Source organism: Nycticebus coucang, chromosome X (assembly GCF_027406575.1).
Source record: "Nycticebus coucang isolate mNycCou1 chromosome X, mNycCou1.pri, whole genome shotgun sequence".
Taxonomy (NCBI): domain Eukaryota; kingdom Metazoa; phylum Chordata; class Mammalia; order Primates; family Lorisidae; genus Nycticebus; species Nycticebus coucang.
The window spans coordinates 48,623,235-48,695,323 of NC_069804.1; the positions used below are offsets into that span (position 1 = coordinate 48,623,235).

The 72,089-nt window shown below is 41.3% G+C and overlaps 1 protein-coding gene and 1 pseudogene across 1 annotated transcript; both read right to left on the bottom strand.

Annotated features, from left to right (window-relative positions):
- Positions 1-22,039: 22,039 nt before the first annotated feature.
- On the bottom strand, positions 22,040-25,491 carry LOC128576793 (etoposide-induced protein 2.4 homolog; annotated as a pseudogene).
- Positions 25,492-27,376: 1,885 nt separating this feature from the next.
- On the bottom strand, positions 27,377-27,817 carry LOC128577860 (39S ribosomal protein L42, mitochondrial-like). Its single transcript, XM_053580220.1, has one exon. It carries the CDS (start codon positions 27,803-27,805, stop codon positions 27,377-27,379), a length of 429 nt encoding a protein of 142 aa, XP_053436195.1. The 5' UTR covers positions 27,806-27,817.
- Between the last annotated feature and the right edge of the window lie 44,272 nt (positions 27,818-72,089).

Here is a 72,089-nt window from a genome sequence, read left to right on the forward strand (position 1 = left end):
ATATATAGTGACCATCTTTGTATTTGGTACTAATTGCATTAAATGCACATGTATCTGAAAATAAGATTGCAATTCCTCTTTTCTTCTCAATTCCATTTGTCTGAAAAATGTCTTCCAACCCTTGACTCGGAGATGTAATTTGTCTTTTGAAGCCAAGTGTGTTTCTTGCAGACAGCAAATGGATGGCTTGTGTTTTCTAATCCAGTCAACCAATCTATGTCTCTTCAGTGGGGAATTCAAGCCATTAACATTTATTGAGATAATTGATAAGTTTGGTAGTATTCTATTTGTCTTATTTGGTGAAAGTCCATTGCTTAGTTTTATCTTTTGCATCAGTGTGGAGGTTAGGTTCTGTCCTTTAATTTCTGAGTTCTTCCTCTGCTGCTGATCCATTGTGGTGGTCAGTGTGCAGAACAGGTTGAAGTATTTCCCTTAGAGCTGGTCTTGTTGTGGCAAATTTCCTCAATGTTTGTATATCCATAAATGATTTGATTTCTCCGTCAATTTTGAAGCTTAGCTTAGCAGGTTACAGAATTCTGGGCTGGAAATTGTTCTGTTTAAGTAAATTAAAGGTAGATGACCATTGTCTTCTTGCTTGGAAAGTTTCATTACAGAAGTCTGTGGTCACTCTGATTGATTTGCCCCTGTTGGTCAACTGGCGCTTACTCCTGGCATCTTGCAGAATCTTTTCTTTTGTCTTGACTTTGGACAGGTTCATCACAATGTGTCTTGGAGAAGCTCGGTTAGAGTTGAGGCGACCTGGGGTCCGATAGCCCTCTGAAAGCAGTGTGTCAGAATCTTTGGTGATATTTGGGAAATTTTCTTTTATCATATTCTCTAGTATGATTTCCATTCCTCTGGGGCATTTTTCATCCCCTTCTGGAATTCCTATAACTCGTATGTTGGAACGCTTCATAAAGTCGCATAATTCTGACAGTGAACGTTCTGCTTTCTCTCTCTTCTTTTCTGTCTCTTTTACTATCTGAGTTATCTCAAAAACTTTGTCTTCTACCTCTGAAATTCTTTCTTCTGCATGTTCTAACCTGTTGCTGATACTTTCCATTGCATCTTTAAGTTCCCTAATTGACTGTTTCAGTTCCTTCAGCTCTGCTATATCCTTTCTATATTCTTCATATCGATCATCTCTTATTTGATTCTGTTTTTGGATTTCCTTTTGGTTATTTTCCACTTTATTAGCAGTTTCCTTCATTGTTTCCATCATTTGTTTCATTGTTTTCAACATGTGTATTCTAAATTCCCTTTCTGTCATTCCTAACATTTCTTTATAGGTGGAATCCTCTGCAGTAGCTACCTCATGGTCCCTTGGTGGGGTTGTTCTGGACTGATTCTTCATGTTGCCTGGAGTTTTCTGCTTATTCTTCCTCATGAGTGATTTCTTTTATCTGTTTCCTTGCCCTAATTTTCCTTTCACTTCCTCTTGCTCTTTAAGTTCTCATGCCTTTGGACTAAGGGTTACAGGAGCAGAAGGGTGAGAAGGTTGAAGAGCAAAAAAGGGATGAAAGAGAGGAGGAACGAGTGATAAGAAAAATAGAGAAAGTAGAGGATGTGGGTAAAAGGAATATTGACAAAAAGAAGAGAGGCACAGAAAGAGGGAGACAGAGCAATATAGGTGTACAGTAGGGTACTTTGAAACAACCTTAAAAAAAGACCACCTTCTTGGGGGTCCCCAGTTGGGTCGTTCCCTTGAGGTCAGCAACTCTTTGCTAACCTGATCAGACACAGTACCCCACCTCCACCAAGTAGAGCGGAAAGACAAAAATGCTATAAATCATACCGAAATAAGCAAACAGAAAACTTTACGGGATAAAATTGGGTGAAAAACCTAATAATAGCAGTAGAAACACTAGCAAAAATGAAGTTCTAATTATTGAAAAAGGCAGCAATGGGAAATTATAATTAAACTAGGAAAATTGATAAAGAAAAAGGATCTGTATGGAAAAGGTTGAACTTAAAAAACAAAACAACATCAAAATAAACAAAAAATAACAACCAAACCAAAAAAAAAAAAAAAAAACCACAACCAAAAACAAAGCAGTATGTATATGTTATTGAATATTGTCTGGGCAACACATGGTGTTCTGGGGTACGAGATGTTAATCACAGTTCTGATACGACTGGAGGCTGCTGATTGCTCAAACCCCAGCAGGTAGACACCCTAAATCTCTCTTCAGCCCACTTAAAAGTCACTTTGAACTTGTTCACTTGCTGAGCAGAAGCTTTCCCAGGAAAGTGCTTGTCACTGGAATCACTGCTGAAGTGGCTATCCACTTACCCAGTGTGCCAAAACCAGTCTCACTCTGCCCCTGAGGGTTAGGGCTGCAAGGCGGCTCAGACCCTGCCCTTAGGCTACTTGGTCGCTGGGTTACCAGCTCCCACCCGATTCTAGCTCTGTGACCCTGAGGGCAGAGCTTGCCGGGGCAGATCGCTCACAATGGCTCCCCGTGACCCACAGCCAAACACTATTAGCTCCGTCTGGCTCAGCGGCTCAGACTGGGGCCCTAGACAACGGCCAAAGTTCTCCGCACTCCCGCTCAGGCTTTCCCCAAGGCAGTTCAACTCAGTGCCAAGTCCAAAGACACCAAAACAGTTCACAGGTAAGGCCTTTCTGGTTTGCAGTCTCGCTGCTACTGAACTTACAGTTGCGGGCGGGTTTAGATAGATTGAACACACGCGACCACTTGCCGGTTTTCCACTGTTTTAGTCCTCCTCTTGGGGTCCAGAAGTCTCTCGCTGACTCCCTGTGTCCTCACAGGGGTGATGATAGGCAGAGCCCACCAGCCAGAGATACCTGGAGTCCTATGTCCCCAGACTCATGGTGCCCAGATGCAAGGAAGCTGTTACTCGGCCGCCATCTTGCTCCGCCTCCCTATATATCTGGACTTTTTGATCTGTTCAGTTTGTTACCTTCAAATATTAGATTCATGGTTTTAAATTATTATTTAAACTAGATTTATTATATTGTTGTTGATTTTTTTTTGTATCCTGATGTTTAATTTTTGTTCTTATTGCCCATCTAATCTTTGTAAAGACAAGTCTTCTAATAGGATAATGTAAGCTCAATACCTTGAGATGATTGCTAATGCTAATTGACCAATAAAATAGAACTTGATGCTGAACTCCAGAGAAACCTGGCCTCAGAATATATTTTCTTCTGGCCCCTTTATTACTGAAAAGTGGCCAGGGTCCCTGATGTAAACCCCTCCATACCTTCCCTTTGACAGAGACAACTGGTACAGGTCCATTTTGTACTGAGGGAGTATTAAGCCTAACTGCAAAAAGATTGAACAGTGATGCTTTCAGAGACAGATATTAATCAAAAGGGGGAAAACATGAAAGTTGAATTGGATCATTCTTGTCATACCCAAAACAGAATCAAGAAGCCAGAAGGAAAAAGCACTCAGGATACATAATGTTGCTCTAGGAATGTAATTCTCTGCAAGTCCAGAGGCTGAAACTGCCTGTTGTAACCTGATCTTCCCATATCCCCAAAGCTTTACTAATACCAATGAACTTTCTCTCAGAATCACAAGTAGCATTCCTCTTTTTTATATAGCCCCCAGTCTTCTCTTTGTTCTTCAAACATACTGAATGAAATCCACCCAGTCTGCATGTATGGTCTGAATTGCAATTCTTTCTTCTCCCAAAAATATTAAATTTAGAGTTTCATGTCTACATTTTTATTTTGACTTCAACACAGTCCTGAGACAGAAATAGACTCAACTAGAGCACTTATCTTATTTGCTGTGTAGTTTTGGGCAAGTCATATTCTCTGTCTCAGACCTAGTTTTCTTATCTGTAAAATAAGAGTAATATCAAACCTTCAAGATAGTTCCAGGCCTTAAGAATTCAGTAATGGTGTTTATTACCATAACTGGATGCTGTTTCCAGCCCAGACCCTTGGCCAGATCCTCTTCTGTGGAGCAGCCTGGCACTATGTCTGAAAAAAGAGCAAAAAACTAGACCTAGAAACATGTAAATGGAATTACATAGTATGTTCTCTTGTGTGTAAGGCCTCTTTCACTCAGCATAATATTTTGAAATTCATCTATGTCTTAGTTATATCAGTAGTGAGCATATTCCTTTGTATGAATATACCACAGTTTATTCAGCATTCTGTTAGATGGACATCTAGCTGTTTCCAGTTTCTGCCTGTTATGAATGTAACTGCTAAGAATATCTAGACAAGTCTTTGTATGAATGTATGCTTTCATTTCTTTTGATAAATACCTAAGATTGGAATGCTAGGTCATATGAAAGTATATGTTAAAGTTTTCAAGGAACTGTCAAATCTTTCTCTAAGTTCTTGCTTCAGTGTGTCTACACAGCCCTACTATGAAACTAATTTGGGACTCTCACATGAAAGCTATAACCCAGCTACAACTTAACAATAGGGGGAAGTGGGAAAGGGGGGTGGGTAGAGGGAGGGGGATCGGTGGGATCACACCTCTGGTGCATCTTACAGGGGTATTTGCAAAACTTGGTAAATGTAGAATGTAAATGTTTTGGCACAGTAACTGAGATAACGCCGGAAAGGCTATGTTAACCACTGTGATAAAAATGTGTCAAATGGTTTATGAAGCGAGTGTATGATGCCCCATGATCATATCAATGTATACAGTTATGATTTAATAAAAAAAAAAATCTGGAACCCAAAGTGAAGAAAATAAAAATGTATTTATCTTAGATGAACTGTTTGTAAAGTAAGCCTGATCACACTTCCAAATTAATTAAAAATGATAAGTTAAGAAAAAAAAAAATCTTTCTCTAAAGTGGATGCACCATTTTACCAATGATATACAGGAGTTCCAGTTGCTCCACAGCCTCACCAATCAGAAGCAGGGGTTGGTCTAATCTGACCTTTACATGGAAGGAAGGGTTTGCTAAAGCAAAAACCCCTCTTTTCCTTCTTTATATCAACTTCTTTATAATATTTTTATGACCTCATATGGCTCTCTGTGAACGGTTCTTTAATCTCATGTAGGCTTTGAAGAAAAGCAACCTCCACCCTGGGAAGAATTAACCTAAATTGATTTGGATTTATTGAAAATAAACAATAGATGTGTGGAACATGCGTCAAATCAGCCTCCCAGTTGTCGTGAGAATCATTGAGCCTCAAGTTACTAAATTTAAAATAGACCAATTGATTTTAAATCTAATGCCCTGAATAAATAGGTAAGTGCTATTTGTTCACATAGCCCAAGATTGACTAGAGCTCTAGATAGTATATCTTATCCGTTAACTAAATCTTATTTCACGAAACCCTTTTTAGGTTTATTAAACCTATTGCCAGGGAAGAGTAGAAATTCCAATTACCAACAAGCTTAACTTTACAAAGACCCTCCATGCCTCACAGAATTCTGTAATATGACAAGGCCCTCAGATTTACCTCACACAGTGGATCTCAAACTCTAAGAAGCAGCTAAGTGCCCTCTGAAGATCAGTCAGACTCAGAAACTTAGTAGATCTGGGCCCAGGAACTTTTATTTTTAATAACCTTCCACCTTCTCATGTCAGTTGCCTGAAAGTCTTTAGACCACAATTTGGAAAAATTGATTTCATCTAACCACTCTTCCCCAGTGAAAAACCTATTTACGACAAGACAGTTAAGAATGACTACAACAGAAAAAGAAAGCAAATTTCTTCCATTTCACTCTCCACTTCACTATTCTTGACATTTTCTAGCCCCAGTCTCCTTTGGGGACAAAAAAAAATTGTGGTACATTTAAAAATCTACTTGCAAGTCCCAGATACTTGGGAGTCTGGAGCAAGAGGATCTCTTGAGCCCAGGAGTTTGAGGTTGCTGTGAGCTATGATGCCAGAGCACACTAGCCTGGCACAATGGAGTAAGACTACTTTTCCAGAAAAAAAAAAGAGTGCATGTTTCAGAATTGAAGGAAGCATCAAGTTCAGCATTCCCACCTGTTAGTCTCATTTCTCCTTCTGTCTGACTTGAGAACCAGCCTTCAGGTCTTAACTGGCACCAACCACCCTGGCCCTGGTGAGTCTCTGTTCCCTCCCCCCTGCCCTACCACACTCCTGTGTCCCTGGTGTTTAATCCACATCTTCCCAGCCCTCTGCCAAGATGTGTTTAGGGATCTGTACCTTTGAGAACTCCACAGCATGGTCCAGTGTGTCTGGCACAGTTTCAAGGTGCTGTACCGTAACCCTGGGGGCTCTTCTGCAGGCCCCACATGGAGCATGAGCTTTAGCTGGGCCTGACTGAAGAGTACCAACAGACACGTGCTTGGCATCTGGACAGTGTTCAGGCCCTAGATCCTCCCCTAGTGCTGGGGATCCTGAATTTGTAGTTCACAATTCTCATGAGAGTCAGATGTCATCCAGACATTATTTTGAACTTCCATCCTTTCATTGGTTGTGAGATGGAGCATCTAATGTTTTTTATTTGTTCTCGGCTTGCAGTTTTGCCCTGTGGATTGCCTGTTCTATTTTATTCTTTCCTACTGGGGTGTCTTTTTTTCCAGATTTGCAAGAATTTTAACTATTCTAAATACTAATTCCTTATAGACTTTGGATGTTGTAAACACTTCTTCAAAATTATTATCTTCTGTTATTGAAATTTTTAATCTTGCTGTGGCAAAAGCCACCAGTTTCCTACTTAAGTTTATTTTTGAGCCCTGATTAAGAAATCCCAAAGTGATAAAGAACTCCATTTTCTAATATGATAAAAATAGATAATAAACTGGTATGTGTTTATATGTAAAATGTTTATGTGATACATATTTACTATAGGTACATACTTCAATGTGTATGTGTACATAGATGTATAATATAAAACATGCATACAAGTAAAAAAAAATCTACTTCAAAGCTTCTCCCATTTTACATGTTCTCATTCTCAAATTGTTAAAATCCACTATTTTCGGAGAGAGATTAAAGATGGCAGCTGAGTAACAGCTTCCCTGCAACTGGGAACAGCGAATCTGGGGAGACATGACTCCAGGCATCTCTGGCTGGTGGGATCTGCCTATAATCATCCCTTTGAGGATACAGGGAGCCAGCAAGGGACTTCTGGACCCCAAAAGGAGGACAAACACAGTGGAAAACTGGCAAGTGTTTGCGTGTGTTCGATCGACCTAATCACGCCGGTAACCATAAGTACAAGCAGCAGTCAGACTGCAAACCAGAAAGGCCTTACCTGTGAACTGTTTTGGTGTTCTTGGACTTGTCACTCAGTTGAACCGCCTTGGGGAGAGCTTGAGCAGGAGTGTGGAGAACTTTGGTCATTGTCTGGGGCCCCAGACTGAGCCACTGAGCAGGGTGCAGGAAGCCATTGTGAAAGAACTGCCCCAGCAAGCTCTGCCCTCAGGGTCTCAGAGCAAGGATTGGGCGGGTCAAAGTAACGTACTGACTGAGCAGCCTAAAGGCAGGGACTGAGCTGCCCTACAGCCTTAATCCTTAGGGGCACAGAGAAATGGTTTTGGCACACTGGAGCTTGGGCTCTTGCCCTGGGTAGAGTGCCGTGACCTCACAGCTCATAGCAACCTCAAACTCCTGGGCTTGGTGCCACCAGACCTCCATAAGAGCTGTGCAGTGACCCCCGACCGGTGACCCGCACCCACCGGGCCTCCACATTCCCTGACCAGGAACTGCGAGAGCCATGCAACCCTGAGTCCTCCCTTTTCTGTCCTCCCACCTTCCACACTAGCCCATACATCTGGACAGGGACTCTGGTAGCTGCGTGCCCTTTGGAGCCCTCCCTGCCTCTGCACAGAGCTCTTCTCCTGGCCGGAGACTGCTGGAGCCTTGGGCTCTCTGTGCCAAAGTCACTGGGCGCCTGGCACTCCCAGAACCGTGTGCACAACCCCCAGCCCTGTTGCTGGATCCGAGTGTGTCACAAACCGGAGCTGCTTCCACAACCAGAACTCCCTAGCTAGAGCAGCCCCAGAGGAACTACACAGGGTCACTCCCTACAAAGATCCAGCAACAATAAACTGATCACGCTGAGGTCTAATCTTGGAGAGACACCTCCCCAACTCTGAGGACAGCCAGAGGTAATGGTGATAAACAATCATGAGGTGAAATAAACAGAAAAACTCTGGCAATATGTATAATCAGACTAGATCAACTCCCCCAAGGATCAATGGGACAGAAACAGCACAAGACCCCATGAACAAACAGATAGCTGAGATGTCAGAAATTGAATTCAGGATTTGGATAGCAAATAAGATCGAATTACAATTCCAAAAGATATCTCAAGAATTCAATGGATTCAAAGACCAAATGACCAAAGATTTCCACACATTGAGACAAGAAGTTGCATCCCTCAAAGATCTAAGAAACACAGTACAATCCCTCACTAACAGAATGGAGCGAGCAGAAGAAAGGATTTCTGACATTGAAGACAAAGCTTTTGAACGCTCCCAAACCCTCAAAGAAGAAGAGAAATGGAGAGCAAAAACAGACCACTCTCTCAGAGAGCTCTCGGATAATTTGAAGAAAACCAATATTCATCTTATAAGGATCCCCGAAAGTGACAAAGTGGCTTCACAAGGCACAGAGTCTCTTCTCCATGAGATTATAAAGGAGAACTTTCCAGACACGCCAAGAGATTCCGAAATTCAGATAGCAGACAGTTTCAGAACTCCAGCACGACTCAACCCAAATAAGACATCCCCCAGACACATAATAATCAATTTCACTAAAGTTAATATGAAGGAGAAAATTCTGAAAGCTGCCAGATGAAAGAAAACCATTAACTACAAGGGGAAGAATATCAGAATCACAGCAGATCTCTCTGCTGAAACCTTTCAAGCTAGAAGAGGATGGTCATCAACTTTTAACCTCCTAAAAAAAAATAAATTTCAACCCAGGATCCTGTACCCAGCTAAACTGAGCTTCATTTATAATGGAGAAATTAAATACTTCAACGACATTCACATGTTGAAGAAATTTGCCACAACTAAACCACCTCTCCAGGACATTTAATATGAATGGTTTAAATTGTCCTCTAAAGAGGCATAGGTTGGTGGACTGGATACAAAAACTCAAGCCAGATATCTGCTACATCCAAGAATCGCATCTTACATTAAAAGACAGATATAGACTCAAGGTGAAGGGATGGTCATCTATATTCCAGGCAAATGGAAAGCAGAAAAAAACAGGCGTTGCAATCCTGTTCGCAGACGCAATAGGCTTTAAACCAACCCAAATAATTAAGGATAAGGATGCACACTTCATATTTGTTAAAGGTAATATTCAATATGATGAGATCTCAATTATTAATATTTATGCACCCAACCACAACACACCTCAATTTATAAGAGAAACTCTAACAGACATGAGCAACTCAATTTCTTCCACTTGCATAGTAGTTGGAGATTTTAACACCCCTTTAGCAGTCCTGGATAGATCCTCCAAAAAGAAGCTAAGCAAAGAAATTTTAGATTTAAATTCAACCATTCAACATCTGGACTTAACAGACATCTACAGAACATTTCATCCCAAAAAAACTAAATACACATTCTTCTCATCAGCCCACGGAACATACTCCAAAATTGACCACATCCTAGGCCACAAATCTAACCTCACCAAATCAAAAAAAATAGAAATTATTCCTTGCATCTTATCAGACCATCATGGAATAAAAGTTGAACTAAATAACAACAGGAGCCTGCATACCCATACAAAAACATGGAAGCTAAACAGCCTTATGCTGAAAGATACATAGGTTATACACGAGATTAAGAAGGAAATCACCATATTTTTGGAACAAAACAACAATCAAGACATGAATTACAAGAACCTCTGGGATACTGAAAAGGCAGTCCTAAGAGGGAAATTTATAGCACTGCAAGCCTTACTCAAGAAAACGGAAAGAAAGGAAGTCAATAACTTAATGGAACATCTCAAGCAACAGGAGAAAGAAGAAAACTTCAACCCCAAACGCAGCAGAAGAAAAGAAATAACCAAAATCAGAGCAGAATTAAATGAAATTGAAAACGAATTATACAACAGATCAATATATCCAAAAGCTGGTTTTTTGAAAAGATCAATAAAATAGATAAACCTTTGGCCAACCTAACCAGGAAAAAAAGAGTAAAATCTCTAATTTCATGAATCAGAAATGGTAATGATGAAATAACAACAGACCCCTCAGAAATTCAAAAAATCCTTAACGAATACTACAAGAAACTCTACTCTCACAAATATGAAAATCTGAAAGAAACTGACCAATACCTGGAAGCACACCACCTACTAAGACTTAGCCAGAACAAAGTGGAAATGATGAACAGGCATATATCAAGTTCTGAAACAGCATCAACTATACAAAATCTCCCTAAAAAGAAAAGCCCAGGACCAGATGGCTTTACATCTGAAATCTACCAAACATTTAAAGAAGAACTAGTACCTATACTAATAAACCGCTTCCAAAATATAGAAAAAAAAGCAATATTACCCACCACATTCTATGAAGCAAACATCACCTTGATCCCCAAACCAGGCAAAGACCCAACAAGAAAAGAAAATTATAGACCAACATCACTAATGAATATAGATGCTAAAATACTCAATAAGATCCTAACAAACAGAATCCAACAACACATCAAAAAAATTATACACCATGACCAAGTCGGATTTATACCAGGGTCTCAAGGCTGGTTCAATATACGTAAATCTATAAATGTAATTCAACACATAAACAAACTTAAAAATAAAGACCATAAGATTCTTTCAATTGATGCAGAAAAAGCTTTTGATAATATACAGAATTGCTTCATGATCAGAGCACTAAAGAAAATTGGTATAGAAGGGACATTTCTTAAACTAATAGAGGCCATCTACAGCAAACCCACAGCCAATATCGTATTGAATGGAGTTAAATTGAAATCATCTTCACTTAGATCAGGAACCAGGCAAGGTTGCCCATTGTCTCCATTGCTTTTTAACATTGTAATGGAAATTTTAGCCAGTGCAATTAGGGAAGAAAAGGGGATCAAGGGTATCCACATAGGGTCAGAAGAGATCAAACTTTCGCTCTACACAGATGATATGATCGTATATCTGGGAAAACAGTAGGGATTCTACTACAAAACTTTTAGAAGTGATCAAGGAATATAGCAATGTCTCAGGCTACAAAATCAGCACCCATAAATTTGTAGCCTATATATATACCAAGAATAACCAAGCTGAACAAACAGTCAAGGACTCTATTCCCTTCACAGTAGTGCCAAAGAACATGAAATATTTGGGAGTATACCTAACAAAGGATGTGAAAGATCTCTACAAAGAGAACTATGAAACTCTAAGAAAAGAAAACGCCGAAGATGTTAACAGATGGAAAAACATACCATGCTCAGGCTGGGAAGAATCAACATTGTGCAAAAGTCCATACTTCCCAAAGCAATATATAACTTAATGCAATTCCTATTAAAGCTCCATTGTCATACTTTAAAGATCTTGAAAAAATAATACTTCCTTTTATATGGAATCAGAAAAAACCTCAAATAGCCAAAACATTACTGAACAATAAAAACAAAGCAGGAGGAATCGTGCTACCGGACCTGAGACTGTACTATAAATCCATAGTGATCAAAACAGCATGGTACTGGCACAAAAGCAGAGAAGTAGATGTCTGGAACAGAATAGAGAACCAAGAGATGGATCCAGCTACTTACCGTTATTTGATCTTTGACAAGCCAATTAAACACATTCAGTGGGGGAAAGATTCCCTATTTAACAAATGGTGCTGGGTAAACTGGCTGGCAACCTGTAGAAGATTGAAACTGGACCCACATCTTTCACCATTAACTAAGATAGACTCTTACTGGATAAAAGATTTAAACTTAAGATAGGAAACTATAAAAATACTTGAAGAAAGTGCAGGGAAAAATCTTGAAGGAATCGGCCTGGGTGAATATTTTATGAGGAGGACTCCCCAGGCAATTGAAGCAATATCAAAAATACACTACTGGGACCTGATCAAACTAAAAAGCTTCTGCACAGCCAAGAACATAGTGAGTAAAGCAAGCAGACAGCCCTCAGAATGGGAGAAAATATTTGCAGGTTATACCTCCGATAAAGGTCTAATAACCAGAATCCACAGAAAACTCAAACGTATTAACAAGAAAAGAACACATGACCCCATCTCAGGGTGGACAAGGGACTTGAAGAGAAACTTCTCTAAAGAAGACCGTCGCAACATCTACAAACACATGAAAAAAAGCTCATCATCCTTAATCATCAGAGAAATGCAAATCAAAACTACTCTGAGATATCACCTAACCCCAGTAAGAGTAGCCCACATAACAAAATCCCAAAACCAGAAATGTTGGCGTGGATGTGGAGGAAAGGACACACTTCTACACTGCTGGTGGGAATGCCCACTAATACGTTCCTTCTGGAAGGATGTTTGGAGAACACTTAGACACCAAAAAATAGACCTGATATTCAATCCTATAATTTCTTTACTAGGTTTATACCCAGAAGACCAAAAGTCACAATATAACAAAGACATCTGTACCAGAATGTTTATTGCAGCCCAATTCATAATTGCTAAGTCATGGAAGAAGCCGAAGTGCCCATCGCCCACGAATGGACTAGCAAATTGTGGTACATGTATACCATGGAATACTATGCAGCCTTAAAGAAAGATGGAGACTTTACCTCTTTCTTTCTTTCTTTTTTTTTTTTTATTAAATCATAGCTGTGTACATCAATATGATCATGGGGCACCATACACTTGTTTCATAGAATATTTGACACATTTTCATCTCAATAGTTGACATAGCCATCCTGGCATTTTCCTAGTTACTTTGCCAAGACATTTACATTCCACATTTGCCAAGGCTCACATGTACCCTTGTAAAATGCACCACAGGTGTGATCCCTTTAATCCACCTACCTCTACCGACCTCCCCCCTCCCTCCCCACGCTTTCCCCCAAGTTCCTAGGTTGTAACTTGGTTATAGCTTTCATGTGAAAGTCCTAAGTTAGTTTCATAGTAGGGGTGAATACATTGGATATTTTTTCTTCCATTCTTGAGACACTTTACTGAGAAGAATATGTTCTAGCTCCATCCATGTAAACATGAAAGAGGTAAAGTCTCCATCTTTCTTCAAGGCTGCATAGTATTCCATGGTGTGCATATACCACAATTTGTTAATCCATTCGTGGATTGATGGGCACTTGGGTTTTTTCCATGACTTAGCAATTACGAATAGGGCTGCAATAAAGATTCTGGTACAAATATCTTTGTTATGATGTGGTTTTTGGTCTTCTGGGTATATGCCCAGCAGAGGAATTACAAGATTGAATGGCAGATCTATTTTTAGATCTCTAAGTGTTCTCCATATATCTGTCCAAAAGGAATGTATTAGTTTGCATTCCCACCAGCAGTGCAAAAGTGTTCCCTTTTCTCCTCATCCACGCCAACATCTCTGGTCTTGAGATTTTGTGATATAGGCTAGTCTCAGTGGAGTTAGATGATATCTCAAAGTAGTTTTGATTTGCATTTCTCTGATGATTAAAGATGATGAGCATTTTTTCATATGTCTGAAGGCCACTCGCCTGTCTTCTTTGGAGAAGTTTCTTATCAATTCTCTTGCCCAGCCTGTGATGGTATCCCTTGTTCTATTCTTGCTAATGCGTTTGAGTTCTCTGTGGATTCTGGTTATTAAACCTTTGTCAGAGACACAACAAGCAAATATCGTCTCCCATTCTGTGGGCTGTTTGCTTGCTTTACTCAGTGTGTTCTTGGCTGTGCAGAAGCTTTTTAGTTTGATCAAGTCCCAAAAGTCTATTTTTGAAGCTGCTTCAATCGCCCGGGGGTTCCTTCTCATAAAAAAACTCACCCAACCCAATTTCTTCAAGGGTTTTCCCTGCACTCCCTTCTAGTATTTTTGTAGCTTCATGTCTTAAGTTTAGGTCTTTAATCCAGAAAAAGTCTATCTTGGTTAGTGGTGAAAGGTGTGGATCCAGTTTCAGTCTTCTACAGGTTGCCAGCCAGTTCACCCAGCACCATTTGTTAAATAGGGAATCGTTTCCCCCCTGGATGTTTTTAATTGGCTTGTCAAAGATTAAATACTGGTAAGTAGGTGGGTTCATCTCTTGGTTCTCTATTCTGTTCCAGACATCTACTTCTCTGTTTTTGTGCCAGTACCATGCTGTTTTGATCATTATTGATTTGTAGTATAGTCTGAGGTCTGGTAGCATAATTCCTCCTGCTTTGTTTTTATTTTTGAGTAATGTCTTGGCTATTCGAGGTTTTTTCTGATTCCATGTATAACGAAGTATTGTTTTTTCAAGATCTTTAAAGTATGACAGTGGAACTTTAATCGGGATTGCGTTGAAGGTATGTATTGCTTTGGGTAGTATGGGCTTTTTAACAATGTTGATTCTTCCCAGCCATGAGCATAGTATGTTTTTCCATTTGTTAACATTCTCAGCTATCTCTTTTCTTAGAGTTTCATAGTTCTCTTTTACACATCCTTTGTTAGATAAACTCCCAAATATTTAATCATCTTTGGCATTACTGTGAATGGGATAGAGTCCTGAATTGTTTTTTCAACTTGACTATTGTTGGTATATATACAGGCTACTGATTTATGAATGTTGATTTTGTAACCTGAGACGTTACTGTATTCCTTGATCACTTGTAAGAGTTTTGTAGTAGAGTCCGTAGTGTTTTCCAGATATACAATCATATCATCTGCGAAGAGCGAAGTTTGATCTCTTCTGACTCTATGTGGATGCCCTTGATCGCCTTTTCTTCCCTAATTGCAGTGGCTAAAACTTCCATTACAATGTTAAAAAGCAATGGAGACAATGGGCACCCTTGTCTGGTTCCTGATCTAAGTGGAAATGATTCCAGTTTAACTCCATTCAATATGATATTGGCTGTTGGTTTGCTGTAGATGGCCTCTATCAGTTTAAGAAATGTCCCTTCTATACCAATTTTCTTAAGTGTTCTATCATGAAGGGATGTTGGATGTTATCAAAAGCTTTTTCTGCATCGATCAAGAGGATCATATGATCTTTGTTTTTTACTTTGTTTATGTGCTGAATTACATTTATAGATTTACGGGTATTGAACCAGCCTTGAGACCCTGGGATAAAGCCAACTTGATCATGATGTATGATTTGTTTTATATGTTGATGAATTCTGTTTGTTAGGATCTTGTTGAATATTTTTGCGTCTATATTCATTAGTGATATGGGTCTATAATTTTCTTTTTTTATTGGGTCTTTTCCTGGTTTGGGGATAAGGGTGATGTTTGCTTCATAGAACGTGTTTTATAGTCTTCCTTCTTTTTCTACATTTTGGAACAGTTTGAGTAATATAGGTACTAATTCCTCTTTAAAGTTTTGGTAGAATTCTGATGTGAAACCATCTGGTCCCGGACTTTTCTTTTTGGGGAGGTTGTGTATGATTGATTTTATTTCCGAACTTGAAATGGGCCTGTTCAACATTTTCACTTGATTCTGGTTAAGTCTTGGAAGGTGATGAGCTTCCAATTATCGGTCCATTTCCTTCCGATTTTCATATTTCTGAGAGTAAAGTTTCTTGTAATATTCATTAGGGATTTTTTGTATTTCTGAGGAGTCTGTTGTTATTTCGTCTTTGTCATTTCTGATTGATGATATTAGAGATTTTACTCTTTTTTTCCTGATTAGGTTGGCCAACGGTTTATCTATTTTGTTGACCTTTTCAAAAAACCAGCTTTTTGATTTATTGATATGTTGTATTGTTCTTTTGTTTTCAATTTCATTTAGTTCTGCTCTGATTTTGCTTATTTCTTTTCTTCTACTGGGTTTGGGGTTGCAGTGTTCTTCCTTTTCCAGTTCCTTGAGATGTCCCATTAATTTGCTATCTTCCTCTCTTTCCATTCTCCTGAGGAAGGCTTGCAGCGCTATAAATTTCCATCTTAGAACTGCCTTTGCGGTGTCCCAGAGGTTCTGATAGTTCATGTCTTCATTGTCATTTTGTTCCAAAAATTTGGCAATTTCCGTCTTGATCTCATCTCTTACCCAGCTATCATTCAGCATGAGGTTATTTAACTTCCATGTTTTTGTATGACTATGTAGATTCGTGTTATTACTCAGCTCAAGTTTTATTCCATGATGGTCCGAGAAGATGCATGGAATAACTTCTATTCCTTTAAATTTACTGAGGTTAGATTTGTGACCTAAGATGTGATCAATTTAGGAGTAAGTTCCGTGGGCTGATGAGAAGTATGTGTATTCAGTTTTGTTAGGATGAAATGTTCTACAGATGTCTGCTAGATCTAAATGCCGGATGGTTAGATTTAAATCTAAAATTTCTTTACTCAGCTTTTTGTTGGAGGTTCGATCCCTCACTGCCAAAGGAGTGTTAAAATGTCCGACTATTATGGAGCTGGAGGAAATCAAGTTACTCATGTCTGTTAGAGTTTCTCTTATAAATTGAGGTGCATTCTGATTGGGTACATAGATATTAATAATTGAAATCTCATCATATTGTTTATTACCCTTAACAAATATGAAGTGACCATTCTTGTCCTTCCTTACTTTTGTTGGTTTAAAGCCTATTGTGTCTGCAAATAAAATTGCAACACCTGCTTTATTCTGGTTACCATTTGCCTGAAATATGGATGACCATCCTTTCACCCTGAGTCTGTATTTGTCTTTTAAGTTAAGATGTGACTCTTGTAATCAACAGATATCTGGTCTGAGTTTTTGTATCCAGTCAGCTAACCTATGTCTCTTTAGAGGACAGTTTAAGCCTTTCACATTAATGGAGATTATTGATAACTTTGGTGAAATTTGGGTATCGAGTTTTTCAAAATTCCAGTGGACAATTTTAATCTTTTCGCCATTGTAGAAGTTGGAGTTTGATCAGGAGTTTCTGAGTGAGTTTACGTTTGTAGTAGAGGATTGGGTTGGTCATTACGGAAGATAGGTCTGAGAATTTCCTGAAGAACTGGTTTGGTTGTGGCAAATTTCTTCAACATATGAATGTCGTTAAAGTATTTAATTTCTCTATCATAGATGAAACTCAGTTTAGCTGGTTACAAGATCCGGGGTTGAAAGTTATTTTGCTTTAGGAGATTAGAAGTTGATGACCACCCTCTTCTAGCTTGAAAAGTTTCAGTAGAGAGATCTGCAGTCATTCTAATGTTCTTACCTTTGTAGGTAATGGCTTTCTTTCGCCTGATAACCTTGAGAATTTTCTCCTTCATGTTGACTTTATTGAAGCTGATTATGATATGTCTGGGGGATGACTTATTGGGGTTGAATCGTGCTGGAGTTCTGAAACTGTCTGCTATCTGAATTTCAGAATCTCTAGGCATGTCTGGAAAATTCTCTTTCATAATTTCATGCAGAAGGGCCTCTGTGCCCATAGATGCCACTTCATCGTTTTCCGGAACTGCTACTATTCGTATATTTGCCTTCTTCGAATTATCCCAGAGCTCTCTAAGAGAATGATCCATTTTTGCTCTCCATTTCTCTTCCTCTTTGAGAGTTTGGAAGCGTTCAAAGGCTTTATCTTCGATGTCAGAAATCCTTTCTTCTGCTTGGTCCATTCTGTTGCTGAGGGATTCTAGTGTATTTTTCATATCTTTAAGGGCTGCAAATTCTTGCTTCAGTGTGTCTAAGTCTTTGGTGGTTTTGTCTTTAAATTCGTTAAATTCTTGAGACAAATTTTGAATTTCTCCTCGGATTCCTAATTCCATTTTATCAATCTTGTATGCAATCCAAATTCTGAATTCGATTTCTGACATGTCTGCCAGTTGTTTATGATTGGGATCTTCGATTACATCCGCCATTTCTTTCCTTGGGGGGGTTGATTGATTCTGGTTATTCATGTTACCAGAGATTTTCCGCTGATTCCGCCCCATGGTTGTTTTACTCCCTTTGATTTTTCTCCTACGGTTTTGTTGAGGGCCCATTCAGAGTTGTAGCCTGAGAGATTGGGGCCCTGTCTGGTGTGGTGGGGCTGAGTGGTTCTGACTTATTGTCAGCTGGCTTCTGTTTGATCCCAGTGAGGCACTTACTCTGGGTTGAAGTCTCAGTTCTCTGAGTTGGCCCTACCCTGGAGGTTTCTGGGGTCTATGAGTCACCTCAGGCAAATCCTATACTCAGGGTTGGCCTCCTCTCATTGCCCAGGGAGGCAGGGGGTATGGCTTCAGCCACCTCAGGGAACTGCCTATCTGATGTGGGTCTTCCCCAGCCTCACTCCTGTGTCCCAGAGTCAGGACCGACCAGCTGCTGTTCGGGCACTGTCCACACCCCGACAAATCCCTCAAGAATCTGGACTCTTGGGGGACAGGCCTCCAGATCCCAGAGTGAGGGTGGGGTGGGGTTCAGGGAGCTCAGAGCCACCAGCAGCAAGCTCACTCAATTCCTCCCAATCTTTGGCTCCACCGCACTGCTGCAGCCCAAGCCTCCAGGCTTCAGAGTGAGGGATGGGTGGCAGGAGCAGCTGGAGCCCAGAACCACCAGGCAGTGAACAGACTCAGCTCCACCCAGTTCCTTGTCCAGCCACACGGCTTGCACTCAGGTCTCTGGACCACAGAGCAAGGGCCAGGGGGAGCACCAGGAGCTCACGCCAGCAGGGGCTCTGAGCTTCAGGGAGCCCAGTCAACAGCTAGCAAATTCAGTTCCTCCCAGTCTCTCGCCTGGTTGTACCGCAGCAGCTCAAGCCTTCAGGCTTCAGAGTGGGGGCGGGGTGGGGGGAGCAGCTATAGCCCAGAACTGCTGGGCAGCGAACAGACTCAGCTCCCCCCTGTTCCCTGCCTGCCTACACAGCAGGCGCTCAGGTCTCTGGACCACAGAGTGAGGGCGGAGCACCTGGAGCCCAGAGCCAGCAGGGTCTCCGAGCCATAGGGAGCCCAATCGACAGTGAGCAAATTCAGTTCCTCCCAGTCTCTCACCTGGTTGTACCATCACAGCACAAACCTACAGGCTTCAGAGTGGGGTTGGGGTGGAGGGAGCGGCTGGAGCCCAGAACCGCCGGGCAGCGAAAAACAGACTCAGCTCCACCTGGCTCCCTGCCCGGTCACACAGCAGGTGCTCAGGTCTCCGGACCACAGAAGGAGGGTGGGGGGAGCGCCAGGAGCTCAGAGCAGCAGGGAGCTCAGAGCAGCTGGTAGCGAGTTCAACTCAGTTATATGCCTGGTTGTATTGTTGCCCAAGGAGGGCTGCTACACCTTGCCTCGGGAAGCACCGCCCTGGTGAGAGTCTCCCTCTGCTGACTGTCCTCACCTCTCTCCCGTGCCCCAGAATCAGCGCTGACCAGCTGCAGCTCGGGGACTGTCCTCTCCCCTTTAGGAGTCGCCCAAGAATCCGAACTCCTGGGGGGCAGGCTTTCAGACCTCAGAGAGAGTGGAGGGAAGTGCTGGGTGCTCAGAGTTGCCGGCAAAGGATATTTACAGATTTATACAGTTTTATGCCTGGCAGGAGAACGCCTAGGCATCCTAGTAAGGGAGGTAGGTCCAGTTTGTAGTACGTCTCTCCTGTGAAGTGTAGTGGGATGGCCTTTGATTTCTGCCCTTTTGTTTGTGGGGCCCTTAAACCGATCAGGTGGGGAGGGGACTCCCGTCCACTTGGTGATGCATTTTGTACCTTTTGTTTGCTTCCTTGTGGTCGCAGCTCTCCTCAGCGGGGTTGATGTGCGTTCTTCAACTTTCTCCCTTGGTGTTGCTTGAATCCATCAGGTTACTTGCTAACTTTGCGTCCCCTAACTCTCCTTCAGGACGGGAGCCTCTGTGGAAAGCTGGCTTCAGTCCGCCATCTTCCCATCATCCCCCAGCCTTGGATTTTGACTTTACCTCTTTCATGTTTACATGGATGGAGCTGGAACATATTCTTCTTAGCAAAGTATCTCAGGAATGGAAGAAAAAGTATCCAATGTACTCAGCCCTACTGTGAAGCTAAATTATAGCTTTCACATGAAGACTATAACCCAACTATAGCACAAGACTATGGGGAAAGGGCCAAGGAAGGGGAAGGGAGGGGGGAGGTTTTGGTGGAGGGAGGGTAATGGGTGGGGCCACATCTATGGTGCCCCTTAGAATAGGTACAGGCGATTGCACTAATGTACACAGCTATGATTTAACAATAAAAAAAAGAAAAGAAAAAAAGTCCACTATTTTCTAAATATCATGCAAGGATTAATTTCCAGAAGGTATCTGCATGGCTGCAGAAATAGGGTCTGCACTCAGGGCACAATGCAATAGAAGGGGCTTCAGGAATGTGGCCCTGCATCAAGACTGCTGCCCATGCACCTACAATAAGATTGCTTCATCAAATGCTTCATCTCAACAATAAATTATATTTTTAACTCTTCCTCAAGAATTTCTCCTTTGGGAAACACCATGATTTCAAACATAATATAAATCAAAGGTAAATCAGATACCTCTGGTAAATTTTTTCTAACACATACTGTCATCCACTGAAAGCTTCCCTCTGTAGTTAGGTTTTAGCTAAGCAACGTGGCAAGGGATGGCTCTGCTTATGCCATCCTCATTTGCCTAGGGCACGTGAATGTTTTAGAGTTTTAAAAATTATGATTGTTTATAAATTTATCAAATAGTTCCTAAACAGATTAAAATCTCCTTTAGTCTTTGAGTAGCATTTCTGTAAGGGTTGAAACATTATTGCTTTTTAACAGTATTCAGTCATCATATTTGACATACAACATTTGCCAGAAAAAGGTGGGTAAATAATAACATGTATATGTGATGTGCTATTGTTTCTTTGTGGAAATCTGAAAGATTCATTCTTGATTGTACCAATGGCTCATAGTCCCAGTGCGATGTATCCAGTGATATCTACAGTCACCACACAGCTGCTCTATTGTTGTTAACAATGAAGTTGGCTCCATTTGCTTGTTTTATTCTGCTGCACAGCATAAAATACATTACGTGATTATGCAGGTATTCCTCAAATGAAAGAATGCATGCATTCCAACAAAATGTGCTGTAAATTGAGATTAAATGAATCACTTGACTTCCATTATACAATCAGAAATTCATGCTGCGGGGGTGGGAAAAATTGGTTCTTGGATGTAATACATTTATACTTAATAATGCAGCAGTGCCTGTAATGAGACATATTCAAGGGGAAAACAATAACTCTCTGATAAAATATTAATAATAATGCATTTGGACTGAATATAAGTAACATTATTTTAAAACCACTGCAAGTAGAACTATAAAACAGTGCCAAGTTCTAGAAGCTTGATTGATTTTTGGTTTCACATGTGGTTTCCAAGAGGCAATCAACTATAAAACTTCCACAATTTACCAGCCTTAAACTGAAAAATACTTCTAACTTTATGTCCAAGGTAAACTAATTATTTTACCAAAAGGTAAAAATGTCCCCATCTGGGATGAGAAAAGAATATTAGAGTTCTTCTTCCTTTGAAAAGCCCATCTTTTGTCTAGAAAAAGGGAGTGACCTAGATGCATTCATTCACTCACTCATTCATTCATGTGAATGTTTACTATGTCTCAGGGACTCTGCTAGTTGCTGAGGTTAAGAAAATGAAATGCAAAATTTTCGCTTTCATTGAGAACAACAGGAAAGCAATTACCCTGCAGTGCTCAGATAGAGGTAAGCACAAGATGTTAGTGCAGCCCATAGGAAGTGCACTTAATACGGACTTCTGAAAAATGATTCAGAATTGAACATTTAATAGAATACCTTACAGCTGAATCCAGCCTGAAAATGAATTTCACTTGACCTCCTTAAAGCTAAGAAAAAGAAAAAAAAAATCTAACATTTATACATTGAAAGATTTCACACACAAAAAAAAATCTGTGTTCTGAGTTCTCTTTAGAAAACAAAATCCAGGCACGGGGGATAGCAAAGGCTAGAAAGTAGCTGCAGAAAAACCTGTGGTCCTTTCAGACTCAGGTGGTGTTAAGAATCCACACACTGGTGTCAGGAAGATTCTGCCTTATGTGCGCAAGAGACAAACCTTCCAATTCCTCAGAAGGCCCTTGGCAGCCTCCCTCCACTCCCACCCTTCCCCTTTGGGTGGCAGGCAGCTCAGTGGCCCGCATCAGCTTTCGGTTTAGCAGGAGATGGATGTGGCGAAGGGAACGTCTTTGCAGAAGTTGAGCTGCTCAGGGAAGACTGCAGGTACAGTCTTGTGGAAAAGTCGGTTGCTTAAGAAGACCACCAAGGAGAAGAGTCGCAACTGGAAGAGGTATGCTGTTCCAGGGGTCTTTGCTTCATTGGTGCTGATAATGAATAAAGGAAAAAGGATAGAGAAGAGGCAGCCACTGATAATGTATGAGGACTGCATTGCAAATATTATGCAGCCATAAAAAAAGATGAAGACTTTACCTCTTTTATGTTTACATGAATGGAGCTGGATCACATTCTTCTTAGTAACGTATCTCAAGAATGGAAAAAAAATACCCAATGTACTCAATACTATTATGAAATCAATATATTTGTTTTCTCCCTGTGCCATTTACTCTCCTACTTTCCTGCCTTCCACCTCCCTTGGATGAATGGGTTTTGTAATTCTAGCTGTTGTATTTTGTGGATTTGTTATTTTTGTTGTTTTTCTGTGAAGCACGTACATTGGATGTGGTAGGTAAAGGAGGATCTCAGTTGCTCCTGGTCACTCCTTTTAAAGCCATCACTGTCTTGTTTCTTGTAATTCAAGTTAGGATTTGGTCTCTTTTGCTCTACTGCAAAAAAAAAAAAAGAAAAGAATAAAAGAACCTGAAGAGATGAAGAGATGGGACAGGAGGAAAGACCTCACAGCCCAATCTGCTAGGTTTTTTATTTTTTTCCTTCCCCTTGAAGGGGGAAAAGCTTATTTCATGGGTACATTAAAGCCCCTCAATTATGGGGAGGTAACAATTTTGGCAAGTGCCACTGCAACACAGTACTCAGAGATCTAAACTTTTAAACTCTGGGGGAACAGAAATTTATTGTTGACCACTGCTGGGTCTGTCTGGTATTGCAGAGGAATATTGGGTGCTGCAAATAGGAACTGACGGGGTAAACTTATTAAACCCATGAAATCCTGTGATTGGTTGGTATTTTCCTGTCATCAGAGACTCAATATGGGGGAAATGTCCAAATACTTGCACAATTTTAAAATTTCACAATTAAACATGAGCTGGTTTCAAAAAAAAAAGTTACTAAATCTTTAGTTAAAATTCATCAGGTAGGGTGGCTCCTGTGGCTCAAAGGAGTAGGGCACCAGCCCCATATGCTGGAGGCGGTGGGTTCAAACCCAGCCCTGGCCTAAAACTGCAAAAAAAAGGAAAAAAATCATCAGGTAATTACTAGTATAACTTTTTCTTTAGACCCCCTAAATCTTCAAGAGCTGGCGATCTCTTTGACTATGTGAGAGCTGGTCTTTTGCCCTAGAGCAGTTGTTCTCAGCCTTCCTAATATCATGGCCCTTTAACACAGTTCCTGTGGGTCACGACCCACAGGTTGAGAACCACCACCCTAGAGTATGCATATCTTCTCCTCTTTTGTCCATTCCTTTCTTCTCCATGTAGGTTATCAATAGCTTAGAGACTCCCTTGGTAATTTCTCCATGTCATAGTGTTTTATGCAAGATGGATAAGAGCTATGATACCTAAAGAAGGCAAATGCAAGAAGCAAACCAATACAAGAATGGGCTAATTTACCATTGGCACGTTACGGTCGATTTGGGCATGTCTCTGAGCCAGGTCAGCTATATCCTGAAACCAAATGGCATTTACGACTTTGCTCAGCACAAACAGGGGGAGCACCCAGAGAGTGCTGAAAATTGAGGTTAGGAAGAATTCCAGCCAGGACCAAAAAACTCCATGCAGTGATGGATCACCTATAATTAGGGTTGTTACAAACTGAAGCCCAGGAATAAACATTCGATAAAATAAGAGGAGACTACACCAGAATACTCCACGATTCCAAGCACAACACAGGAAAATTCTACTAACAATACGTGGCTCACTCTCTTGCTTCTGTTCCATGCTCTGGGCTCTCCTCTGTGCCAGGACACTGCTTGCTCTTCTTAAGAGCTGCTCTTCTCTCTTGCTGGATTAGAGCATCTAACTTTGAGATGGTGCAAATACCCCATATGGAGTCTTTGATTCCCCTAGCAGGGTCCTGGAAAAATGTTTTGATACTGTCAGCCATCTCTTCACCACCCAAACTATCAACTACACAGACGAGAGAGAAGCACCCCAAAATCTTTCATCATGTAGGACCGCCAGCAACGCCGCCCATGCTCCAGCCTGGCCCATGGCTCTCCGTGGGGCCACTCAGCTCCTCCACGCAGGGCTGCTCCCAGGGCTGGGGCCACTGGGCCTACACTCAAGATTTAGTAACCTTTTAAAATTAATGTTTATTTTAAAATATTAGGGGGTACAAGTGTTTTTGTTATATGGATGAATTGTATAATGCTAAGTCAATGCTTTTTTTTTTTTTTTTTTTTTTTGAGCAGAGTCTCACTTTGTTGCCCTTGGTAGAGTGTCCTGGCGTCACAGCTCACAGCAATCTCAAACTCTTGGGCCCAAGTGATTCTCTTGTCTCAGCCTCCCAAGTAGCTGGGACTACAGGCACCTGCCTCAATGTGCTATTTTTTTTAGAGATGAGGTCTTGCTCTGGCTCAGGCTCAGGCTGGTCTTGAAGTCCTGAATTCAGGCAATCCACCTGCCTTGGCCTCCCAGAGTACTAGAATTACAGGCGTGAGCCACCACACCCAGCCTTGAAGTCAATGCTTTTAGTACACCTGTTAATCAGAATACCATACATTATACCTGTTAGGTAAGTAAAACAGTATTTATATATTATTTATCGCAAATGTGGTTTAGTTAAGCTCAAGTACTTTTTTCCTTTCTTTCTTTATTTTATTTTTTTTTTGACAGAGTTTCACTCTGTTGCCCCAGGATAGACTGCCATGACATCAACCTAGCTCACAGCAACCTCAAACTCCTGAGTTCAAGTGATCCAGCTGACTCGGCCTCCTGAATATCTGGAACTACAGGCACCCATCACAAAACCTGGATAATTTTTCTACTTTTTTGGTAGAGATGGTTCATGCTCTTGCTCAGGCTGGTCTCCAACTCCTAAACTCAAGCAATCCTCCCACCTCAGCCTCACAGAGTGCTAGGATTACAGGCATGAGCCCTAACACCCAACCTCCTTACAATTTTTCAGAACTCTTTAAATGAGGATAAGCTCAGTATTTCAATGACATAGTGATTTCTAGGACATGTTGTTAAGGAAAAAACAAGAAGGTAAGGAAAGAATATTTATATGTAGCAATATGCTTCTATTTTCAAAAAGAAACAAAAAACTAATTTTAAGATGGTAACCTATAGGACAGAGAAAGGTAATGATAAAAGCAGGTCTTTCTGAATAGATCTTATTTGATAGATTTGACTTTGTAAACAGGCAAGTGATTTATATAATTTTTAAAAATTATATCAAGAATGTAAGTTGTTCCCTAAATATAAAAAAGAAAACAAAACCAATGAATTTGATGAAACTGATTACCTCTGCCATAATCACAGAGAATTATTTATTTCAAGTGTCTTTAAAACAGTATTTTGGAGGTGGTGCTTCTGGAATGGCAGGATGAAGAACTCCATAAATCTGCACTACCATAAGAACAATGAAAACAAAAGTACCAACTACCAAAATCAACTTTTATCAGAACTCTGGAAGTTAATGAAAGGCTTACAACAATCTGAAGAGTATTATTTCAAGAAAAACTACTAAATCTCAGGAAAAATATTGAGTTTGTGAAGGTAATTTGTCATATTCCCGAATACCTCTCCCCAGCATACATAGAATACACACTTTTCTCAAGTGGAACATTCTGTAAGGTAGACTAGATGTTAGGCCATGATGTTGCCAGACCAAGGAGTTGGTCCACCTGTCACCCAAGCCAGTCAACAAGGAAGCAGATGAGAGATTAACAGTTTCACTTTTATTTACAGAAAAGCCAGCAGTTCCAGAGAACAGTGAGATAGCTCCTCAAAGAACTGTTATGCTCCCTCTTTCTCTTTGTTACTTTTTATTCTCACAGTAAAAGTAAATACAACAATGTTATTACTCGTCATAGTACATGGCAAACAGATTCACTCTCATAGGTTACAAAGTTACACAGCACCTTCTTATCTTAAAGTGGTTATATCTTCAAAGCATTTTTATTCTAGACTAAATTTATAGTTAGTCCACACTTCACTGGTTGCATAGAATGCCCTGGGCCTTTAATGGGTACCACAGAGTCCAGTTTTCCAACTTATCTATGACAGTAGGCCATGGAAGTGAATAAACAATCTCCAGATGTCAGCACGTAGGTTCATCCAGCCTTCTTAAAGGTCTAACCAGCAGTACCTTGCAGGCAATGGCTGTTTAGGTTACCAGTACCTGGTAACAACAATACAAGTCTCAGTATGTTCAAAAGAAGTTAAGTTATACAAAGTATGGTCTCTAACCACGAGGATATCAAAATAGAAATCAATAGCAAAGAAATTTGGGAAATTCACAAATTTGTGGGCATTAAATGGCACACCTCTAAATAATCACTGAGTCAAAGAAGAAATCAGAAGGGAGATTAGAAAATAGTTTGCCAAAAAAAAAAAAAAAAAGGCTCAGTGCCCGTGGCTCAATGGTTAGGGCACTGGCCACATACACTGGGGCTGGAGGGTTTGAACAATGACAACTACAACAAAATAGCTGGGCATTGTGGCAGGTGCCTGTAATCCCAGCTACTTGAGAGGCTGAAGTAAGAGAATCACTTAAGCCCAAGAGTTTGAAGTTGCTTTGAGCTGTGACACCAGGGCCCACTACCGAGGGTGACATAGTGAGACTCTGTCTCAAATAAAAAAAAGAAAAAAGGAAAGAAAGAAAATAGTTTGTGGTAAATGAAAGCAAAAACACACCATATCAAAAGTTATTGGATGCAACTAAAGCAGTGCTTAGAAGTTGATAGCTGTAACCACCTATATCCTTATTATTACTTTTTTTTTGACACTAGCAAAAGACTTTAATGGCACAAATACTAGAAAGACCTCATGTGTTTATAGGTGGAGGTCTTAATATTGGTATAATGTTCATACTACCCAAGGAAGTACACATTAAATTGAGTCATAACAAAACCCCAAGGACATTTTAGGTAAAAAGTTTCATCCTAAAATTCATGTGGAACCTCAAGGACACCCAAAGGGGCAAAAACAGTATTGAAAAAGGAAAAAATTAAAGGTCTCAGATGGTTCAATTATTTTTTTTAATCAAGTTGATCCATCTTTCTTTTTTTTATATATGAAAAGGCATTTTATTATTACTATTTTACTATATAACATATTAATGAATATACCACATTGCACTTTCTCAAATGCCATATGAGGCACATTTTTCACCAATTCCCCAGAAAACCTCAGTATCATCTGTCCTTTGGAGGATTCCGTTTCTTACGACGAGTGTGATACTGTCCATGAGGATACCAATGGTGCTTAGTAGTAAAGAACATTTTGCTAAGTTGTTCTATCATGGGTCCTTGTTCAAGCCGTTCACTTTTTTCTGCTAATCTGGTTTTCAGCACTTGATCACGTGTTTCTTCATTATTACACACAGGATCTGGTAGAGGAATAGGTTTTGTGTGTTCATATGGAATGTCCACAGAAGGATGGTAGCATACTATTGTCCTGCCATCAGATGTCAAAGCAAGCTCTACTTTGCAATTATAGTCATCTGGTAGAGAAGAATATGTAGATTTATGACAAACACAATATAAAGCTCCATTTTGGATTGGAAATAAACGTTTCAAGATACTTCTCTTTGATATCACCCATTTTACTGCTGTTCCAGCCATGGTGTATCAAGATACTTAAAGGATCACACCTGTGGTGCATCTTACAAGGGTACATGTGAGCCTTGGCAGATGTGGAATGTAAATGTCTTGGCAAAGTAACTAAGAAAATGCCAGGAGGGCTATGTCAACTAATGAGATGAAAATGTGTCAAATATTCTATGAACCAAGTGTATGGTGCCCCATGATCATACTGATGTACACAGCTATGATTTAATAAAAAAAAAAAAAGATGTTTTGAAGAAACACTGCTTTTTAAATCTGCTTCTAGGAAAAATCAATTTTCATCCCTTGACAGTGCTTCACTGTGAGCCCGCCATCTTGTTTCAATCCGGGTTCTCTGAGACCCTCCATCTTTATTTCTTGATTTGTAGGTTTCATGACAGGCTTACAAGACATTTTTTCATTTTTAACATTATTACTTTTTTTGAGACAGAGTTTCACTTTGTTGCCCTTGGTAGAGTGCCCTGGCTTCATGCTCACAGCAACCTCAAACTCTTGGGCACAAGTGATCCTCCTGCCTCAGCCCCCTGAGTAGCTGAGACTACAGGCACCAGCTACATGCCCGGCTATTTTTAGAGATGGGGGTCTCACTCTTGCTCAGGCTAGTCTCGAACTCCTGAGTCAAGCAATCCACCTGCCTTGGCCTCTCATAGTGCTAGGATTACAGGCATGAGCCACTGTGCCCAGCAAACCACCTATATTAGAAAAGAAAGATTCCAGGGGCGGTGCCTGTGGCTCAAGGAGTAGGGCGCCGGTCCCATATGCCGGAGGTGGTGGGTTCAAACCCAGCCCCGGCCAAAAACCACAAAAAAAAAAATAATAATAAATAAAGAAAGAAAGAAAAGAAAAAGAAAGATTCCAGATTAATTCCACAATCAGATACTCAAAAAAGAAGAGCAAACTAACCCAAAGCAAGCAGAGGATGAAAATAAGAGAGATTAGAGCAGAAATAAAGGAAATAGAGAATAGAAAACTCTAGAGAAAAATCAAGGAAACCCAAAGTTGGCTGTGAAAAGATTAACAAAATTGGTAACCTTTAGCTAGACTGACTGAGAAAAATAAGAGAAGACTAAAATTGCTAAACTCAGGTGAGCCCTTTAAAAGTAGAGAGTTTTCTTCAGCTGGTGGCAGAAGAGGAAGTGAAAGCTTCGAAGTGTGAGGACTCAACACTCTTGCTAGTTTGAAGATGAAGGGGGCCACATGAGAAGGAATGTGCTGGTGGCCTCTACAAGCAACCCCAGCTGCCAACCAACAAAGAAACAAGTACTATAGACCTAAAAGAGCAAGGAACTGAATTCTTCCTAAACCTAAATGAGCTTGGAATCTGACTCTTCTTCACTACCTCCAGATAAGATTCCAGCCCAGCCAACATCTTGACTTTGGCCTTGTGAGACTTGATACAGAATCTGACTCTGACTGGATTTCTGACCCCCAGAATTGTGAGATAGTAAGTGAGGATTTTTTAAGCTGCTATATTTGTGGCAGTTTTCTATGCAGCAATGGAAAACTAATACAAGAAAGAACAAATCAAGGGGAGGGATGTTGATAAGCTCTCACCTTACAGGAACAGAGCAAGGGTATATGGCACACCTCCCGGGTGAAGGACTCAACTACAACTTGGACTTTTACCTAACATAAACAATGTAACCTTATCATTCGTACATAACCATGTATTAATCTGAAATTTAAAACATAATGTATTTAAAAAACTTAATGTAGGGCGGCACCTGTGGCTCAAAGGAGTAGGGCGCTGGTCCCACATGCTGGAGGTGGTGGGTTCAAACCCAGCCCCAGCCAAAAACTGCAAAAAAAACTTAATGTATCATCTTTTCCTATGGTATCCAAATAATTAGTGGAAGAACATTCTTCTTTGTTTTTTAGAGACAGAGTCTCACTTTATCACCCTCAGTAGAGTGCCGTAGTGTCACAGTTCACAGCAACCTCCAACTCCTGGGCTTAGGTGGTTCTCTTGCCTCAGCCTCCACAAAGCTGGGACTATAGGCACCCACCACAAAGCCCGGCTACTTTTTTGTTGCAGTTTGGCTGGGGCTGGGTTTGAACCCACCACCCTCCACATATGGGGCCAGCGCCCTACCCACTGAGCCACAGGTACCGCCCAGAACAGCCTTCTTTATAAAATAATTCTAGATAATAAAAACTGAAGGAATGATAGAATTACTATGTTATCATTCTTCAATCCTAAATAAAATCATAGATCTACACAATGATGATCAATGACTGCTAAAGCCATTAGGCAAAGAGTTGGACCAAACTGACAGTACCTAAAACACTCTGATCAAGCCTAACATTACACAAGTGCACTATCTTGACCTGATGGGAAATGAAATACATAGCACCACCTATGCAGTATTAATGCCAAATGTATTAAACCTGAATCTAATCAATATTCCATAGAAATATGTAAAACTATAATATGTGAAAATGTGGGGATAGGGCTAGAGAAACATGTTAAAATCACCAAAGGATGGAATGAGCCAACTGTAGAAAATAGCAGCTATCTTAAAGTAATGACACAGAAAGATACTTAATAAGCATATGAACCAAACAAAATATGTAGACCAAGTTTGAATTCTGATTCAAACAACCTGACTATAAAAACTTTTTGAGTTTTTGGGGAAAGTTGAACACAGACGGGATAGTAAAGAAATTATAATTACTTTTATTAGGTATGATCATGATATGGTGGCCATATATATATATTTTTTTTTTTGAGAAAGAGCCTCAAGCTGTCACCCTGTGTAGAGTGCTGTGGCATCACAGCTCACAGCAACCTCCAACTCCTGGGCTCAAGCGATTCTCCTGCCTCTGCCTCCCAAATAGCTGGATTACAGACATCTGCCACAATGCCCAGCTGTTTTATGGTTGCAGCCATCATTGTTGTTTGGCAGGCCAGGGCTGGATTTGAACCCACTAGCTCAGGTGAATGTGGCTGGTGCCTTAGCCCCTTGAGCCATAGGCACCAAGCCGGTGGCTATATTTTTTTAAAAATCTTTGTCTGTTACATATGCTTACAGAAGCTTTTATGGGTAAAATAAGGTGTATAGGATACATCTTAAAATATTCCAGTTGGGAAAATAAATGAGAATTGGATAAATAAGAATGGTAAAAGGTTGATGATTGTTGAAACTAGATAAGGAGTAGTATTTTTGTGCATGACTGAAATTTTTCATGATGCAAAGTTTTTTAAAAATAAAAAGCCTTTAGTCATCATGTATAGAATATACTTTAAAAATTATTACATTGGACACCACTGCCATCATGCCAGCCATGTCCAAGGGGGATGGGATGTGGGGGTTCGCGGTGATCATCTCAAAGCACAGAGGTGGAGACTAGATGGCTGACTAAAGCCAGCTTTCCACAGAGGCTACCATCCAGAAGGAGAGTTAAAGGACAGAAATTTAGCAAGTAACCTGGCGGATTAGAGCTGCGCCAAGAGAGAAGGTTGAAGAACACACATCAACCCTGCTGAGGCAAGCTGCGACCTCAAGGATACAAACAAAAGGTACAAAATCCATCACCAAGCAGACAGGAGTCCCCTCCCCCATGAGAATGGCTTGGAGTACCCCATAAACAAACAAGCAAAGTTCAAAAGTCCTCCCATTATACCCCATGGGAGAGACCCTCTAAAAACTGGACCTACTTCCCCTACTAGGGTGCCATGGCACTCTCCTGCCAGGCATAAAACTGTGTAAAACTGTATATATTCTCTACCTGCAATTCTGAGCTCCCAGCACTCCCCTCCACTCTCACTCTGAGGTCTGGAGGCCTGTCCCCCAGGAGTCCAGATTCTTGGGTGATTTCTCAAGGGGTGTGGACAGGGCCTGGACAGCTGCTGGTCAGTGCTGATTCTGTGGCACTGGAATGAGGAGAGGATGGTCAGCTGAAAGGGAACCATGCCGGAGCAGCAGTGCCCCAAGGCACAGAGCAGCAGCGGGTTTTGGCAACAATAGGGCTCACCACTGGATATTCTGGAGTCACACACCATCTCTCTCTGGTCAAGCAGAGGAGGATGGGCATCTTCTCAGGTGGCAACCACTGGCAGAACAGATCTGGGACAGAAACACAGGCCCCAGGAATTTAGCCAGGACAGAAACAAATTCCGCAAAGTTGTTCTGTTCTGTCAGTAACATCAATCAGGGGTGGGGCTAGAACTGATGAATAACACCAGCCACCATCAACTACTCAAGATTGTCAGGCCTCATCTCCCCCTGCTGGATAGAGGCAGACAGCAGCAGCCTGGCTGAGTAGACATAGATTTCCTTGTGATTCAGGCAGGTGTAAACCCCTGGAGTTCTGCCCATTGGAGTCAACTGGGTCAAAGCCCTGTGGTGTTATCAGTGACTGGGTGTAACAGAAGTACAAGGTGCGGAAGGACACAACAACCTTCCCAGACTAATATATTTGCTGGGAAGATCCTCCTGACCTCATGGAGCACTGGAGCAAGTCATATTTGAGTTGTCAGCAGACCCCTGCGATCTAGTTGCCAGACACCTTTTAAACTCTTCCACCTGAGAAAGGTGCTGACTGAGACGCTTGATTTGGACATTTTGAACTGACCCAATCGCCCAAGGAATATCCAAGTGATGCCCTGGGTGTGTGGTTGTAGGAAGGTTTGATTTTCCTTTTCCAATTGTTGCCTGTGGGGGGCGGGGTGACTTAATTGCTGGTATTTCTCCACAGCTGAGACTTCAACCCAGAGGAACTGTTTCACTAGGGTCAGACAGAGACCAGCTGAAAAGAAGACAGAGCCACTTATTCCCACAACAAAAAACAGGTCCACAGTTTCTCAGACCATAGCACTGTACAGGTCCTCAGCAAAGCTCCAGGGAAAAAGTCAAATGGTAGAAAATAATCATGGGGTGGAATCAGTGGAAAAACTCTGGTAACATGAATAACCAGAGAACGTAAACCCCCCCAAGGAAAGATGCAGCAGTTGTAACTGAAGATCTCATTCATAAACAGATGGCCGAGATGTCAGAAATCCACTTTAGAATTTGGATTGCAAGCAAGATTAATAGAATGAAGGAAAAAATGGAATTAGAAATCTGAGGAGCAATTCAAAAGTTGTCTCAAGAATTCAACCAATTTAAAGACAAAATCTCCAAAGATTTTAACACATTGAAGCAAGAATTTGCAGTCCTCAAAGATCTGAAAAATACAGTAGAATCTCTCAGTAATAGAGTGGAACAAGCAGAAGAAAGGATTTCTGACATTGAAGACAAAGCCTTTGAACGCTCCCAAACTCTGGGATAATTTGACGAAGGCTAACATCCACCTCATTGGAATCCCTGAAAGCGATGAAGTGGCTCTGCAAAGCACAGAGGACCTTCTTCATGAAATTAAGAAAGAGAATTTTCCAGACATGCCAAGAGATTCTGAAATTCAGATAGCAGACAGTTTCAGAACCCCAGCATGACTCAACCTGAATAAGACATCCTCCAGGCACATCATAATTAACATCACTAAAGTTAACATGAAGGAGAAAATTCTGAAAGCAACCACGCGTAAGAAAACCATTACCTACAAAGGGAAGACTATTAGAATGACTGCAGATCTCTCTGCTGAAACTTTTCAAGCCAGAAGAGGGTGGTCATAACTTTTAATCACCTAAAACAAAATAACTTTCAACCCCAGATCCTGTATCCAGCTAAACTGAGTTTCATTTATGGTGGAGTAATTAAATACTTTAATGACATTCACATGTTGAAGAAATTTGCCATAACCAAACCAGGTCTTCAGGATATTCTCAAACCTATCCTCCATAATGACCAGCCCAATCCTCTATCACAAAAGTAAACTCACACAATAACTTTTAATCAAACTCCAACTTCCACAGTGGCGAAAGGATTAAAAATATCCACTGGACTATCAAAAAAACTCAAAACCAAAAATTTTACCAGACTTATCAATATTCTCCATTAATGTGAACTGCTTAAACTGTCCTCTAAACAGGCACAGGTTGGCTGACTGGATACAAAAACTCAAGCCAGATATTTGCTGCATGCAAGAATCACATCTTACCTTGAAAGATAAATATAGACATAGGGTGAAAGGATGGTCGTCCATATTTCAGGCAAATGGTAAACAGAAAAAATCAGGTGTTGCAATTCTATTTGCAGATACAATAGGCTTTAAACCGACAAAAGTAAGGAAAGATAAGAATGGTCACTTCATATTTGTTAATGGTAATACTCAATATGATGAGATTTCAATTACTAATATTTATGCACCCAAAAAGAATGCATCTCAACTTATAAGAGAAACTCTAACAGACATGAGCAACATGATTTCCTCCAGCTCCATAATAGTCAGAAATTTCAAAACTCCTTTCGCAGTGTTGGATCGATCCTCCAATAAGAAGCTGAACAAAGAAATTTCAGATTTAAACCTAACCATCCAACATTTGGATTTAGCAGACATCTACAGAACATTTCAACCCAACACAACTAAATGCACATACTTCTCATCAGCCCACGGAGCATACTCCAAAATTGATAACATCTTAGGTCACATGTCTATCCTCAGTAAATTTAAAGGAATAGAAATTATTCCTTGCATCTTCCTGGACAACTAACAACTAAAAGTTGAACTGAGTATCAACAGGAATCTGCATACTCATACAAAAACATGGAAGTTAAATGACCTTACACTGAATGATAGCTGGGTCATAGATGAGATTAAGAAGGAAATTGCCAAATTTTTGGAACAAAACTACACTGAAGACACAAATTATCAGAACCTCTGGGATACCACAAAGGCAGTACTAAGAAGGAAATTTATAGTACTGCAAGCCTTCCACAAGAGAACGGAAAGAGAGGAAGTTAACAATTTAATGGAATATTTCAAGCAACTGGAAAAGGAAGAACATTCCAACCCGAATCTCAGCAGAAGAAAAGAAATAACCAAAATTAGAGCAGGATTAAATGAAATTGAAAACAAAAGAATTATACAACACATCAATAAATCAAAAGGTTCTTTTGAAAACAACAATGAAATAGATAAACATTTGCCTAACCTAACCAAGAAAAAAAACGTAAAATCTCTAATTTCACCAATCAGAAATGACAAATACAAAATAACAACAGTATCCTCAGAAATTCAAAAAATCCTTAATGAATATTACAGGACAATTTATTCTCAGAAATACGAAAATCTGAAGGAAACTAACCAAAACTTGGAAGCAAGTTACCTTCCAAGACTTAGCCAGAATCAAGTGGAAATGTTCAACAGGCCTATATCAAGTTCTGGAATAGCATCAACCATACAAAATCTCCCAAAAAGAAAGCCCCGGACCAGACGGATTCAGATCAATGTACTACCAAACCTTTAAGGAGAAACTAGTACCTATATTACTCAACATGCTCCAAAATATAGAAAAAGAAGGAAGACTATCCAACACATACAATGAATCAAACATCACAATGAACCCCAAACCAGGAAAAGACCCAACAAGAAAAGAAAATCATAGACCAATAAAATTAATGAATACAGATGCAAAAATATGAACATAATCCTAACAAACAGAATCCAGCAACATATCAAACAAATTATACATCATGACCAAGTCGGTATTATCCCAGGGTCTCATGGCTGGTTCAATATCAATAAACCTATAAGTATAATTCAGCACATAAACAAATTAAAAAACAAAGACCATATAATTCTCTCAATTGATGCAGAGAAACCTTTTGATAATATCCAGCATCCCTTCATAATCAGAACACTTAAGAAAATTGATACAGGGGAGGAGACAAGATGGCTGATTGAAGCCAGCTTTCCACAGAGGCTCCCATCCAGAAGGAGAGTTAAAGGACAAAAATTCAGCAAGTAACCTGGTGGATTTGAGCTGCACTAAGAGAGAAGGTTGTAGAACGCACGTCAACCACGCTGAGGCAAGCTGCGACCACAAGGATACAAACAAAGGGTACAAAATCCATCACCAAGCAGACGGGAGTCCCCTCCCCCATGAGAATGGCTCAGAGTGCCCCACAAACAACCGGTCAGAGTTCAAAGGTCCTCCCACTACACTCCATGGGAGAGACCCTCTAAAAACTGGACCTACCTCCCCTACTAGGGTGCCACGGTGTCCTCCTGCCAGGCATAAAACTGTATAAACTGTATATAGTCTCTACCTGGAATTCTGAGCTCCCAGCACTCCCCTTCGCTCACACTGGGGTCTGGAGGCCAGTCCCGGTCGGTAGGCGGAGAGGGGACTGCACCGGAGTGGCAGTTCCCTGAGGCACAGTGAGACAGCCATCTTTTGGTGACAATACGGCCAGGCATAAAACTGTGTAAAGCTCTGTGTGTTCTCTGCCCGCAACCCCAGGCTCCCAGCGCTCCCCGCACTCCCCTCTGCTGTCGCTCCAAGGTCTGGAGGCCTGTCCCCCAGGGGTCCAGACTCTTGGGTGATTGCTCGAGAGGTGTAGACAGTGCTGGGCTGCAGCCTCTCGGTGCACACTCTGGGGTACGGGAGCGGAGGAGTGGATCTACACCGGAGCAGCCGTTGCCTGAGCCATAAAGCAGCAGCCCTATTTGCTAGCAATACAGCTCACTACCGAATATTCTGAAGCCACACCCCCTGTCTCCCTGGGCAACCAGAGACTCTGAGTTTACCTGAGGCAACTCAAACTTGCAAAATGGGGAAACTCCCAGGGTGGGGCTGACCCAGAGGTCCGCTTTACTAAACCTAAGACGCCCCTGGCCCTCAGGGGAACATCAGCCTATAGACAATACAAGAGCAAAGACAAGCTGATTTGGAGCTCAATTAAGCTTCTCTTCTGCAGGGGAACCGCAGAGATGTTCTGTTCTGTTCTGTCAGTAACATTAATCAGGGGCGAGACTGGACCTGAGTGAAAACCCCTAAACCTTCATCAAGCGACCGAGGTTCTCAGGCCTCACCTCCTCCTGCTGGAGAGAAGCAGAGAACAGCGGCCTGGCAGACTTCCTTGTGATTCAGCCAGGTACAAACTCTTAGAGTACCGATTCACTACAGGCAACTGGGTCAGCCAACTGCAGGGCTATCAGTGACTGGATGTGAAGTGGTGCAAGGTGGGGAAGGAGGCAGCAACCTTCCCAGACTGATTTATTGGCTGGGTGGCTTCTCCTGACTCCACGCAGCACTGGAGCAAGCCACACCAGAGTAGTCAACAGACCCCTGTGATCCAGTTCTCAGAGACCTCTTGAACTCTGTCACCCAAGACAGGTGCAGAGTGAGACAATTTATTTGCACCTTTTAGAACTGAACCAATCGCCTGAGGACACATCAGGTGGTGCCCTGGGTGCACGGGGGTAGGAAGGTTTGATTCTCCTTTTCCAACTGGGGCCAGAGGTGGGCAGGTGGGGTGACTTAATTGCTGATGGACAATACAAGAGCAAAGACGAGCTGATTTGGAGCTCAATTAAGCTTCTCTGCTGCAGGGGAACCGCAGAGATGTTCTGTTCTGTTCTGTCAGTAACATTAATCAGGGGCGAGACTGGACCTGAGTGAAAACCTCCTTCCCATCACCTGCATCAAACACTCAAAGATGTCAGGCCCCATCTCCTCCTGCTAGATAGCGGCAGTCTGCGGGGGCCTGGCAGACTTCCTTGTGATTCAGGCAGGTGCAAACCCCTGGAGTGTCTGTTCACTGCAGGCAACTGGGTTAGCCATCTGCAGAGATACCAGTGACTGGGTCCGACGGAGGGGCAAAGTGGGGAAGGAGACGTCAACCTTCCTAGACTGCTCTGTTTGCTGGGTGGCTCCTCCTGACTCCACGCTGCACTGGGGTGAACCGTGTCAGAGGAGTCACCAGGCCCCTGTGATCCAGTTCCCAGAGACCTCTTGAACTCTCCCACCCGAAACAAGTGCCGATTGAGACAGCAGATATGGACCTTTTGAACTGGGCTAATAGACTGAGGACTTTTCAGGCGGTGCCCTGGGTGTGCGATTGTAGGAAGGTTTGATTCTCCTTTTCCAACTGGGGCCAGAGGTGGGCAGGCGGGGTGACTTAATTGCTGATTTTTCCACACAGCTGAGACTTCAAGCCAGAGTAGAAGTTGCAATAGGATCGAACAGAAACCAGCTGAAAGCAAGACAGAACCACTTTGCTCCACCACACCAGACAGGGCCCCAGTTTCTCAGGCCACAACACTGTACGGGCCCTCGATAAAACCCCAGGGGAAAAACCAAAGGAATATTATGCAGCCTTAAAGAAAGATAGAGACTTTACCTCTTTCATGTTTACATGGATGGAGCGGGAACATATTCTTCTTAGGAAAGTATCTCAAGAATGGAAGAAAAAGTACCCAATGTACTCAGCCCTACTATGAAACTAATTTAGGGTTTTCACATGAAAGCTATAACCCAGTTACAACCTAAAAATAGGGGGAAGTGGGAAAGGGAGGGGAGGGAGGGGGGAGGTGGCTGGAGGGAAGGGAATTGGTGGGATTACACCAGGGGTGCATCTTACAATGGTATATGTGAAACTTGGTAAATGGTCTGTAAAGCTAGTAAATGATGCCCCATGATCATATCAATGTACACAGTTATGAATTAATAAAAATAAATAAATAAATAAAAGAAAGAAATAAAAGAAAATTGGTATACAAGAAACATTTCTTTTTTTATAATGAACATTTCTTAATATTTATTGGCTCACAGTTCTTTTTTTTTATTAAATCATAACTGTATACATTGATATGGTCATGGGGCATCATACACTCGCTTCATAGAGCATTTGACACATTTTTATCACAGTGGTTAACATAGTCTTTCCGGCGTTATCTCAGTTACTGTGCCAAAACCTTTACATTCTACATTTACCAAGTTTTGCAAATACCCCTGTAAGATGCACCACAGGTGTGATCCCACCGATTCCCCTCCCTCTACCCACTCCCCCAATTTCCCACTTCCCCCTATTCTTAACTTGTAACTGGGTTATACCTTTCATGTGAGAGCCCCAAATTAGTTTCATAGTAGGGCTGAGTACATTGGGTACTTTTCCTTCCATTCTTTTTTTTTCTTTTTTTATTAAATCAGAACTATATACATTGATATGATCATGGGGCATCATACACTCACTTCATAAACCATTTGACACATTTTTACACAGTGGTTAACATAGCCTTTCCGGCGTTATCTCAGTTACTGTGCCAAAACATTTACATTTTACATTTACCAAGTATCGCAAATACCCCTGTAAGATGCCCCACAGGCATGATCCCACAGATCCCCCTCCCTCTAACCACCCCCCCTTCCCTTTCCCACTTCCCCATATTGTTAAGTTGTAGCTGGGTTATAGCTTTCATGTGAGAATCCCAAATTAGTTTCATAGTAGGGCTGAGTACATTGGGTACATTTTCTTACATTCTTGAGATACTTTACCAAGAAGAATATGTTCCAGCTCCATCCATGTAAACATGAAAGAGGTGAGAAGGCGGAGCAAGATGGCAGCCGAGTAACAGCTTCCTTGCATCTGGGCACCGTGAGTCTGGGGAGATAGGACTCCAGGCATCTCTGGCTGGTGGGAACTGCCTATCATCACTCCTATGAAGATACAGGGAGTCAGCGAGAGACTTCCGGACCCCAAGAGGAGGACTAAAACAGTGGAAAACCGGCAAGTGGTCGCCTGTGTTCAATCCGTCTAAACCCGCCCACAACTGTAAGTTCAGTAGCAGCGAGACTGCAAACCAGAAAGGCCTTACCTGTGAACTGTTTAGATGTCCTTGGACTTGGCACTGAGGTGAACTGCCTTGGGGAAGGCCTGAGCGGGAGTGCGGAGAACTTTGGCCGTTGTCTAGGGCCCCAGTCTGAGCCACTGAGCCAGACGGAGCTAATAGTGTTTGGCGGTGGGTCACACGGATCCATTGTCAGTGATCTGCCCCGGCAAGCTCCGCCCTCAGGGTCGCAGAGCTAGAAACGGGTGGGAGCTGGTAACCCAGCAACCGAGTAGCCTAAGGGTGTGGTTTGAGCCGCCTTGCAGCCCTAACCCTCAGGGGCAGAGTGAGACCGGTTTTGGCACACTGAGTAAGTGGATAGCCACTTCAGCAGCGATTCCAGCGAGAAAGCTGGGAAAGCTTCTGCTCAGCAAGTTTACAAGTTCAAAGTGCCTTTTAAGTAGGCTGAAGAGAGATTTAGGGTGTCTACCTGCTGGGGTTTGAGAAATCAGCAGCCTCCAGTCGTATCAGAACTGTGACTAACATTTCATACCCCAGAAGACCACGTGTTGCCCAGACAATATTCAATAACATATACAAACTGCTTTGTTTTTGGTTGTGTATTTTTTTCTTCTTTTTTTTTTGGTTTGGTTGTTTTTTTTGTTTGTTTATTTTGACGTTGCTGATGTTCTTTTGTTTTTTTAATTTCAATCTTTTCCACACAGATCCCTTTTTCTATCTCAATTTTCCTAGTTTAATTATAATTTCCCATTGCTGCCTTTCTTAATAACTTCAACTTCATTTTTGCTAGTGTTTCTACTGATATAATTTGGTTTTTCACCCAATTTTATCCCCGTAAAGTTTTCTGTTTGCTTCTTTTGGTTTGATTTATAGCATTTTTGTCTTTCCTCTCTACTTGGTGGAGGTGGGGTACTGTGTCTGATCAGGTTAGCAAAGAGCTTCTGACCTCAAGGGAACCACGCAACTGGGCACCCCCAGAAGGTGGGGGTTTTTTAAGGTTGTGTCAAAGTACCCTACTGTACACCTATATTGCACTGTCTCCCTCTTTCTGTGCCTCTCTTCTTTTTGTCAATATTCCTTATACCCACCCCCTCTCCTTTCTCTATCTTTCTTTTTTTCTTATCACTCGGTCCTCCTTTCTTTCATCCCCTTTTTTTGCTCTTCAACCTTCTCACCCTTCTGGTCCTGTAACCCTTAGTCCACAGGCACAAGAACTTAAAGAGCAAGAGGAAGTGAAAGGAAAATTAGGGCAAGGAAACAGATAAAAGAAATCACTCATCAGGAAGAATCAGCAGAAAACTCCAGGCAACATGAAGAACCAGTCTAGAGCAACCCCACCAAGGGACCATGAGGTAGCTACTGCAGATGATTCCACCAGTATAGAAATGTTAGGAATGACAGAAAGGGAATTTAGAATGCACATGTTGAAAACAATGAAAGAAATGATGGAAACAATGAAGGAAATTGCTAATAAAGTGGAAAATAACCAAAAGGAAATCCAAAAACAGAATCAAATAAGAGATGAACGATATGAAGAATATAAAAAGGATATAGCAGACCTGAAGGAACTGAAACAGTCAATTAGGGAACTTAAAGATACAATGGAAAGTATCAGCAACAGGTTAGACCATGCAGAAGAAAGAATTTCAGAGGTAGAAGACAAAGTTCTTGAGATAACTCATACAGTAAAAGAGGCAGAAAAGAAGAGAGAGAAAGCAGAATGTTCACTGTCAGAATTATGGGACTTTATGAAGCGTTCCAACATACGAGTTATAGGAATTCCAGAAGGGGAAGAAGAATGCCCCAGAGGAATCGAAGCCATACTAGAGAATATTATAAAAGAAAATTTCCCAAACATCACCAAAGAGTCTGACACACTGCTTTCAGAGGGATATCGGACCCCGGGTCGCCTCAACTCTAACCGAGCTTCTCCAAGACACATTGTGATGAACCTGTCCAAAGTCAAGACAAAAGAAAAGATTCTGCAAGCTGCCAGGAGTAAGCGCCAGTTGACCTACAGGGGCAAATCCATCAGAGTTACTGCAGACTTCTCTAATGAAACTTTCCAAGCAAGAAGACAATGGTCATCTACCTTTAAACTACTTAAACAGAACAATTTTCAGCCCAGAATTCTGTACCCTGCTAAGCTAAGCTTCAGAATTGACGGAGAAATCAAATCATTTACGGATATACAAACATTGAGGAAATTCGCCACAACAAGACCAGCTCTACAGGAAATACTTCAACCTGTTCTGCACACTGACCACCACAATGGATCAGCAGCAAAGTAAGAACTCAGAATTCAAAGGACAAAACCTAACCTCCACACTGATGCAAAAGATAAAACTAAGCAATGGACTCTCACCAAATAAGACGAATAGAATACTACCAAACTTATCAATTATCTCAATAAATGTTAATGGCTTGAATTCCCCACTGAAGAGACATAGATTGGCTGACTGGATTAAAAAACACAAGCCATCCATTTGCTGTCTGCAAGAAACACACCTGGCCTCAAAAGACAAATTAAAGCTCCGAGTCAAGGGTTGGAAGACAATTTTTCAGGCAAATGGAATTCAGAAGAAAAGAGGAGTTGCAATCTTATTTTCAGATACATGTGGATTTAAAGCAACTAAAGTCAAAAAAGACAAAGATGGTCACTTTATATTGGTCAAGGGAAAAAAACAACAAGAAGACATTTCCATTCTAAATATTTATGCACCCAATTTAAATGCTCCCAGATTCTTGAAGGAGACCTTACTCAGTCTGAGCAATATGATATCTGATAATACCATCATAACAGGGGACTTTAACACACCTCTTACAGAGCTGGACAGATCCTCTAAACAGAAATTAAACAAAGATGTAAGAGATTTAAATGAGACCCTAGAACAACTATGCTTGATAGATGCATATAGAACACTCCACCCCAAAGATAAGGAATATACATTCTTCTCATCACCCCATGGAACATTCTCCAAAATTGATCATATCCTGGGACACAAAACAAATATCAACAGAATCAAAAGAATTGAAATTTTACCTTGTATCTTTTCAGACCATAAGGCACTAAAGGTGGAACTCAACTCTAACAAAAATGCTCAAGCCCACCCAAAGGCATGGAAATTAAACAATCTTCTGTTGAATAACAGATGGGTGCAGGAAGAAATAAAACAGGAAATCATTAACTTCCTTGAGCATAACAACAATGAAGACACAAGCTACCAAAACCTGTGGGATACTGCAAAAGCAGTTTTGAGAGGAAAATTCATCACTTTAGATGCCTACATTCGAAAAACAGAAAGAGAGCACATCAACAATCTCACAAGAGATCTTATGGAATTGGAAAAAGAAGAACAATCTAAGCCCAAACTCAGTAGAAGAAAAGAAATATCCAAAATCAAATCAGAGATCAATGAAATTGAAAACAAAAGAATCATTCAGAAAATTAATGAAACAAGGAGTTGGTTTTTTGAAAAAATAAATAAAATATATAAACCATTAGCCAGACTGACTAGAAATAGAAAAGTGAAATCTCTAATAACCTCAATCAGAAACGATAAAAGGGAAATAACAACTGATCCCACAGAGATACAGGAGATCATCTCTGAATACTTCCGGAAACTCTATGCCCAGAAATTTGACAATGTGAAGGAAATGGATCAATATTTCGAATCATACCCTCTCCCTAGACTTAGCCAGGAAGAAATAGACCTCCTGAACAGACCAATTTCAAGCACTGAGATCAAAGAAACAATAAAAAAGCTTCCAACTAAAAAATGCCCTGGTCCAGATGGATTCACTCCAGAATTCTATCAAACCTTCAAGGAAGAGCTTATTCCTGTACTGCAGAAATTATTCCAAAAAACTGAGGAAGAAGGAATCTTCCCCAACACATTCTATGAAGCAAACATCACCCTGATACCAAAACCAGGAAAAGACCCAAACAAAAAGGAGAATTTCAGACCAATCTCACTCATGAACATAGACGCAAAAATTCTCAACAAAATCCTAGCCAATAGATTACAGCTTATCATCAAAAAAGTCATTCATCATGATCAAGTAGGCTTCATCCCAGGGATGCAAGGCTGGTTTAACATACGCAAGTCCATAAACGTTATCCACCATATTAACAGAGGCAAAAATAAAGATCACATGATCCTCTCAATAGATGCAGAAAAAGCATTTGATAAAATCCAGCATCCTTTTCTAATTAGAACTCTGAAGAGTATAGGCATAGGTGGCACATTTCTAAAACTGATTGAAGCTATCTATGACAAACCCACAGCCAATATTTTACTGAATGGAGTAAAACTGGAGGCTTTTCCTCTTAGAACTGGAACCAGACAAGGTTGTCCTCTGTCACCTTTACTATTCAACGTAGTGCTGGAAGTTCTAGCCAATACAATTAGGCAAGACAAGGAAATAAAGGGAATCCAAATGGGAGCAGAGGAGGTCAAACTCTCCCTCTTTGCTGACGACATGATCTTATACTTAGAGAACCCCAAAGACTCAACCACAAGACTCCTAGAAGTCATCAAAAAATACAGTAATGTTTCAGGATATAAAATCAATGTCCACAAGTCAGTAGCCTTTGTATACACCAATAACAGTCAAGATGAGAAGCTAATTAAGGACACAACTCCCTTCACCATAGTCTCAAAGAAAATGAAGTACCTAGGAATATACCTAACGAAGGAGGTGAAGGACCTCTATAAAGAAAACTATGAAATCCTCAGAAAGGAAATAGCAGAGGATATTAAGAAATGGAAGAACATACCATGCTCATGGATGGGAAGAATCAACATTGTTAAAATGTCTGTACTTCCCAAAGCTATCTACCTATTCAATGCCATTCCTCTCAAAGTACCTACATCGTACTTTCAAGATTTGGAAAAAATGATTCTGCGTTTTGTATGGAACCAGAAAAAACCCCGAATAACTAAGGCAGTTCTTAGTAACAAAAATAAAGCTGGGGGCATCAGCATACCAGATTTTAGTCTGTACTACAAAGCCATAGTGCTCAAGACAGCATGGTACTGGCACAAAAACAGAGACATAGACAGTTGGAATCGAATTGAACACCAAGAAATGAAACTAACATCTTACAACCACCTAATCTTTGATAAACCAAACAAGAACTTACCTTGGGGGAAAGACTCCCTATTCAATAAATGGTGTTGGGAGAACTGGATGTCTACATGTAAAAGACTGAAACTGGACCCACACCTTTCCCCACTCACAAAAATTGATTCAAGATGGATAAAGGACTTAAATTTAAGGCATGAAACAATAAAAATCCTCAAAGAAAGCATAGGAAAAACACTGGAAGATATTGGCCTTGGGGAAGACTTCATGAAGAAGACTGCCATGGCAATTGCAACAACATCAAAAATAAACAAATGGGACTTCATTAAACTGAAAAGCTTCTGTACAGCTAAGGACACAATAACCAAAGCAAAGAGACAACCTACACAATGGGAAAGGATATTTGCATATTTTCAATCAGACAAAAGCTTGATAACCAGGATCTATAGAGAACTCAAATTAATCCACATGAAAAAAGCCAACAATCCCTTATATCAATGGGCAAGAGACATGAATAGAACTTTCTCTAAAGATGACAGACGAATGGCTAACAAACATATGAAAAAATGTTCATCATCTCTATATATTAGAGAAATGCAAATCAAAACAACCCTGAGATATCATCTAACCCCAGTGAGAATGGCCCACATCACAAAATCTCAAAACTGCAGATGCTGGCGTGGATGTGGAGAGAAGGGAACACTTTTACACTGCTGGTGGGACTGCAAACTAGTACAACCTTTCTGGAAGGAAGTATGGAGAAACCTCAAAGCACTCAAGCTAGACCTCCCATTCGATCCTGCAATCCCATTACTGGGCATCTACCCAGAAGGAAAAAAATCCTTTTATCATAAGGACACTTGTACTAGACCGTTTATGGCAGCTCAATTTACCATTGCCAAAATGTGGAAACAGCCTAAATGCCCACCAACCCAGGAATGGATTAACAAGCTGTGGTATATGTATACCATGGAATACTATTCAGCCATTAAAAAAAATGGAGACTTTACATCCTTCGTATTAACCTGGATGGAAGTGGAAGACATTATTCTTAGTAAAGCATCACAAAAATGGAGAAGCATGAATCCTATGTACTCAATCTTGATATGAGGACAATTAATGACAATTAAGTTTATGGGGGGGGAAGCAGAAAGAGGGATGGAGGGAGGAGGGTGGGGCCTTAGTGTGTGTCACACTTTATGGGGGCAAGACATGATTGCAAGAGGGACTTTACCTAACAATTGCAATCAGTGTAACTGGCTTATTGTACCCTCAATGAATCCCCAACCATAAAAAATAAAAAAATAAAAAGGAAAAAAAAAAAAACATGAAAGAGGTAAAGTCTCCATCTTTCTTTAAGGCTACATAGTATTCCATGGTATACATATAAAACAATTTATTAATCCATTCGTGGATCGATGGGAACTTGGGCTTTTTCCATGACTTAGCTATTATGAATTGGGCTGCAATAAACATTCTGGTACAAAAATCTTTGTTATGTTGTGATTTTTGGTCTTCTGGGTATATGCCCAGCAGAGGAATTACAGGATTGAATGGCAGATCTATTTTTAGATCTCTGAGTGTTCTCCATATCTCTTTCCAAAAGGAATGCATTAATTTGCATTCCCACCAGCAGTGCAGAAGTGGTCCCTGTTCTCCACATCCACGCCAATATCTCTGGTCTTGAGATTTTGTGATATAGGCTAGTCTCACTGGAGTTAGATGATATCTCAAAGTAGTTTTGATTTGCATTTCTCTGATGATCAAAGATGATCAGCATTTTACCATATGTCTGAAGGCCACACACCTGTCTTCTTCAGAGAAGTTTCTCTTCAAATCCCTTGCCCAGCCTGCGATGGGATCCCTTGTTTTTTTCTTGCTGATGTGTTTGAGTTCTCTGTGGATTCTGGTTATTAAGCCCTTGTCAGAGATATACCCTGCAAATATCTTCTCGCATTCTGAGGGCTGTTTGTTTGCTTTACTTACAGTGTTCTTAGCTGTGCAGAAGCTTTTTAGTTTGATCAAGTCCCAGTAGTGTATTTTTGAAGCTGCTTCAATTGCCCGGGGGATTCTCCTCATGAAATACTCACCCAGACCAATTTCTTCAAGGGTTTTCCCTGCATTCTCCTCTAGTATTTTTATAGTTTCATGTCTTAAGCTTAAATCTTTAATCCAATGAGGGTCTATTTTAGTTAATGGTGAAAGGTTTGGGTCCACTTTCAGTCTTCTGCAGGTTGTCAGCCTGTTCACCCAGCACCATTTGTTAAATAGGGAATATTTTCCCCACTGAATGTTTTTAATTGGCTTGTCAAAAATCAAATAGCGGTAAGTAGCTGGATTCATCTCTTGGTTCTCTATTCTGTTCCAGATATCTACTCCTCTGTTTTTGTGCCAATACCATGCTGTTTTGATGACTATCAATTTGTAGTAAAGTCTGAGGTCTGGTAGTGTGATTCCTCCTGTTTTGTTTTTATTTCTGACTAATGTCTTGGCTATTCGAGGTTATTTCTGATTCCATATAAAACGAAGTAATGTTTTTTGAAGATATTTAAAATATGACAGTGGAGCTTTAATAGGGAGTGCGTTGAAATTATATATTGCTTTGGGTAGTATGGACATTTTGATAATGTTGATTCTTCCCAGCCATGAGCATAGTATGTTTTTCAATTTGTTAACATTTTCAGCTATTTCTTTTCTTAGAGATTCATAGTTCTCTTTATAGAGATCTTTCACGTCTTTTGTTAGGTAAATTCCCAATTATTTCATCTTCTTTGGCCCTACTGTGAATGGGATAGAGTCCTTAACTGCTTTTGCAACTTGACTGTTTTTGGTATATATAAAGGCTACTGATTTATGGATGTTGATTTTATAACCTGAGACGCTGCTGTATTCCTTGATCACTTCTGAGAATTTTGTAGTAGAGTCCCTAGTGTTTTCCAGATACACAATCATATCATCTGCGAAGAGCGAAAGTTTGATCTCTTCTGACCATATATGGATACCCTTGATCGCCTTTTATTCCCTAATTCCGGTGGCAAAAACTTCCATTACAATGTTGAAAACCAATGGAGACAATGGGCAGCCTTGTCTAGTTCCTGATCTGAGTGGAAATGATTCTAATTTAACTCCGTTCAATATGATATTGGCTGTGGGTTTGCTGTAGATGGCCTCTATCGGTTTAAGAAAAGTCCCTTCTAGACCAATTTTCTTGAGTGTTCTGATCATGAAGGGATGCTGGATATTATCAAAAGCTTTTTCTGCATCAATTGAGAGAATCATATGGTCTTTGTTTTTTAATTTGTTTATGTGCTGAATTAGATTTATAGATTTACGTATATTGAACCAGCCTTGAGTCCCTGGGATAAAACCGACTTGGTCATGATGTATAATTTGTTTGATGTATTGCTGGATTCTGTTTGTTAGGATCTTGTTAAATATTTTTGCATCTATATTCATTAGTGATATTGGTCTATAATTTTCTTTTCTTGTTGGGTCTTTTCCTGGTTTGGGGATCTGGGTGATGTTTGCTTCGTAGAACGTGTTGGGTAGTCTTCCTTCTTTTTCTACCTTTTGGAACAGGTTGCGTAATATAGGTACTAACTCCTCTTTAAAGGTTTGGTAGAATTCAGACGTGAAACCATCTGTTCCCGGACTTTTCTTTTTAGGGAGGTTTTGTATTATTGATGCTATTTCCGAATTTTATACGGGCCTGTTCAACATTTCCACTTGATTCTAGCTAAGTCTTGGAAGGTGATGTGCTTCCAAGGTTGGTCAATTTCCTTCAGATTTTCATGTTTCTGAGAATAAAGTTTCCTGTAATATTCATTAAGGTTTTTTTGGATTTCTGAGGAGTCTGTTGTTATTTTGTCTTTGTTGTTTCTGATTGATGAAATTAGAGATTTTACTCTTTTTTTCCTGATTAGGTTGGCTAAAGGTTTATCTATGTTATTGAGCTTTTCGAAAAACCAGCTTTTTGATTTATTGATCTGTTGTATTATTCTTTTGTTTTCCATTTCATTTAATTCTGCTCTAATTTTGGTTATTTCTTTTCTTCTACTTGGTTTGGGGTTGGAATGTTCTTCCTTTTCCAGTTTCTTTTTTTTTTTTTTTTTTTAATTTTTTTATTAAATCATAAGTGTATACAATGATACGATTATGGGGCATCATACACTCACTTCATAAACCATTTGACACATTTTTATCCCAGTGGTTAACATAGCCTTTCCGGCGTTATCTCAGTTACTGTGCCAAAACATTTATATTCTACATTTTCCAAGTTTCGCAAATACCCCTGTAATATGCACCAAAGGTGTGATCCCACCGATTCCCCTCCCTCTACCCACCCACCCCCTTTCCCACTTCTCCCTATTGTTAAGTTGTAGCTGGGTTATAGCTTTCATGTGAGAGTCCCAAATTACTTTCATAGTAGGGCTGTGTACATTGGGTATTTTTTCTTCCATTCTTGGGATACTTTACTAAGAAGAATATGTTCCAGCTCCATCCATGTAAACATGAAAGAGGTAAAGTCTCCATCTTTCTTTAAGGCTGCATAGTATTCCATGGTATACATATACCACAATTTATTAATCCATTCGTGGATCGATGGGCACTTCGGCTTTTTCCATGACTTAGCAATTATGAATTGGGCTGCAATAAACATTCTGGTACAAATATCTTTGTTATGTTGTGATTTTTGGTCTTCTGGGTATATGCCCAGCAGAGGAATTACAGGATTGAATGGCAGATCTATTTTTAGATCTCTGAGTGTTCTCCATATATCCCTCCAAAAGGAATGTATTAATTTGCATTCCCACCAGCAGTGCAGAAGTGTTCCCTTTTCTCCGCATCCACGCCAACATCTCTGGTCTTGAGATTTTGTGATATAGGCTAGTCTCATTGGAGTTAGATGATATCTCAAAGTAGTTTTGATTTGCATTTCTCTGATGATTAAAGATGATGAGCATTTTTTCATATGTCTGAAGGCCGTGCGCCTGTCTTCTTCAGAGAAGTTTCTCTTCAAATCCCTTGCCCAGCCTGCGATGGGATCCCTTGTTTTTTTCTTGCTGATGCGTTTGAGTTCTCTGTGGATTCTGGTTATTAAACCTTTGTCAGAGTTATACCCTGCAAATATCTTCTCCCATTCTGAGGGCTGTCTGCTTGCTCTGCTTACTGTGTTCTTAGCTGTGCAGAAGCTTTTTAGTTTGATCAAGTCCCAGTAGTGTATTTTTGAAGCTGCTTCAATTGCCCGGGGGGTTCTCCTCATGAAATACTCACCCAGACCAATTTCTTCAAGGGTTTTCCCTGCATTCTCCTCTAGTATTTTTATAGTTTCATGTCTTAAGTTTAAATCTTTAATCCAATGAGAGTCTATCTTAGTTAATGGTGAAAGGTGTGGGTCCAATTTCAGTCTTCTGCAGGTTGCCAGCCAGTTCACCCAGCACCATTTGTTAAATAGGGAATCTTTTCCCCACTGAATGTTTTTAATTGGCTTGTCAAAAATCAAATAGCGGTAAGTAGCTGGATTCATCTCTTGGTTCTCTATTCTATTCCAGATATCTACTTCTCTGTTTTTGTGCCAATACCATGCTGTTTTGATCACTATCGATTTGTAGTAAAGTCTGAGGTCTGGTAGTGTGATTCCTCCTGTTTTGTTTTTATTTCTGAGTAATGTCTTGGCTATTCGAGGTTTTTTCTGATTCCATATAAAACGAAGTAATGTTTTTTCAAGATCTTTAAAATATGACAGTGGAGCTTTAATAGGGAGTGCGTTGAAATTATATATTGCTTTGGGTAGTATGGACATTTTGATAATGTTGATTCTTCCTAGCCATGAGCATGGTATGTTTTTCCATTTGTTAACATTTTCGGCTATTTCTTTTCTTAGAGTTTCATAGTTCTCTTTATAGAGATCTTTCACGTCTTTTGTTAGGTAAATTCCCAAATATTTCATCTTCTTTGGCACTACTGTGAATGGGATAGAGTCCTTAACTGCTTTTTCAATTTGACTGTTGTTGGTGTATATAAAGGCTACCGATTTATGAATGTTGATTTTGTAACCTGAGACGCTGCTGTATTCCTTGATCACTTCTAGGAGTTTTGTAGTAGAGTCCCTAGTGTTTTCCAGATACACAATCATATCATCTGCGAAGAGCGAGAGTTTGATCTCTTCTGACCCTATATGGATACCCTTGATCGCCTTTTCTTCCCTAATTGCGGTGGCTAAAACTTCCATTACAATGTTGAAAGGCAATGGAGACAATGGGCAGCCTTGTCTGGTTCCTGATCTGAGTGGAAATGATTCCAATTTAACTCCATTCAATATGATATTGGCTGTGGGTTTGCTGTAGATAGCCTCTATCAGTTTAAGAAAAGTCCCTTCTAGACCAATTTTCTTGAGTGTTCTGATCATGAAGGGATGCTGGATATTATCAAAAGCTTTTTCTGCATCAATTGAGAGAATCATATGGTCTTTGTTTTTTAATTTGTTTATGTGCTGAATTACATTTATAGATTTACGTATATTGAACCAGCCTTGAGACCCTGGGATAAAACCAACTTGGTCATGATGTATAATTTGTTTGATGTGTTGCTGGATTCTGTTTGTTAGGATCTTGTTGAATATTTTTGCATCTATATTCATTAGTGATATTGGTCTATAATTTTCTTTTCTTGTTGGGTCTTTTCCTGGTTTGGGGATCAGGGTGATATTTGCTTCATAGAACGTGTTGGGTAGTCTTCCTTCTTTTTCTACATTTTGGAACAGGTTGAGTAATATAGGTACTAATTCCTCTTTAAAGGTTTGGTAGAATTCTGACGTGAAACCATCTGGTCCCGGGCTTTTCTTTTTAGGGAGGTTTTGTATAGTTGATGCTATTTCTGAACTTGATATGGGTCTGTTCAACATTTCCACTTGATTCTGGTTAAGTCTTGGAAGGTGGCGTGCTTCCAAGTATCGGTCTATTTCCTTCAGATTTTCATATTTCTGAGAATAAAGTTTCTTGTAATATTCATTAAGGATTTTTTGGATTTCTGATGAGTCTGTGGTTATTTTGTCTTTGTTGTTTCTGGTTGATGATATTAGAGATTTTACTCTTTTTTTCCTGATTAGGTTGGCCAGAGGCTTATCTATTTTATTGACCTTTTCAAAAAACCAGCTTTTTGATTTATTGATCTGTTGTATTATTCTTTTGTTTTCAATTTCATTTAATTCTGCTCTAATTTTGGTTATTTCTTTTCTTCTACTGGGTTTGGGGTTGGAATGTTCTTCCTTTTCCAGTTGCGTGAGATGTCCCATTAAGTTGTTAACTTCCTCTCTTTCCGTTCTCTTGAGGAAGGCTTGCAGTGCTATAAATTTCCCTCTTAGAACTGCCTTTGCAGTGTCCCAGAGGTTCTGATAGCTTGTGTCTTCATTGTCATTTTGTTCCAAAAAATTGGTGATTTCTTTCTTAATCTCATCTCTGACCCAGCTATCATTCAGCAGAAGGTTATTTAACTTCCATATTTTTGTATGGGTATGCAGATTCCTGTTGTTACTCAATTCATGTTTTATTCCATGATGGTCCGAGAAGATGCATGGAATAATTTCTATTCCTTTAAATTTACTGAGGTTAGACTTGTGACCTAAAATGTGATCAATTTTGGAGTAAGTTCCGTGGGCTGATGAGAAGTATGTGTATTCAGTTTTGTTGGGATGAAATGTTCTGTAGATGTCTGCTAAATCTAAATATTGGATGGTTAGGTTTAAATCTAAGATTTCTTTGCTCAGCTTCTTTCTGGAGGATCGATCCAACACTGCCAAGGGAGTGTTGAAATCTCCGACGATTATGGAGCTGGAGGAAATCAAGTTACTCATGTCTGTTAGAGTTTCTCTTATAAATTGAGGTGCATTCTGGTTGGGTGCATAGATATTAATAATTGAGATCTCGTCATATTGAGTATTACCCTTAACAAATATGAAGTGACCATTCTTGTCCTTCCTTACTTTTGATGGTTTAAAGCCTACTGTATCTGCAAATAAAATTGCAACACCTGCTTTTTTATGATTACCATTTGCCTGAAATATGGATGACCATCCTTTCACCCTGAGTCTGTATTTGTCTTTTAAGTTGAGATGTGACTCTTGTATGCAACAAATATCTGGCTTAAGTTTTTGTATCCAGTCAGCTAACCTATGCCTCTTTAGAGGACAGTTTAAGCCATTCACATTGATGGAGAGTAAGGATAAGTCTGGTGGAATTTTGGGTATCGAGTTTTTCAAAGGTCCAGTGGACATTTTTAATCCTTTCGCCAGTGTGGAAGTTGGAGTTTGATCCGAAGTTTCTGAGTGAGTTTACTTTTGTGGTATAGGATTGGGTTGGTCATTGTGGAGGATAGGTCTGAGAACATCCTGAAGAGCTGGTTTACTTATGGCAAATTTTTTCAACATATGAATGTCATTGAAGTATTTAATTTCTCCATCATAGATGAAACTCAGTTTAGCTGGATACAAGATCCTGGGTTGAAAGTTTTTTTGCTTTAGGAGATTAAAAGTTGATGACCAGCCTCTTCTGGCTTGAAAAGTTTCAGCAGAGAGATCTGCAGTTATTCTAATATTCTTACCTTTGTACGTTATAGTTTTCTTTCGCCGGGCTGCTTTGAGAATCTTCTCTTTCATGTTAACTTTAGTGAAGCTAATTATGATATGTCTGGGAGATGGCTTTTTGGGGTTGAATTGTGCTGGGGTTCTGAAGCTGTCTGCTATCTGAATTTCAGATTCTCTAGGCATGTCTGGAAAATTTTCTTTCATAATTTCATGTAGAAGGGCCTCTGTGCCCTTGGCTGCCACGTCATCAGTCTCCGAAATTCCTATAACCCTTATGTTATTTTTTTTCGAATTATCTGAGAGTTCTCTGAGTGAGTGATCCGTTTTTGCTCTCCATTTCTCTTCCTCTTTGAGAGATTGGGAGCGTTCGAAGACTTTATCTTCAATGTCAGAAATCCTTTCTTCTGCTTGCTCCATTCTGTTACTGAGGGATTCTACTGTATTTTTCATATCTTTGAGGGCTGTAAGTTCTTGTTTCAGTGTGTCTAAGTCTTTGGTGGTTTTGTCTTTAAATTCGTTAAATTCTTGAGACAGTTTTTGAATTTCTCCTCGAATTCCTAATTCCATTTTATTAATCTTGTCTGCAAACCAAATTCTGAATTCGACTTCTGACATCTCAGCCAGTTGTTTATGAATGGGATCTTCAATCACATCTGCCGTATCTTTTCTTGGGGGGGTTGATCTATTCTGGTTATTCATGTTACCAGAGTTTTTCCGCTAATTCCGCCCCATGGTTTACTCCCTTTGGTTTTTCCCCTGGGGTTTTATCGAGGGCCCGTACAGTGTTGTGGCCTGAGAAACTGGGGCTCTGTCTGGTGTGGTGGAGCAAAGTGGTTCTGTCTTGTTTTCAGCTGGTTTCTGTTCGATCCTATTGCAACTTCTACTCTGGCTTGAAGTCTCAGCTGTGTGGAAAAATCAGCAATTAAGTCACCCCGCCTGCCCACCTCTGGCCCCAGTTGGAAAAGGAGAATCAAACCTTCCTACAATCGCACACCCAGGGCACCACCTGAAAAGTCCTCAGTCTATTAGCCCAGTTCAAAAGGTCCGAATCAACTGTCTCAATCGGCACTTGTCTCAGGTGGAAGGGTTCAAGAGGTCTCTGGGAACTGGATCACAGGGGCCTGGTGACTCCTCTGAGACAGCTCACCCCAGTGCAGCGTGGAGTCAGGAGGAGCCACCCCGCAAACAGAGCAGTCTGGGAAGGTTGACGTCTCCTTCCCCACTTTGCCCCTCCGTCGGACCCAGTCACTGGTATCTCTGCAGATGGCCAACCCAGTTGCCTGCAGTGAACAGACACTCCAGGGGTTTGCACCTGCCTGAATCGCGAGGAAGTCTGCCAGGCCCCCGCAGACTGCCGCTATCTAGCAGGAGGAGATGGGGCCTGACATCTTTGAGTGTTTGATGCAGGTGATGGGAAGGAGGTGTTCACTCAGGCTTAGCCCCGTCCCTGATGGATGCTGCTAACAGAACAGAACAGAACAGACAACTTTGTGAGGTTCTGTCTCTGTTCCTGTCGTCGCCTACAGGAGACGGGCTGTTTTGAGTTCAAACGTCTTTGCTGCTGGAGAATTGCGTCTGAACACCTCTCTGGGTCGGCCCCGCCCTGGAGGCTTCCGGGTTTGTGAGCCGTGTCACCGGTGGCCTCCTCTGGTTGCCCAGGGAGACGGGGGTGTGGCCTCAGAATATCCAGAAGTGAGCGTTCTGCCGTTAAAGAAAACACGGCTGTTGATCTACCTCCAGGGAACTGCTGCTCTGGTGTGGGCACTCAGGCGACCCTTTTCTCCTCTGTCCCGCGCCCCAGAGTCAGCACTGAGCGGCCGCAGTTTGTGCTGGGTCCACACCCCTTAAGAGATCCCCCAAGAATCAGAACTCTTGGGGGATGGGCCCCCAGACCTGGATTGGGAGTTGGGCGGGGGGAAGCTAGAGTTTCATTCAGTTTCACGCAATACTACGGTCAGGGAGGGCTCCTGCACTGCACCGCAGGGAAGTGCCGCCAAGGCTTGATTTCCCCTCAGCAGAGTGCCCTCTCCTCGCTCACGTATCCCAGAGTGAGCGCTGACCTGACGCAGCTCAGGCACTGTGCACTCCCCTGGAGAAATCACCCAAGGAGCCGAACTCCGGAGGGATAGGCCCTCAGACCCCGAGTGAGAGTAGGGGTTCTCAGCTCTCAGCGGGGAGGCCAGAGTCTGATTCAGTCTTGGGCCCCGTATGCCCGGGGAGGGTTGCTGTACTGCACCGCAGGGAAGTGCCGCCAAGGCTTGATTTTCCCTCAGCAGAGTGCCCTCTCCTCGCTCACGTATCCCAGAGTCAGCGCTGACCTGACGCAGCTCAGGCACTGTGCACTCCCCTCGAGAAATCACCCAAGGAGCCGAACTCCGGAGGGATAGGCCCTCAGACCCCGAGTGAGAGTAGGGGCTATCAGCTCTCAGCGGGGAGGCCAGAGTCTTATTCAGTCTTGTGCCCGGGGAGGGCTCCTGCACTGCACTGCAGGGAAGTGCCGCCATGGCTTGATTTCCCCTCAGCGGAGTGCCCTCTCCTCGCTCACGTGTCCCAGAGTCAGCGCTGACCTGACGCAGCTCAGGCACTGTGCACTCCCCTCGAGAAATCACCCAAGGAGCCGAACTCCTGGGGGATAGGCCCTCAGACCCCGAGTGAGAGTAGGGGCTCTCAGCTCTCAGCGGGGAGGCCAGAGTCTGATTCAGTCTTGGGCCCCGTATGCCCAGGGAGTTTTGCTGCACTGAAGAGCTGGTTTACTTATGGCAAATTTCTTCAACATATGAATGTCATTGAAGTATTTAATTTCTCCATCATAAATGAAACTCAGTTTAGCTGGATACAAGATCCAGGGTTGAAAGTTTTTTTGCTTTAGGAGATTACAAGTTGATGACCAGCCTCTTCTGGCTTGAAAAGTTTCAGCAGAGACATCTGCAGTTATTCTAATATTATTACCTTTGTACTTTATAGTTTTCTTTCGCCGGGCTCCTTTGAGAATCTTCTCTTTCATATTAACTTTACTGAAGCTAATTATGATATGTCTGGGGGATGACTTATTGGGGTTGAATTGTGCTGGGGTTCTGAAGCTGTCTGCTATCTGAATTTCAGATTCTCTAGGCATGTCTGGAAAATTCTCTTTCATAATTTCATGCAGAAGGGCCTCTGTGCCCTCGGAGGCGACTTCATCTGTTTCTGTAACCCCTATGTTTCGGATATTCACCTTCTTCGAAATATCCCAGAGCTCTCAGCGAGAATGATTCGTTTTTGCTCTCCATTTCTCTTCCTCTTTGAGAGTTTGGGGGCATGCAAAGGCTTTATCTTCGATGTCAGAAATCCTTTCTTCTGCTTTGTCCATTCTGTTGCTGAGGGAGTGTACTGTATTTTTCATGTCTTTGAGGGCTGTAAGTTCTTGCTTCAGTGTGTCTAAGTCTTTGGTGGTTTTGTCTTTAAATTCGTTAAATTCTTGAGACAATTTTTCATTTTCTCCTCGAATTCCTAATTCCATTTTATTAATCTTGTCTGCAATCCAAATTTTGAATTCGATTTCTGACATCTCAGCCAGTTGTTTATGAATGGGATCTTCAATCACATCTGCAATATCTTTTCTTGGGGGGGTTGATCTATTCTGGTTATTCATGTTACCAGAGTTTTTCCGCTGATTCCCCCCCATGGTTATTTTACTCCCTTTGGTTTTTCCCCTGGGGTTTTATCGAGGGCCCGTACAGTGTTGTGGCCTGAGAAACTGGGGCCCTGTCTGGTGTGGTGGAGCAAAGTGGTTCTGTCTTGCTTTCAGCTGGTTTCTGTTCGATCCTATTGCAACTTCTACTCTGGCTTGAAGTCTCAGCTGTGTGGAAAAATCAGCAATTAAGTCACCCCGCCTGCCCATCTCTGGCCCCAGTTGGAAAAGGAGAATCAAACCTTCCTACAATCGCACACCCAGGGCACCGCCTGAAAAGTCCTCAGTCTATTAGCCCAGTTCAAAAGGTCCATATCTGCTGTCTCAATCGGCACTTGTTTCGGGTGGGAGGGTTCAAGAGGTCTCTGGGAACTGGATCACAGGGGCCTGGTGACTCCTCTGACACGGTTCACCCCAGTGTAGCGTGAAGTCAGGAGGAGCCACCCAGCAAACAGAGCAGTCTAGGAAGGTTGACGTCTCCTTCCCCACTTTGCCCCTCCGTCGGACCCAGTCACTGGTATCTCTGCAGATGGCTAACCCAGTTGCCTGCAGTGAACAGACACTCCAGGGGTTTGCACCTGCCTGAATCACAAGGAAGTCTGCCAGGCCCCCGCAGACTGCCGCTATCTAGCAGGAGGAGATGGGGCCTGACATCTTTGAGTGTTTGATGCAGGTGATGGGAAGGAGGTGTTCACTCAGGCTTTGCCCCATCCCTGATGGATGCTGCTAACAGAACAGAACAGAACAGAATAGAACAGACAACTTTGCGGGGTTCTGTCTCTGTTCCTGTCGAAATCACCTACAGAAGACGGGCTGTTTTGAGTTCAAACGTCTTTGCTGCTTGAGGAGATTTGCGTTCGAACACCTCTCTGGGTCAGCCCCACCCTGGAAGCTTCCCGGATTTGTGAGCCGTGTCAGGAAATCCCCCGCTCACCAGTGGCCTCCACTGGTTGCCCAGGGAGACAGGGGGTGTGGCCTCAGAATATCCAGAAGTGGGCGTTCTGCCGTTAAAGAAAAAACGGCTGTTGATCTACCTCCAGGGAACTGCTGCTCTGGTTTGGGCACTCAGGGGACCCTTTTCTCCTCTCTCCCGCGCTCCAGAGTCAGCACTGAGCGGCCGGAGTTTGTGCTGGGTCCACACCCCTCAAGAGATCCCCCAAGAATCAGAACTCTTGGGGTATAGGCCCCCAAACCCCTATTGGGAGTTGGGGGGGAAGCTAGTTTCATTCAGTTTTACGCAACACTACGGCCCGGGGAGGGCTCCTGCACTGCACCGCAGGGAAGTGCCGCCAAGGCTTGATTTCCCCTCAGCAGAGTGCCCTCTCTTCGCTCACGTGTCCCAGAGTCAGCGCTGACCTTGCGCAGCTCAGGCACTGTGCACTCCCCTTGAGAAATCACCCAAGGATCCAAACTCCTGGGGGATAGGCCCTCAGACCCCGAGTGAGAGTAGGGGCTCTCAGCTCTCAGCGGGGAAGCTAGAGTCTTATTCAGTCTTGTGCCTGCCCCGTAATGTTGCCCGGGGAGGGTTGCTGCACTGCACCGCAGGGAAGTGCCGCCAAGGCGTGACTCCCCTTCAGCCTGGTGCCCTCTCCTCACTCGCGGGCCTCAGAGTCAATGCTGACCAGTCGCAACTTGGGGACTGTCCACTCCCCTTGAGAAATCACCCAAGGATCCGAACTCCTGCGGGATGGGCCCTCAGACCCGGAGTGAGAGTAGGGGCTCTCAGCTCTCAGCGGGGAAGCTAGAGTCTTATTCAGTCTTGTGCCCAGGGCGGGTTGCTGCACTGCACCGCAGGGAGGTGCTGCCAAGGCGTGACTCCCCTTCAGCCCGGTGCCCTCTCCTCACTCGCGCGCCTCAGAATCAATGCTGACCAGTTGCAACTCGGGGACTGTCCACTCCTCTTGAGAAATCACCCAAGGATCCGAATTCCTGGGGGACAGGCCTCCAGACCTCAGTGGGCGGGAGGGGAGCGCCGGGGATTCAGGGTTGCCGGCAAAGGATTCCCAAAGTTTTATTCAGTTTTATGCCCGGCAGGAGAACACCACGGCACCCCAGTAGGGGAGGTAGGTCCAGTTTTTAGAAGGTCTCTCCCTGGAGTGTAGTGGGAGGGCCTTAAATTTCTGCCCGCTTGTTCAATTGTGGGGCTCTTGAGCCGGTCTCATGGGGGAGGGGGACTCCCGTCCGCTTGGTGGTGGATTTTGTACCTTTTGTTTGCGTCCTTGTGATCACAGCTTGCCTCAGTGGTATTGATGTGCGTTCTTCGACCTTCTCTCTTGGTGAGGCTCAAGTCCACCAGGATACTTACTAAATTCCTGTCCCTTAACTCTCCTTCTGGACGGGAGCCTCTGTTGAAAGCTGGCTTCAGTCCGCCATCTTGTCTCCCTCTCATCTTTGTTGTTTCTGATTGATGAGATTAGAGATTTTATTCTTTTTTTCCTGATTAGATTGGCCAAGGGTTCATCTATTTTATTGACCTTTTCGAAAAACCTGCTTTTTGATTTATTGATCTGTTGTATTATTCTTTTGTTTTCAATTTCATTTAATTCTGCTCTAATTTTGTTTATTTCTTTTCTTCTACTGGGTTTGGGGTTGCAATGTTCTTCCTTTTCCAGTTGCTTAAGATGTCCCATTAAGTTGTCGACTTCCTCTCTTTCCGTTCTCTTGAGGAAGGTTGCAGTGCTATAAATTTCCCTCTTTGACCTGCCTTTGCGGTGTCCAGGAGGTCCTGATAGTTTGTGTCTTCATTGTTGTTTTGTTCCAAAAAATTGGCGATTTCTTTCTTTATATCATCTCTGACCCAGCTATCATTCAGCATAAAGTTATTTAACTTCCTTGTTTTTGTATGAGTATGCAGATTCCTGTTGTTTCTCAGTTCAAGTTTTATTCCATAGTGGTCCGAGAAGATGCATGGAATAATTTCTATTCCTTTAAATTTACTGAGGTTAGACTTGTGACCTAAAATGTGATCGATTTTGGAGTAAGTTCCATGGTCTGATGAGAAGTATGTGTATTCAGTTTTCTTGGGAGGAACGGTTCTGTAGCTGTCTGCTAAATCTAAATGTTGGATGGTTAGGTTTAAATCTAAGAATCTTTGCTCAGCTTCTTGTTGGAGGATCAATCCAACAGTGCCAAAGGAGTGTTGAAATCTCCGACTATTATGGAGCTGGAGGAAATCATGTTGCTCATCTGTTAGAGTTTCTCTTATAAATTGAGGTGCATTCTGATTGGGTGCATAGATATTAATAATTGAGATCTCCTCATACTGAGTATTAACCTTGAAAAATATGAAGTGACAATAGGCTTTAAACCTTTCTTACTTTTGTTGGTTTAAAGCCTATAGTATCTGCAAATAAAATTGCAACGCCTGCTTTTCTCTGATTACCATTTGCATGAAATATGGATGACCATCCTTTCACCCTGAGTCTTTATTTGTCTTTTAAGTTAAGATGTGACTCATGTATGCAACGAATATCTGGCTTGACTTTTTATATCCAGTCAGCTAACCTATGCCTCTTTAGAGGACAGTTTAAGCCATTCACATTAATGGAGAATATTGATCAGTCTGGTGAAGTTTGGGGTATCAAGTTTTTCAAAAGTCCAGTGGGCATTTTTAATCCTTTTGCCGGAGTGGAAATTGGAGTTCGATCCAAAGTTTCTGTTTGAGTTTACTTTTGTGGTATAGGATCAGTTTGGTGATTATGGAGGACAGGTGTGAGATAATCCTGAAGAGCTGGTTTGGTTATGGCAAATTTCTTCAACATATGAATGTCATTAAAGTATTTAATTTCTCCATCACAAATGAAACTCAGTTTAGCTGGATACAAGATGCGGCGTTGAATGTTATTTTGCTTTAGGAGATTAATAGTAAGTGACCACCCTCTTCTGGCTTGAAAAGTTTCAGCAGAGAGATCTGCAGTCGTTCTAATATTCTTGCCTTTGAAGGTAATGGTTTTCTTTCTCCTGGCAGCTTTGAGTATTTTCTCCTTCATATTAACATTAGTGAAGTTAATTATGATATGCCTGCGGGATGTCTTATTGGGGTTGAGTCGTTCTGGGGTTTTGAAGCTGTCCACTATATGAATTTCGGATTCTCTAGGCATGTCTGGAAAATTCTCTTTCATAATTTCATGCAGAATGGCCTCTGTGCCCAGCGAGGCCACTTCATCTGTTTCTGGAACTCCCATGATTCGGATATTCGCCTTCTTTGAATTATCCCAGAGCTCTCTGAAAGAATGATCCGTTTTTCCTCTCCATTTTTCTTCCTCTTTGAGAGTTTGGAAATGTTCAAAGGCTTTATCTTCAATGTCAGAAATCCTTTCTTCTGCTTGCTCCATTCTTTTGCTGAGGGATTCTACTGTATTTTCCATATCTTTGAGGGCTGCAAATTCTTGCTTCAGTGTGTCTAAGTCTTTGGTGGTTTTGTCGTTAAATTCGTTAAATTCTTGAGATAACATTTGAATTTCTCCTTGAATTCCTAATTCCACTTTGTTAATCTTTTCTGCAATCCAAATTCTGAATTCGATTTCTGACATGTCAGCCAGTTGTTTATGAATGGGACCTTCAATTACATCTGCCACATCTTTCCTTGGGGGGGTTGATATATTCTGGTTACTCATGTCACCAGAGTTTGTCTGCTGATTTTGCCTCATGGTTGTTTTAATCCCTGTGATTTTTTCCCCTGGGGCTTTGTCAAGGGCCTGTACAGTGTTTTGGCCTGAGAAACTGGGGCCCTGTCTGGTGTGGTGGGGCTAAGTGGTTCTGTCTTGTTTTCAGCTGGTTTCTGTTCCACCATAGTGAAACAGATACTCTGGATTGATGTGTCAGCTGTGGAGATATATCAGCAATTATGTCACCGTGCCCCCCCACCGGCAATCAATTGGAAAAGAAAAATCAAACCTTCCTACCACTGTGCACCCATGGCACCATGTGATTTGTCCTCAGGCGATTGGTTCAGTTCAAAAGGTCCAAAACATTTGTCTCAGTCTGCACCTGTCTCGGGTGAGAGAGTTTAAGAGGTCTCTGGGAACTGGATCACAGGGGTCTGGTGACTACTCTGGTGTGGCTTGCTCCAGTGCTGCGTGGAGTCAGGAGGAGCCACCCAGCCAATAGATCAGTCTGCGAAGGTTGCTGCCTCCTTCCCCACCTTGCACCACTGTCACACCGAGTCACTGATAGCCCTGAAGTTCGCTGACCCAGTTGCCTGTAGTGAATCGGTACTCCAGGAGTTTGCACCTGCCTGAATCAAAAGGAAGTCTGCCAGGCCGCTGCACTCTGCCTCTCTCCAGCAGGAGGAGGTGAGTCCTGACAACCTCAGGTGCATGATGAACATTGGGGGTTTTTCACTCAGGTCCAGCCTCACCCCTGATTAATGTTACTGACAGAGCAGAATAGAACTACGCTGCGGTTCCCCTGCAGAAGAGAAGCTGAATTGAGTTCCAAATCAGCTTGTCTTTGCTCTTGTATTGTCTATAGGCTGACGATCCCCTGAGGGCCAGGTGCATCTTAGGTTTAGTAAAGCGGACCTGTGGGTCAGCCCCACCCTGTGAGTTTTCCTGGTTTGCATGTTGGAGTTGCCTCAGGCAAACTCAGAGTCTCTGGTTGCCCAGGGAGACAGGGGGTGTGGTTTCAGAATATTGGGTAGTGAGCCGGATTGCTAGCAAATGAGGGCTGCTGTGTTATTCCTCAGGCAACTGCTGCTCCAGTGTAGCTCCCTTCTGCCCAACCATCCTCTCTCTACTCCCCAACCCCAGAGTCTGCACTGACCAGCTGCAGCCCAGCACTGTGTACACCCCTCGAGCAATCACCCAAGTGTCTGGACCCCTGGGAGACAGGCCTCTAGACCTTGGAGTGAGAGCAGAAGGGAGTGCGGGGAGCGCCAGGAGCCTGGGGTTGCAGGCAGAGAACACACAGAGCTTTACACAGTTTTATGCCCGGCCGTATTGTCACCAAAAGACGGCTGTCGCACTGTGCCTCAGGGAACTGCTACTCCGGTGCTGTCTCCTCTCCACTGACCGGGACTGGCCTCCAGACCTCAGTGTGAGTGAAGGGGAGCACTGGGAGCTCAGAATTCCAGGTAGAGACTATATACAGTTTATACAGTTTTATGCCTGGCAGGAGGATGCCGTGACACCCTAGTAGGGGAGGTAGGTCCAGTTTTTAGAGGGTCTTTCCCATGGGATGTAGTGGGAGGACCTTTGAACTCTGCCTGATTGTTTGTGGGGCACTCTGAGCCGTTCTCATGGGGGAGGGGACTCCCGTCTGCTTGGTGATAAATTTTGTACCTTTTGTTTGTATCCTTGTGGTCGCAGCTCACCTCAGCATGGTTGACATGCGTTCTTCAACCTTCTCTCTTAGTGCAGCTCAAATACACTAGGTTACTTGCTGAATTTTTGTCCTTTAACTCTCCTTCTGGATGGGAGCCTCTGGGGAAAGGTGGCTTCAGTCAGCCATCCTGTCTCCTCTCCCAAGAAGTAAGTTCTGATGTTCAATAGCACTCAGAACCTGAGTACCGGGTCAGGGAGAGCCTCTGATGTGGCACCGGCACAGTCCGAGGGTCCCAGGGTAGTGGCGAAAGCTACCTACTTGCAACCAATCCTGGTGTTGAACCCAGTGCTCTGTTTAGTGCGGCGCTCCCCTCCCCTCTCTAACAAACCTTTAAAGAAGAACTAGTACTTATATTACTAAACATCTTCCAAAATATAGAAAAAGAAGGAATATTACCCAACACATTCTATGAAGCAGACATCACCTTGATCCTCAAACCAGGGAAAAGCCCAACAAGAAAAGAAAATTATAGACCAATATCACTAATGAATATTGATGCAAAAATAAGATCCTAACAAACAGAATCCAACAACACATCAAAAAAATTATTCACCATGACCAAGTGGGATTTATCCCAGGGTCTCAAGGCTGGTCCAATATACACAAATCTATAAATGTAATTCAACACATGAACAAACTAAAAAATAAAGACCATATGATTCTCTAAATTGATGCAGAAAAAGGTTTTGATATTATCCAGCTTCCCTTCATGATCAGAACACTTATGAAAGGGGGGGCGCCTATGGCTCAGTCGATAAGGCGCCAGGCCCATATACTGAGGGTGGTGGGTTCAAACCTGGCCCCAGACAAAATGCAACCAAAAAATAGCCAGGTGTTGTGGCGGGTGCCTGTAGTCCCAGCTACTCGGAAGGCTGAGGCAAGAGAATCGCCTTAAGCCCAGGAGTTGGAGGTTGCTGTGAGCCGTGTGAGGCCACAGCACTCTACCGAGGGCCATAATGTGAGACTCGGTCTCTACAAAAAAAAAAAAAGAAAATTGGTATACAAGGGACATTTCTAAAACAAATAGAGGCCATGTACAGCAAACCCACAGCCAATATTGTATTGAATGAAGTTAAATTGAAATCGTTTCTACTTAGATCAGGAACCAGGCAAGGTTGCCCTTTGTCTCCATTGCTCTTTAACATTGTAATGGAAGTTTTAGCCATTGCAATTAGGGAAGAAAAGGTAATCAAGGGTATACACATAGGGTCAGAAGAGATCAAACTTTTACTCTTCGTAGATGATGTGATCGTATATCTGGAAAACACTAGGGATTCTACTACAAAACTTTTAGAAGTGATCAAGGAATACAGCCATATCTCAGGCTACAAAATCAACACCCATAAATCTGTAGCCTTTATATATACCAACAATAGCCAACCCGAACAAACAGCCAAGGACTCTATTACTTTCACAGTAGTGCCAAAGAAGATGAAATATTTGGGAGTATGACTAACAAAGGACGTGAAAGATCTCCACAAAGAAAACTATGAAACATTAAGAAAAGAAGTAGCTGAAGATGTTAACAAATGGAAAAACATACCATGCTCATGGCTGGGAAGAATCAACATTGTTAAATTGTCTATACTACCCAAAGCAATATATAATTTAATGCATTTCCTATTAAAACTTCAGTGTCATATTTTAAAGATCTTGAAAAAATAATACTTCATTTTATATGGAATCAGAAAAAACCTCAAATAGCCAAAACATTACTCAGAAATAAAAACAAAGCAGGAGGAATCACGCTACCAGACCTGAGACTGTACTATAAAACGATACTGATCAAAACAGCATGGTATTGGCACAAAAACAGAGAAGTAGATGTCTGGAACAGAATAGAGAACCAAGAGATGAATCCAGCTACTTACCATTATTTGATCTTTGACAAGCCAATTAAAAACATCCAGTTTGGAAAAGATTCCCTATTTAACAAATGGTGCTGGGTGAACTGGCTGGCAACCTGTAGATGATTGAAACTGGACCCACACCTTTCACATTTAACTAAGATGGACTCTCACTGGATAAAAGATTTAAACTTAAGACATTAAACTCTAAAAATACTTGAAAAAAATGCAGGGAAAACTCTTGAAGGAATCGGCCTGGGTGAATATTTTATGAGGAGGACTCCCAAGGCAATTGAAGGAGTATCAAAAATACACTACTGGGACCTCATCAAACTAAAAAGCTTCTGCACAGCCAAGAACATAGTAAGTAAATCAAGCAGACAACCCTCAGAATGGGAGAAAATATTTGCAGGTTATACCTCCGATAAAGGTCTAATAACCAGAATCCACAGAGAACTCAAACGTATTTGCAAGAAAAGAACAAGTGATACCATCTCCGGGTGGGCAAGGGACTTGAAGAGAAACTTCTCTAAAGATACAGACGCATGATCTACCAACACATGAATAAAAGCTCATCATCCTTAATCATCAGAGAAATGCAAATCAAAACTACTTTCAGATATCACCTAACCCCAGTAAGAGTAGCTCACATAACAAAATCCCAAAACCACAGATGTTGGCGCAAATGTGGACAAAAGGGCACTACACTGCTGGTGGGAATGCACACTAATACGTTCCTTCCGGAAGGATGTTTGGAGAACACTTAGAGACCTAAAAATAGACCTGCCATTCGATCCTATAATTCCTTTACTAGGTTTATACCCAGAAGACCAAAAGTCACAATATAACAAAGACATCTGCACCAGAATGTTTATTGCAGCCCAATTCATAATTGCTAAGTCATGGAAGAAGCCCAAGTGCCCATCGACCCACGAATGGACTAGCAAATTGTGGTACATGTATACCATGGAATATTATGCAGCCTTAAAGAAAGATGGAGACTTTACCTCTTTCATGTTTACATGGATGGAGCTGGAACATATTCTTCTTAGCAAGATATCTCAGGAATGGAAGAAAAAGTATCCAGTGTACTCAGCCCTACTATGAAGCTAAATTATAGCTTTCACATGAAGACTATAACCCAACTATAGCACTAGACTATGAGGAAAGGTCCAAGTAAGGGGAAGGCAGTGGGGAGGTTGGGTGGAAGGAGGGTAATTGGTGTGGCCACCCCTACGGTGCATCTTAGAATCAGTACAGGCAAAACTTACTAAAGGCAGAATACAAATGTTTGCATACAATAACTGAGAAAATGCCATGAAGTCTACATTGAACAGTTTGATGAGACTATTTCAGATTGTATATGTAACCAGCACATTGTACGCCTTGATTGCACTAATGTACACAGCTATGAGTTAACAATTTAAAAAAAGCAAGAAAGAAAGAAACAGACTACATAGCGTGGGATGGTATGTAGCAAAGTTCTTTATTCGGGGGTCTGATTTTATACACTTCTAGTCACGTACACACTTAATCTATCATCTGTTAGTTTCACCATTACCTCATTTTACTTATCTGAAATTAACTTGTAAAGAAATATCCTTTTACCACATCAACCCAATCACTTCTGCAGTAAACATTCTTTTTTAGACACTGACTAATCTCTTGGGCAGGTATCTAAATAAAGATCACAAAGGAGAAAGCAGCCACAGGGGAACAGAGTTAATGGAAGTGTACCTTCAAGCATTCACTCAGTTTACTCAGCATGAAGTAACGACTGTGCTTCTCCTCAGGGAAGAGCACCTATAGACCTCTGACAATATGTTTTTAACATATGTCAACCCTCTGTCCCGTATCTCTGAGGATGGGCGGCATGCCCTTTGGCCAGGCTTTACGTGGTGCACAACTTCAGAGAATTGGCTTGTGGAATTTTAACTCCTGGCAAATTAGCTCTGTGAGTGCCTCAGGGGGGCCCAGGTCCCTTAAGCCTCTCTAAGAATAGCAAGCTGTTTTAAACTCACACTGAATTCACTTTGTTTGCTTGATGTAGGATATGTTTATTTCTAAATGTTATCCTACACCAAGCCAGCCAATAAACATTTTAAAAGAGGCTAAACCTAATTTGTAATGAAATAATTCAAATTAAATCAAAATACTTTGACATTGGCTGGTAAAGTTGAAGATGTACATACCCTAAAAGCCAGCGCTTCTACTCCTAAATACATGAAACTCAGCATATGTATACCAGGAGACATAATCAAGGATATTCAAGCAGCTTGGTCTGTAGGTAACCCCAGTGCTCTTCAACTTCAAAATATGATGTACATAAAATGCAATACTGCTTATCAGTAAAAATGAAACTACTACAGCTAGACAAGTCAACATGAATAAATCTCAAAAATACAATGCTAAACCAAAAAAAAAAAAACCTAACAGGAAAAAAATACACAAAAAGTTTAGTTTTATGCGGCTCTGTTTATAAGAGAAACACTAACAGACAGGAGCAACTTGATTTCCTCCAGCTCCATGATAGTTGGAGTTTTTAACACTCCTTTGGCAGTGTTGGATAGATCATCCAATAAGAAGCTGAGCAAGAAATTTTAGATTTAAACCTAAACATCCAACATTTGAATTTAGCAGACATCTACAGAACATTTCATCCCAACAAAACTGAATACACATACTTCTCATCAGCCCAGAGAACATACTTCAAAATCAATCACATCTTACATCACAAGTCTAACCTCACCAAATTTAATGGCACAGAAATTATTCCTTGCATCTTCTTGGACCACCATGGAATAAAAGTTGAACTCAGTAACAACAGGAATCTGTATACTCATACAAAAATATGGAAGTTAAATAACCTTATGCTGAATAATAGCTGGGTCACAGATGAGATTAAGAAGGAAAACCCAAATTCTTTGAACAAAACTACAATGAAGACATGAATTATCAGAACATCGGGGATACTGCAAAGGCAGTCCTAAGAGGGAAATTCATAGCACTGCAAGCCTTCCTCAAGAGGATGAGAAGAGAGTAAGTTAACAATTTAATGGGGCATCTCAAGCAACTGGAAAAGGAAGAACATTCCAACCTCAAACCTAGTAGAAGAAAAGAAATAACCAAAATTAGAGCAGAATTAAATGAAATTGAAAACAAAGGAATTATACAACACATCAATAAATCAAAAAGTTGTTTTGAAAAGAACAATAAAATAGATAAACATTTGGCTAACCTAAGCAGGAAAAAAAGAGTAAAATCTCTAATTTCATCAATTGGAAATGACAAATACAAAATAACAACAGACTGCTCAAAAATTAAAAAAATCCTTAATGAATAGTACAAGAAGCTTTATTCTCAGTAATATGAAAATCTGAAGGAAATTAACCAATACTTGGAAGCACGTCACCTTCCAAGACTTAGCCAGAATCAAGTGGAAATGTTGAACAGGCCTTTATCACGTTCTGGAATAGCATCAACCATACAAAATCTCCCTAAAAAGAAAATCCCAGGACCAGATAGCTTCAGATCAGAATTCTACCAAACCTTTAAAAAAGAACTAGTACCTATCTTACTCAACCTGTTCCAAAATATAGGGAAAAAAAGGAAGACTACCCAACACGTTCTATGAAGCAAACACCATCATGATCCCCAAACCAGGAAAAGACCCAACAAGAAAAGAAAATTATAGACCAATATCACTAATGAATGTAGATGCAAAAATATTCAACAAGATCTTAACAAACAGAATCCAGCAACACATCAAACAAATAACATACCATGACCAAGTCCGTTTTATTCCAGGGTTTCAAGACTGGTTCAATCTATGTCAATCTATGAATATAATTCAGCACATAAACAAATTAAAAATCACAGACCATATGATTCCCTCAATTGATGCAGAAAAAGCTTTTGATAATATCCAGCATCCCTTCATGATCAGAACACTTAAGAAAATTGGTATAGAAAGGACATTTCTTAAACTGATCGAGGCCATCCACAGCAAACCCATAGCCAATATCGTATTGAATGGAGTTAAATTGAAATCATTTCCACTCAGATCAGGAACCAGACAAGGTTGCCCATTGTCTCCACTGCTCTTTAACATTGTAATGGAAGTTTTAGCTATTGCAATTAGGGAAGAAAAGGCTATCAAGGTTATCCATATAGGGTCAGAAGAGATCAAACTTTCACTCTTCACAGACGATATGATTCTATATCTGGAAAACACCAGGGATTCTACTACAAAACTTTTAGAAGTGATCAAGAAATACAACAGCATCTCAGGCTACAAAATCAACAGTCATAAATTGGTAGCCTTTATATATACCAACAATAGTCAAGCTGAAAAAGCACTTAAGGACTCTATTCCTTTCACAGTAGTGCCAAAGAAGATGAAATATTTGGGAGTTTATCTAACAAAGAATGCAAACAATTGCTATAAAGGGAACTATGAAATTCTAAGAAAAGAAATAGCCGAAGGTGTTAACAATTTTAAAAACATACCATGCTCATGGCTGGGAAGAATCAACATTGTTAAAATGTTCATACTACCCAAAGCAATATACTATTTTAATGCAATCCCTATTAAAGCTCCACAGTCATACTTTAAAGATCTTGAAAAAATAAAACTTTGTTTTATATGGAATAAAAAAAAAACCTTTAATACCCAAGACATTACTCAAAAATAAAAACAAAGCAGTAGAAATCACATTACCGGATCTCAGACTATACTATAAATCGATACTGATCAAAACAGCATAGTACTGGCACAAAAACAGAGAGGTATATGTATGGAACAGAATAGAGAACCAAGAGATGAACCCAGCTACTTACCATTATTTAATCTTTAACAATCCAATTAAAAACATTCAGTGGGGAAAAGATTCCCTATTTAACAAATGGTGCTGGGTGACCTGTAGAAAACTGAAACTGGACCCACATCTTTCACCATTAACTAAGACAGACTCTCACTGGATTAAAGATTTAAACTTAAGATATGAAACTATAAAAATACTAGAAGAGAGTGCAGGGAAAACTCTTGAAGAAATTGGCCTGCGTGAATATTTTATGAGGAGGAACTCGTTGGCAATTGAAGCAGCATCAAAAATACACTATTGGGACCTGATAAAATTAAAAAGCTTCTGCACAGCAAAGAACACAGTAAGTAAATCAAGCAGACATCCCTCAGAATGGGAGAAGATATTTGCAGGTTATGTCTCCGACAAAGGTTTAATAACCAGAATCCACAGAGAACTCAAACGTATTAGCAAGAAAAGAACAAGTGATCCCATCTCAGGGTGGGCAAGGGACTTAAAGAACAACCTCTCTGAAGAAGACAGGTACATGGCCTACAGACATATGAAAAAGTGCTCATCATCCTTAATCATCAGAGAAATGCAAATCAAAACTACTTTGAGATATCATCTAACTCCAGTAAGATTAGCCTATATCACAAAATCCCAAGACCAGAGATGGTGGCGTGGATGTGGAGAAAAGGGAACACTTCTACACTGCTGGTGGGAATGCAAACTAATACGTTCCTTTTGGAAAGATATTTGGAGAACACTTAGAGATCTAAAAATAGACCTGCCATTCGATCCTATAATTCCTCTACTAGGTATATACCCAGAAGACCAAAAATCACATGATAACAAAGACATTTGTACCCGAATGTTTATTGCAGCCCAATTTACAATTGCTAAGTCATGGAAAAAGCCCAAGAGCCCATCAACCCACAAATGGACTAGCAAATTGTGGTACATGTATACCATGGAATATTATGCAGCCTTGAAGAAAGATGGAGTCTTTACCTCTTTCATGTTTACATGGATGGAGCTGGAACATATTCTCCTTAGCAAAGTATCTCAAGAATGGAAGGAAAAGTATCCAATGTACTCAGCCCTACTATGAAGCTAATTTATAGCTTTGACATGAAGGCTATAACCCAACTATAGCACAAGAGTATGGGGAAAAGGCCAAGGAATGGGAAGGGAGTGGGGAGGTTAGGGTGGAGTGTGGGAAATGGGTGGGACAACACTACGGTGCATCTTAGAATGGGTACAGGCAAAATTTACTAAAGGCAGAATACAAATGTCTACATACAATAACTAAGAAAATGCCATGAAGGTACGTTGAACAGTTTGATGAGACTATTTCAGATTGTATATGAAACCAGCACATTGTACCCAAATAGGATTGCAATGCCTGCTTTTTTCTGCTTTCCATTTGCCTGGAGTATAGATGACCATCCCTTCACCTTTATTCTATATTTGTCTTTTAATGTAAGATGATATTCTTGTAAGCAGCAGATATCTGGCTTGAGTTTTTGTATCCAGTCCAGTTTTTGTATCCAGGATTGCAACGCCTGCTTTTTTCTGCTTTCCATTTTCCTGGAGTATAGATGACCATCCCTTCACCTTGATTCTATATTTGACTTTTAATGTAAGATGAGATTCTTGTGAGCAGCAGATATCTGGCTTGAGTTTTTGTATCCAGTATCCAGTTTTGGTATCCTGTGCCTCTTTAGAGAACAATTTAAAACATTCACATTAATTGAGAATATTGATAAGCCTTTCAAAAGACCAGTGGACATTTTTAATCCTTTTGCAACTGTGGAAGGTGGAATTTGATCAAAATTTTCTGGGTGGGTTTACTTTGGTGGTGGAGTATTATGCTGGTCTGTATGGAGGATAGGTCTGAGAATATCCTGGAGAGTTGGCTTATTCATGGCAAATTTCTTCAACATGTGAATGTCATTAAAGTATTTAATTTCTCCATCATAAATGAAACTCAGTTTAGCTGGGTACAGAATCCTGTGTTGAAAGTTATTTCATTTTAGGAGATTAAAAGTCGATGACCATCCTCTTCTACCTTGAAAGGTTTCAGCAAAGTGATCTGCAGTTATTCTAATATTCTTCCCCTTGTAGGTGATGGTTTTCTTTTGTCTGGCTGCTTTCAGAATTTTCTCCTTCATATTGACTTTAGTGAAATGGATTATGATGTGTCTGGGGATATCTTATTTGGGTTGAGTCATGCTGGAGTTCTGAAACTGTCTGCTTCAGAATCTCTTGGCATGTCTGGAAATTTCTCCTT

What these genes read in the sequence shown, in the direction of transcription:
- LOC128577860 (XM_053580220.1), bottom strand. Translation starts at nt 27,805, where the DNA reads ATGGCTGGAACAGCAGTAAAATGGGTGATATCAAAGAGAAGTATCTTG.